The 72,089-nt window shown below is 45.5% G+C and overlaps 1 protein-coding gene across 1 annotated transcript; it reads right to left on the bottom strand.

Moving 5' to 3' along the window:
- Positions 1-53,920: 53,920 nt before the first annotated feature.
- On the bottom strand, positions 53,921-64,225 carry MIS18A (MIS18 kinetochore protein A). Its single transcript, XM_052649513.1, has 5 exons — positions 63,895-64,225; positions 60,540-60,606; positions 57,286-57,408; positions 54,569-54,665; positions 53,921-54,001 (listed from the first exon to the last, which is right to left on the bottom strand). The coding sequence occupies exons 1-5, from the start codon at positions 64,223-64,225 to the stop codon at positions 53,921-53,923; spliced, it is 699 nt and encodes a 232-aa protein (XP_052505473.1).
- Between the last annotated feature and the right edge of the window lie 7,864 nt (positions 64,226-72,089).

Genomic DNA, 72,089 nt, shown 5'->3' with positions numbered 1-72,089 from the left:
ACTCTTTGCAACCTCATGGACTGTAGGCCACCAGGTTTCTCTGTCTGTGGAATTTTCCAGGCAAGAATACTGGAACAGGTTGCCATTTCCTACTGCATGAGATCTTCTAGACCTAGGGATCAAACCCACGTCTCTTGTGTATCCTGCACAGGCAGGCGGATTTGTTTTTTTTACCACTAGCACCACCTGGGAAGACCATTTGAAACTCTAGGTGAACAAAAAGATAGCAAGATCGGATTTCAAAGTTCAGACTATAATAAGACATCTAAAATTCTAAGGAATTTCCAAAACTTTACAGTGCCATCACCATAAAAATCATTGTGTGGCTCCCAGAGTAATGGAAATAAAAGCAAAAATAAACAAATGGGACCTAATTAAACTTAAAAGCTTTTGCACAGCAAGGAAACTATAAGCAAGATGAAAAGGCAGCCTTCAGAATGGGAGAAAATAATAGCAAATGAAGCAACTGATAAAGAATTAATCTCCAAAATATATAAGCAGCTCATGCATCTCAATACCAGAAAAATAAACAAACCAGTTAGAAAGTGGGCCAAAGAACTAAACAGACATTTCTCCAAAGAAGATATACAGATGGCTAACAAACACATGGAAAGATGTTCAACATCACTCATTATCAGAGAAATGCAAATCAAAACCACAATGAGGTACCATCTCACGCCAGTCAGAATGGCTGCGATCCAAAAGTCCACAAGCAATAAATGCTGGAGAGGGTGTGGAGAAAAGGGAACACTGTTGGTGGGAATGCAAACTAGTACAGCCACTATGGAGAAGAGTGTGGAGATTCCTTAAAAAACTGGAAATAGAACTGCCATACAACCCAGCAATCCCACTGCTGGGCATACACACCGAGGGAACCAGAATTGAAAGAGACACATATGCCCCAATGTTCATATCAGCACTGTTTATAATAGCCAGGACATGGAAGCAACCTAGATGCCCATCAGCAGACAAATGAATAAGGAAGTTGTGGTACATATACACAATGGAGTATTACTCAGCCATTAAAAAGAATGCACTTGAGTCAATTCTAATGAGGTGGATGAAACTGGAGCCTAACAGGGTGAAGTAAGCTAGAAAAAGAAATACCAATACAGTATATTAATGCATATATATACATATATATATATATACATATACATATATGGAATTTAGAAAGATGATAACTATGACCCAATATGTAAGATAGCGAAAGAGACACACATGTAAAGAACAGACTTTTGGACTCTGTGGAAAAAGGCCAGAGTGGGACGATATGAGAGAATAGCATTGAAGCATGTATATTACCATATGTAAAATAGATGCAAGTTTGATGCATGAAGTAGGGCTCTAGGACAACCCAGAGGGATGGGGTAGAGAGGGAGGTGGAGGGGGTTCAGGATGGTGGGACACACGTACACCCATGGCTGATTCATGTCGATGTATGGCAAAAAACCACCACAATATTGTAAAGCAATTAGCCTATAATTAAAATAAACTAATTTTAAAAAATCACTCACTGTGTGAGATGTCAGCAAAAATGATGAATCAGTGGGAATTCCTTGGTGGTTCAGTGGTTAGGACTTGGTGCTTTCAGTGCCAGGGCCTGCATTTGATCCTTGGTTGGGGAAGTAACAATCCACAAGTCTCATGGTACTTGAGCAAGCAAAAAAAGAAAAAAAAAAGTGGCCCAAGAATCTCTGAAATACCACCTCTCCATAAAAACACTGGCAAAAATGGTCAGAATCAAATGTTTCAAAAACATAAAAATGAGTCAAAGGCTAGCAGCAATCCAGGTGCATTTATAAAGAAAAAACGGCTGAGCCTTGGTAAGAACAGAGAGCTTTGTAGCATTTTAACTTGCTCTAGTCCCATCCACTCATGAAAACCAATAGCTCAGAGTCACAGTGAAAATCAGCAGACTGGCAGCCATTGAAAAGGGCAGAACAGGGTTGGAACCCCTTCAAAGCCCCATTTCTAGAGAACTATCACTACTTGACCAGTCTGGTGGCTCTGGAAGAACTTGATAGTGACACACGAAAGAGATAAAGTAAGTAAATACTTAATCCCGCTCGGGGATGGTAAATAAAGAAAAACGTATGGGAGACCTCTGTATGATCACTCAAAAAAGCAGGTTTATTTAACCATAAAGCCAAGCAGGCTTGCTTAGCAACAGAAGCATGAGACGTGCCCCCAAACAATAAAAACAATGGCATGAGACACATCTCCTGCCCAACGAGCTCAGTAAGTTAACGATTCCTAGCATGCTCCTCTGCGTGCACTAAAAACAAAAATGTTAGGACAAGGTGACATCATACTAAAACCTGAGATGGCTTTCCATTTACAGCATAGGTTACTGCATTTTTGCTCATTTCCATGGGCCATGACAATCCCGGCTTGACCACGTAGGGAGAAGAAAACTACCCCACCTGATGTGGAGGAGAAGCCGATGATGGAAGCCTGACATCTACTCAAGGATGAGGAAGAAGGTGGCCTTTCCCCCCCACACACATTTCCTTTGATTATAAAACTATAGCCCACTAAGTTCTTGGAGCACAACCCTCTTTCCACCACCCACGTGTAAGCTTCACAACTCGAATAAATCACCTCTTGTCTATCACTTTGCCTCTTGAATCCTCTGTGCTCTGAGATATGAAGCCCTGGAGCTCCTCGGAGCCCCTGAAATGTCGCCTAGTGTTTTCAGACTTACTAACAAGACTGTCTTTATTTGACATAACTCAGAGCTCTCCAAATGCAAACAGGTTTTGTTTTTTCCTCAAGACATTTATCAAAAGTAATCAGAGACAGTTGTTTAACAGCATGGCTGCCAGAGACAGCAGGGGCAAACAATAAGCCAATCAAACAGCTTAAAAAGAAAGGCAGGGGAATGTGTCGTTCAGTCGGCGCTTTGCAAAACTCTGACACATCCCTGGCTCTAGAGAGCCGCACACATGCCTAGGACTGTGAGCGTGCCCAGAGCTGCGCCACAGTCAGGCGAGACCTGAAAAGGCCTCAGACTCTCAGCTCGGACTGACCTGAGGCTCTCTGCAAGCAGGAAATAAATGCTGAGGCAAAGTTGTAAACTACTGGCCTGAGTGCTGAAGATACACCCTCCAATACACACACACAGAGCCCCGCACAAACTCAGAGACTTATTGGTTCTGGGCATTTAAGGAACCTCTGTTCAATCATTAAGTATTGATGCTTTTGAACTGTGGTGTTGGACAAGACTCTTGAGAGTCCCTTGGACCGCAAGGAGATCCAACCAGTCCATTCTGAAGGAGATCAGCCCTGGGATTTCTTTGGAAGGAATGATGCTAAAGCTGAAACTTCAGTACTTTAGCCACCTCATGCGAAGAGTTGAGTCATTGGAAGAGACTCTGATGCTGGGAGGGATAGAGGGCAGGAGGAAAAGGGGATGACAGAGGATGAGATGGCTGGATGGCATCACTGACTCGATGGATGGGAGTCTGGGTGAACTCCGGGAGTTGGTGATGGACAGGGAGGCCTGGTGTGCTGCGATTCATGGGGTTGCAAAGAGTCGGACATGACTGAGCAACTGGACTGAACTGAACTGAAGGTAAATGAGCAGAGATTTCATGGCTACCCATGACAAAGAATATAGACTTTACAGAATTAATTCAGAAAATTCACTAAACAAACAACAAAAACAAACCTTAGAGAGGGGAAAGAATGTGCTTCCCAGAGTTGGCATACTATAATATTCAAAAGATTCAGTTTAACCTATGACCTACTTCCATCCGTGCGATTCTCCAGGCAAGAATGCTGGAGTGGGTTGCCATTTCCTTCTCTGGCGGTGGGGGTGTGGGAGTGGGGGGGGAGGTGGGTTCTTCCCAACCCAGGTCTCCCACATTGTAGGCAGATGCTTTACCATCTGAGCCACCAAGGAAGACAACTATTCAACCCTTAGGTATATATCTAAGGGGGAAAAAATAAGTTTACTCAGAAGCATGTACAAAAAGTAATCCTAGGAGCCTACACACAATAGCCAAAAAAAGGGAAATAACTCAAATGTTCATCAAGAGATAAATGGATACATAAAATGTGGTATATGTTGTTATTCCGTCATTAAGTCATCGTGTCCAACTTTTCGTGACCCCATGGACTGCAGCACACCAGGCTCCTCTGTCCTCCACTATCTCCCAGAGTTTGCTCAAATTCTTTGAGCCAGTGATGCTATCCAGCCATCTCATCCTCTGCTACCCCTTCTGTTGCCTTCAATCTTTCCCAGGATCAGAGTCTTTTCCAAAGAGTCAGCTCTCTGCATCAGGTGGCCAAAGTATTGGAGCTTTAGCATCAGTCATTCCAATGAATATTCAGGGTTGATTTCCTTTAGGATTGACTGGTTTGATCTCCTTGCAGTCCAAGGGACACTCAAGAGTCTTCTCAGTCAGCCTTCTTTATGGTCCAGGTCTCACACGTGTACATGACTATTGGAAATATCATAGCTTTGACTATACAGACCTTTGCTGGCAAAGTCTCTGCTTTTAAATATGCTATCTAGGTTTGTCATAGCTTTTCTTCCAAGGAGCAAGCATCTTTTAATTTCATGGCTGCAGTCACCAACTGCAGTGTTTTTGTTTTTTTAGTTCCCCTGGTGGCTCAGAAAGTAAAGAATCTGCTTGCAATGCAAGAGAACTGGGTTCAAGATCTCCCGGAGAAAGGAATGGCTACCCATTGCCTGGAGAATTCCATGGACAGAGGAGCTTAGCAGGCTATAGTCCATAGGGTTGCAAAGAGTCAGACATGCCTGAGAGACTAACAAGGCACATGGAGTGGCCAAAAACTTAAAAATTAAAAAAATAAGAAAATCGGTTGTGGTGATGGTTTCACAACTCTGTGAATGGAGTCAAAACCACTGAATCGTACACTTTAAATGGGTAAATTCTATGGTACATGAATTATATCTCCATAAAGCTGTTACCAGAACAAACAAAAAATGGTGACCTTAAAATTTGTCTTTCCTTTCTCCTCTCTACAGGGCATTTGCTAGAGTTTAGAGGAATGAATCATCAGAAACCTAAAGATCATCATTTTACCTTGTCTACCTTTGACTTACACAGCAATTTGAAAACAGAATATAGCCACAAAGGGGCAATTGTCTAAATTCCCTTAACATTTACGTCCTCTGCAAACAGAGAATAGCTCAGTTTACAAAAGAGCAACAGGTTGTTTTAAATAGGCCAGAATTTAATTGTTTTCCTGGATGAATTCTTTGTTTTCTAAATAAAGGCCTGCCTGAAATCAAGGACTCCAAAGAGTTCAGCTCAGTTCAGCAAGCACTTCGGTTCTTTTCTTTGCGAGTGACCTATTTAGAGATGAATCGAATTTCTGAATTTTCCTCTACAGTTGTTTTTAACCCAAGGTCTGTGCACATCAATTATTCTGTAATCTTCAGGGCAGGGGTGGGAGAGGGAAACAAAAGAAATAACAAATTAATTGCATCTTGTAAGAAACTATTGTTTGAGGGTTTGCTATTTTGTTGATGGGGGGGAAAAGAGTGTTTTCTGCAATGATTTAGGGAATCATTGACCAAAACTGCCCTCCACAGTCAGGCACAATGGTAACCGCTTGCCTGAGCTGCCTCACAACGGGCTTGTTGTTGTTCAGTCACTAAGGCATGCCCGACTCTTTGCGACCCCATTAACTGCAGCATGCCAGGCTTCCCTGTCCTTCACTATCATGAGTTTGCTCAGACTCATGTCCATTGAGTCAGTGATGCCGTCCAACCATCTCATCCTCTGCTGCCCCCTTCTCCTCTTGCCCTCAATCTTTCCCTTCATTAGGCTCTTTTCCAATCTGATGAGAAGAGCTGACTCACAACAGGAGGTCCTGATGAAGAACCAGGTACTGCCATGGAAAACTAGCCAGGAGAATTTGAGAAGGGCCAAAAGGAGGAGGAAGGAGATGATCAACCTCCCAGAATCCTTCACACTGGAATCCATCTTGGCTGAGAGATGTCTGCACCACCAGGAAGGATCCCGGTTTCCCTTACCCTGCTGCTCTCTGCCTAAGCACCCCTTCCCAATAAAATCTCTTGCTTTGTCAACACATGTGTTTCCTTGCACAATTCATTTGTCCAAGTGTTAGACAAGAACCCACTCTTGGGACCTGAAAGTGGTCCCCCTTCCTGCAAGAGTATAATCACAATGACTAGCAATAGACCAGGAATTTCAGACTCACTGGCTTGTTTTTTCTGCTTTGTTTTTAAAGTTTGTTCTGTTTGGTGGTGCCAGGTCTTAGTTGTGGCATGTGGGATCTAGTTCCCTGACCGGGGATCAACCTGAGCCCCCTGCATTGGGAGTGCAGTGCTTCAGCCATTGGGCCACCAGGGAAGCTCCTTACTGTTTCAAGCTTAGGGCAGAGAATAAAGCACGTAGCAGTCACACATTTGGTTCTGGCCAGAGTCACTGAGGTCTCTTCTCTGTAATTGCTTGACCGTGGCCACCAGTTCTGTGCCTACTTATTTTACTGTCTGGGGCACACATGATCATTCTGCTAGGGGTTGGAACCCAGGTCACCTAATCTTGCAGGGGAGGATCCGTGCTTTGATCTCAGGTTGTAAGCATAAACTCCAAACTGGAGTGGCTGGGATTCACAATGATCCCCCATGGCCTTGTTCTGCTTCCATTTTGCCCCTGGCAATAGTCATTTGCTCCTAGGAGGAAGATTTTGGACTCAAACTGGGCCAAAATTTAAAAGAAACACAAAGTTAAAGGTTAGGGTTAACCCTGAGCAGCACTCTTCAAAACTGTCAAAGTTATCAAAAACGAGGGAAGTTTGGAAACTCATAGTCTAGAGGAGCCTATGGAGTCATGACTACTGAAAGTATCTGGTGCTTGGTGGGACGCTGGGACAGAAAATGACATTGGGTAAAACCTAAGGAGATCTGAATAAACTATGGAGGTTCGTTAGCAGGAGGGTCAATATCAGTTCACTACTGTGATTATGCATCATAACAGTGCTAACAATAAGGAACTGGGTGTAGGGAATCTTGCTAACATTTTTTCAACTTCTCAGTAAATCTGAAAGCATTCTAAAATTAAAAGCTGATTTAAAAGAGTAAGAGAAACAGAAGTATAGAGACTGAAGGTGGTTGAGGTGGAGTGTTACAGCACCACCCTAGGAAGTGGTCCATGTGATTCCTAAGGTCCATGTGGGGTTCCTGAGGTAGCCCTAATTCCTGCTCAGCATTATGGCCTTTCTTAGATTCTGCAAGGTCTCCCAGTTTCCTTTCTATAGTCCCAAATGTGCTGAAGTTACCCAGGGATGAATTATGCTGCTTGCTGCCAAAGGACTTCACCATCAGGTTCTGCATCTGGGTCCTGAGGAAATAGGTCATGTCAGCTTCCAGTGGTGAAGGACAGGGAAGCCTGGCGTGCTGCAGTCCATGGGGTCATAAAGAGTCGGACACGACTGAGCAACTGAACAACAGCTTTCAATTTATAAGGCAATGTGTTGTTGTTTTAGCCACAAAATTGTGCCTGACTCCTAATGATCTCAAGGACTGTAGCCTACCAGGCTCCTCTGTCCATGGGATTTCTCAGGCAAGAATACTCGAGTGGGTTCCATTTCCTTCTCCAGTTATAAGGCAATGGTTGGGCCATAACACAAATCTTGTTCTATAATTTCCATGCCCTTCCTAACTTTAGTTTGCTTCTTAGTAGGGATGTTGACAGAGCAAACCTTATTTCAGCCCTTTCTCTTCTCATAGCATGAATTGCTACAGAGATTAGAGTCCATACCCATGGAAGATATGTCTAATTGATCACAAAACTTGTCCCCTGAGTGTGACTGCAGACTAACAAATGTTGTTCGTATCCCATCCAAATCTTTATCAGAAACTACACATATCCATCTCCCAGCTACTATGAATGCCAGCGAGTACAAGTTCACAGCTGCTCTCATCTCTAGAGAATCACCCTCAATGAAGTGGGAGGTAGCTCCCCCAAGGCAGCCTACAACCAGTAACTGACTAATCAGGGGCCACAAAAGAAGGGGGCTCTGGCCTCAAGGTGGGACCAACTCTGAGATGTGATTCCTGTTCTAGCACTCCCGTGGGATCAGGCTGAAGCTAGGCTGCACTGAGAACACACTCCTCTGAAGCTCCTTCCCCTGTCCTGTATGGCTTCCGTCACTCCCTTTCTCCAGAGTCTACCCTCAATAAACCCAGAGCACCAGAGTCCCTGCTTCAGGGAGCCCAGTCTAAGATGTGTACATAATTCTTCTCAACACAGGCACCATGCAGCCACTATCAATATATGAGTTGATACACGAGGTGAAATCTAGTCAATATCTCTCCTGGACATAATACTAACAAATAGGAGAGATTACATCAGCACAAAAGGAAAGATCAAAACAGAAGCTAGAAGCCTAGATGATCTGCCAAGGGCTTCCCCAGCGACTCAGCGGTAAAGAATCTCCTGCCAGTGCAAGAGATGCCCGTTCAATCCCTGGGCCAGGAAGATCCTCTGGAGTAGCAAATGGCAACCCACTGCAGTATTCTAGCCAGGAAAATTCCATGGACAGAGGAACCTGGCAGGCTACAGTCCATGCGGTCACAAAGAGTCAGGCACGACTGAGCGCCTCACCTCTCACTCACTCTCTGCAAAGGCAGGGAGAGTTAGCAGCCTTGTGACTTCACTGTTGAGACACAGGGTTTAGGTATGGTTTGGAGACCTGTCTGTCCATATTTCTTCTACCCCAGTCCACCGTTTAGGACAAGTGTTTCTGTAGTAAGGACGCCTGCAGGATAAAGTGAAAAAAGGTAAAGTTTAAAAAGTACATCTTTACTCCAAGAAGCCGTCATGTCTAATAGCTGAATGCTTTTCTCACACTCCTTGGCTGGGTGAGCTAGTTAAGGAGTTGGTGCACTGTCTTAAGAGCATCAGGGAACTGGCTGCAGTTGGGGCGTCTTTTTTTACTAAATATAACCTTGCTTTTCCCCATCCTATTGTTTAATGCCTGCTGAGGTTTACCAAGGGGAAAAAAAATGGAAGAGTTTTGGGTAGGAAATGGGAAAGACTGCTGAACTAAAACTCAAAATAATGACGACAAAAATGAAATCTATTCAGCTCACAGGTAAAAGTCCAGGCTGGTAGTGTGACTCTACGGTATAGATCTCGAGGGGTTGCCTCCTAGTACCTTGTTGATCTATTATCCCTAGAGCGTCACACTTGTCCACCGATGGTCTGGCACACCGCTACAGCTCAGCTACCTGGAGGTGGGAAAGGAGAGCGGAGGCAGGATGTGCCCTTTCCTTTTAAAAGAATGATCTGGGTCACATATCACCCGGGTGCACTTTCCAGTGATGGAGAGCTAGATGCGTAGCCGCACCCAACTACCCGGGAGACCGGGAGAGAGAGGGTGTGACGTGGAAGTTGGGGACTTCCCAGATGGCACAGTGGTTAGAGAATCTGCCTGTCAATGCAAGAGATGCAGGTTCGATCCCTGGGTGGGGAAGATGCCCTGGAGAAAGACATGGCAATCCACTCCGGTATTCTTGCCTTGAAAATTCCATGGGGCAGAGGAGCCTGGCGGGATACAGTCCACGGGGTCGCAAAAAGTCAATCATGACTGAGCACGCACACATGCCCTTTGAAAACATGAAAGCCATGAGTCCAGCTAACAACTTGGCATTCTATTTCTGAGAGAAAAGAGAGAATGGGTATTAGGGGACAGCTGTTAGAGAGAGAAACCAGGAATGTAGGTAACAGCCTGAGAAAGGCACTGTCCTTTTTAGGGACACTGAGCTGGCGTAAAGGTCTCCAACACTCCCATTCAGTGCCTCTGGTAGATTATATTACTGCTCACCAAAGCCTGTCTTCCTCTTGAGGTGTCCCACTCCCAACCATCACCTTGCTCTATTTATGAGATGGAGGTAGAAGTGATGTGTCTCACTTTTAGGCAGAAGTTTAAAGGAGCATATGGTTCATGGCCTCTCTCCTCGCTTTGCTGAGAGACCAGAGATGTTTGTTCTAGACAGAGGCGGCTCCATCAGCTCTGAACTGCAGAGGATGTGAGCAGAGCCTTGGCTGACCTGAGATGAGCTTGCAGCATGAGTGGGAAATAAACTTTGATGTTGCTGCAAGCCACAGAGGTTGCCAGGTTGTTGCTATATATATAACACCTGGCCTGACAGATTCAGAGTTCTGTCCTCCTGCCAGTGGAATCTTCCTTCAAAAAGTACAGCACCGTTGCCATAAGCATAACGGTACTAATGGCTGCCTTTTGCTGAACACTTGAGCTAAGGCCCAAGCATTTTATTGTCATTAAACCTCACTCGGGTTTGAGAATCAAACCCCTTTGCAGATGCCTCCCAATGCTTTCACTTTATAATTCATCATTGAAGTGCACACAGTTTACTGCTCATTGAAACAGCTCTATCTGATGAGTCCTTTTATAAAACAATAATATTTGGAAAATAAGCCCTGCCCTTTTCTAGTTTAGCATTTTGACAAATAACAAAACTATAAAATTAGATTCCTAATAATTAGAAAAATGATAATGTTAATGGTTTTAATGTTAGTGTACTACCTAACGTTAAACAGACAGAATATTTTGCATGTAGGGGAAGAACCCTAAGAGTAGTTAAAATGATAAAGACATTCTAAACCGACTCATGGAGAAGACAATGGCGACCCACTCCAGTACTCTTGCCTGGAAAATCCCATGGACGGAGGAGCCTGGTAGGCTGCAGTCCATGGGGTCGCTAAGAGTCGGACACGACTGAGCGACTTCACTTTCACTTTTCACTTTCATGCGTTGGAGAAGGAAATGGCAACTCACTCCAGTGTTCTTGCCTGGAGAATCCCAGGGAGAGGGGAGCTTGGTGGGCTGCCGTCTATGGGGTCACACAAAGTTGGACACGACTGAAGTGACTTAGCAGCAGCAGCAGCAAACTGACTCAATTAAAAGCAGACAGGCAGAGAGGCCCAGGGGGTTCATTGGCTTTATGATGTTGCTAAGGACCCAGATGCTTTCCATTCTATGCTCTCCCATTCTTAGAATGCCGGTGATGTCTCCCCTCATGGTCACAAAGAGGCTGCCACTGCCCCAAGCATCATATCCACATATGACAGTAGTTGTCAAAAAAAGAGAAAGGTACAAACATCCGCTTACAAAATAAATAAGCCATAGGGATGTAATATTGAACATGGTGACCATAATTAATAAATCCATATTGTATATTTGAAAAGTTGCTAAAAGAGTAGATCTTAAAAGTTCTCCTCACGAACGAAAAAAAAATGCATGGCTGTATGTGGCGATGGATATAAATAGGCTTAATGCAGTGATCATTTTGCAATATGTTCTTATATCAAATCATTATTTTAGACAGCTGAAACTAATGTTATGTCAATTAGATTTTAATTTTAAAAAAATTTTAAGAAGGGAAAAAAGCAGTTTCTCCTCACTCATCTCTTTTCCTGAGGCTAGAAAGCCATTTTCTGAAGCCCCCACAGTAGGTCCCCTCCTGTGCCAGTGGGCACTTTGCCCATACCTACCCACATGAAAGATGAAAACAGCAAGGTCCTGTCATTTTAAGTCTCCATCGTGGGAATGTGTGCAGCCAAATTAGTCAGGCAATGGTAGGCTCTGCTGTGGTAAGAAACACCCCGAAATCTCAGTGGCTTAACACATTCTTCTGCCAAAAGTCCATGGAGTCTGTCAGAGATCTGGGGTGCACCATCTGTAACACAAGTCTGCCTCAGGCCCCGCCGCAGGGGAAGAGGTGGCCAGAGGCCCGCATACCAGCTCCTCTTTGCTTCAAGTAATTTACGTTACTCCCATCTACCTTATTTTTTTAATTAACTGTTTGTTTATGTTTGGCTGTCTTCGCTGCTTTGCTCATGCCTTCTCTAGTTGCAGCAAGTCGGGGTTACTCTTGGCAGTTCATGGGCTTCCCTTATCGGGGTGCACAGGCTCCAGGGCATGTGAACTTCAACAGTTCCAGTCTGTGGGCTCAGCAGTTGCAGCTCCCGGACTCAAGAGCGCAGGCTCAGTAGTTGTGGCACACGGGCTTAGTTGCTCTGCAGCAGGTGGGGTCTTCCCAGATCAGAGATCGAACCCGCATCTCCTGCATTGGCAGAGGGATTCTTATCCACTGTGCCACCAGGGGTGTCCCTGCTTCCTCCTACTTTAATCATGACTCGTTCCACAACCCTGCCTTGCCATGAGCAAGCTGGGAGGGACTTGGGGACAAAGGAAGCCCTGTTCTCTGCCATGCTGACTTTTCCCCTCTAACAAACAAAATTCGACTGAGTAAATTTGAAGATCCAATTGGTTTTACTCAAGGATTTATGAGTTGGGCAGAATCTCATGCAATAACTAGAAGAATGCTCCAAGAGGCTATACAAAAATGCAAGGTTTTTACAGGTAGAAGGAGGGTAGGGGCAAGGAAGTGATCAACAAAAGGTGGAAAATAACAAGGACTGTTTCAGGTCACCTTCCTTTGGGGGGAGGGCAAGAGTCTATGATGCAGGGAGCAGGGGTGGGTGGAGAGGGCCCAGGAGACAGATTACATCATTGGTTCTCACCAGAAAATTCCAGACTAGCCTATTAGGAATACATTCCCGAGGAAGGTCAAATTGCAATCAGGGCAGAGATTAAATCTAGGTTGGATCTCAGGGGCTTTTGTGCAAGTGTTGCCATTCTGGGCTTGTGGTTTCCTCTGTAACACTCCTAATCACCCTTCCTCTCAATTCTGCCTTTGCCCCTTCTTCCGTCAACCCCAATACCGACCTCACTGCACCCTAGCCCATGCCACCCCTCCCTTCCTCAGAGACCCAGGGGTTCCAAGTCTCTCTGTAACCAGAAAAGGTAGGGGTTCCCTGGAAAGAGAGAACCAGGCATGGCTTTCTTGACAGAAAGGAAGCCATTGACAGTCTAAGCCATTTTGTGATCTAAGCCTGACCACAAGCCTCCTCCTTGAACGGATCTCAGTAACAGTGATCTTAAGGGAAGAAAGGACCGCAGGAACAAACAAGATTGTCAGGCAAGAGAAGTAACAATAGCAGAGCCTCCCGGCTGTAAACACTCCAGTTCTGTTTCAGGGGTAAAGATTAGCCCGAAGGCTCAACCCCCAGATCACCTGGAACCTAAGGGTGAGAATGTTGACCTTCTCTGACCCTTATGACTCCCCCCAATTAAAGCTTGGATTCTGTCCACCGCTCATGCTCTCTCATGAATACGCATGTACCCTTAGCTTACAACTGCCCCAGTTTTGCTGCTCAGGGAGATACCATTTTGAGAAAGATCCCCAGTGTTCTCCTTACTTACTGCAAGTAATAATAAATCCTTCTATCTCCTGATCCTTGACTTGGTTGTGTCTTCTGGCTCATCACTCACCAAGAAGTGAACCCAGATTTTGGGTAACAACTTCTGCATCTTACTGACTGTACCACCTCCAAGGACTTCTCTGAAGTCAAAAGCATTCTTGCCTTTGACCATTGTTGCTGTCAAGAAAAGGGAGGGGAGAGTTTGGGTGCCATGGGGAGAAAAAGACGGACATTAGGAGTCCTCCAGATCAAGGCAGTTGGCTTTTTCCCAAAATGTCTAAATAATCATTCCAGCTTCACACTGTGAGGATTAGTACCTGGAGAAAAAAAAACAACAACAATAACAAAAAACCTTTCTTTGCTCTGCATAAGCTCAACTGTATCAAGATCAAACTCATGTCCATTGAGTCAGTGATGCTATCTAACCGTCTCCTTCTCTGCCTACCTCTTCTCCTGCCCTCCATCTTTCCCACCATCAAGTTCTCTTCCAATGAGACTGGCTCTTCGCATCAGGTGGCCCAAGTACTGGAGCTTCAACTTCAGCATCAGTCCTTCCAATGAATATTCAGGGTTGACTTCCTTTAGGACTGACTGGTTTGATCTCCTTGCAGTTCAAGGGAGTCTCAAGAGTCTTCTCGAGCACATTCCCATTAGTTGTCTAGTTTATACATAGTAGAGGATGTATGACATACATTGACTTTCTGATTTCAGTTGTTTAAAAAAAATCATATATGTGCACTGGAAAGAACTTAGCAAAATATTATTAGTGTTTATACCTGTGCAGTGGGACTATATGTAATTTTTACTTTCTTCTTAACATAGAAACGTAAGCCTTTTAATAGGAATGAAGGAGGGACTCTGTAAAAGAAAAAGCATTTATACAGTTCCAAGGGATCTCTTTTTCTACTCTTGCTTTCAGGATGACCAGGAGAAGTTGATTCCCAGCACAAATATCAAGTATTACAGTCATCACAAATTTGTTTTCTTCTGGGGAGACAGGAGCCTGGGACAGCGGGAAGGTTATATTACCTGAACTTCAAGTTGAAGCCATCTATACAGTTTCTCTTCCTGCCCACCTAAAAAAATCTTCAGAGCCTAGCTGATACTGACGTTTCAACAGCGACTAAAATTCCAATCATTTTCAACCAGAAATGTTGAGAAGAAAGCTGAAGAGGGGAAAGAATCGCCATCACCGCCCTTTCTTGGGCGGGCCCTCTCTGTCACTCGTGACTCTGACCACGGAAAGGTCCCAGTGAAAGGACCAGTCTGTGTGTGAGGTTCTCAATGGACCATCTCCGCAGGAAACTTTGATAGTATTCTGGCCACAGGAGCCAAGAGGAAGAAAACAGAATGGGGGAAGGGTTCAGCTGCATCCCGCCCTCAGGTTTGGTGTTTGCTGTTTCTTACATGAACAAACCTCCAGTGCTGTCTAAAGTATTGGAGCTGCTGCTTCACCATCAGTCTTTCCTCCATGGAGGAAAAGTGTTACAGGATGGGCACATTAAGGACAGGCTGAGGGCATTTCCTAAGGGGACAGGCTTGCTGCTGCTGCTGTTAAGCCGCTTTAGTCGTGTCCGTGGTTTAAAAGAAAAAAGCCAGTGTGACTTGACTGCAAGGGGCTCCTGGGTTATTCCCAATCACGTTTCCTGAACCACAGACTTCTGCTTCTTCTTGGTACAGTAAGTCCATGTAAGTACATGTGAGCCCTCAAGTTGTGAACTTTAATCTGGTGCCAGATGCATCTGGTGCCAGCAAGGAGCCAGAAGCAGTGCCATCCCCATCAGGGTTTAGTCTCTCAGTCGTGTCTGACTCTTTGTGACCCCATAGACTGTAGCCCGCCAGGTTCCTCTGTCTATGGGATTCTTGAGGCAAGAATACTGGAGTGGGTTGCCACTCCTTTCTCCAGGGGATCTTCCCAACTCAGGGATCAATCCCAGGTCTCCTGCATTGAAGTCGGATTCTTTACCATCTGAGCCATCATGAAAGTTCATTAGTGTCAGGCAGGAGTGACACTGCAGCTTGCCCTCCATTTCCTGTTGCTGACGACCCTTCAGCTCTACCACCTCCCACCTCCTCTCCCTCGTCCAGTCAGTAACCCTTCTTGCCTGTCCATTCCATGCTTTTCTTGGTACTGTACTGTGAGGTTTAAAATGTTTATTTTTTGTGTTTTTTTTTAGTGTATTATGAAATGTGTGAAACGTATTCTAAACCTATTACAGTATAGGTTATATAGCCCATTGTGTTAGTTTGGTATCTAAGGTAAACTTGTTGGACTTAACAAACAACTCATTGTGCTAGGAGGGTCTAGAGATGAAAAGAACCAACAACAATCAGTTATGTGACCCTGGGCAAAAGTCGAGAGAGCGAGCCAGCCCCAGTTTCTCCATCTGTGAGATGGGAATAATAGCAGCCCACAACATTACTGTCAGGCTTAAACAAGACTCAAGTTCACAGTAAAAATTGACTCCCTGATCAAATCTACGTACTTATATTTGTACACATGCTCTATATACATGAACTGCCAAAAGTATCCATGTCTGAGAGGCTTATTTATGTCACAGTTTCATTGCTATTTTTGAGCATTGGATGGCTTGGGTTGTTTTCTTTTTTAATTACTCAAGAAAATGTGTCTAGAGCTTACTTTTCAGTGAACTATGACAGCAGAGCCCATTTGCACAAATGAATTCCTGGATTCATTTATCTGTGGGTTATTTTCCTAGCAGCCACTACAATCCCCATAACACAGGAAATCTTGTTCATGCCTCACTTCTGGGTGACTTGACAGATGCTGGTTAAATATTTAGATATTTCCCTTTAAAGAAAAAAATGAGGCCACTTAAGTTCCTGAAATGTGGTCCTACCCTTCAAAGTCACATTTAAATGTCAAGGTTGTATTTGGCTTTCAGTGTTTTCAGAAAGGCCAGAGTGATTTTATACTCATATTCTTTTCAAAGTCAGTGGAGAGGGTACCTACCCGTTCATAACTTTCCTATGCAGTTTCACAGCTTTGACTGTTCACTGTCAGATTCAAGTAATATCATTTTGTGTAAAGTAGAACTTCAAATTCTTCACCGACCAGGGAATGTAAATTGTCGAAACCACTACAGAAAACAGTATGGACAGTCCTCAAAAAACTAAAAATAGAGTTGCCATACTGCACGCATGCTAAGTCACTTCAGTCATGCCCAGCTCTTTCGACCCTATGGACTATAGCCGGCCAGGCTCCCCTATCCACGGGATTTCCTGGGCAAGAACACTGGAGTGGGTTGTCATGCCCTCCTTCAGGAAATCTTCCAGACTCAGGGATCAAACCCACTTCTCTTATGCCTCCTGCATTGGCAGGCAGGTTCTTTACCACTAGCACTACCTGGGAAGCCCATATGATCCAGTGATTCCACTCCTGGGCATATATCCAGACAAAACTATAATTGAAAAAGACACAGGCACCTTGTGCTCATAGCAACACTATTTATAATAGTAAAGACATGAAAGCAACATAAATGCTCATCAACAGATGAATGGATAAAGAAAATGCGATGTATACGCACAACGGAATACTACTCAGCCATAAAGAAGAATGAAACGATGCCATTCGTAGCATCATGGATGGACCTGGAGCATAACAAGCAGAGTAAGTCGGAAACAGAAAGACAATTACCCCACGAGAGCACTTACACGTGAGATCCAAAGTATGACACAGACGAGCTTATGCATGAGAAAGAATCAGACTCACAGACAGAGAGAACAGACCTGGGGCTGCCGAGGGGGAGGGCTGGGGAAGGGACGGACTGGGAGTTCGCACCAGCATGGAGAATGGATACACAAGGTTCTACGGCAGAGTGCAGAGAACTGTACTGAATATCCTGCAGTAAACCATGACTGAAGCTGCGCCACTTTGCCATAGAGCAGACACTAACACAACATTGGAAGTCAACTCTACTTGAATAAAATAAATGAAAGCAAACAACTTCTTCACCAACCAAAGGAAACACAATTAAAATCCAAGCAACTTTCCAACGAAGAATTGCTTTATTTGAAGAGGCAACGTGTCTAGTCTATGATTAGACATGCACAAGAAGGTGAGACGGCCAGTGTCTGCAGACGGGACACCGACCCGGCAGCGTGAGATGGCCACTCACTCACCCTTCTCCATCAGTGAAGACGCGCTGCTGCGATGATGTGTTACATCCTGCCTATTCCCCCTTCTGAGAAGGAAGAGACACAAAATCTTTCAAAGCGTAGAGAGACTCAGAGTCAGCTTCCCCAGTCTCGTCACTTGTCTGCCGGACCCAACTGTTGGAAGCAAGGAAAACAGCATTAGAGAAGGGACCAGAGATTCTCGGGCTGGGTTTCTGACACCCCTTCCTCCCTTGATGCGCAGAAGAGAACATACGTCAACCCTCCATAGCTCGGAGGCATCACAGGCAACATTTCATTACCAAGAGCACCATTTTGAAAGACTGCCTTATCAAGCTACTTCATGTCTCGCTGAAGGCTCAAGGCAACTCTGCTCTGCTGATCTCTTGACAATTTCTTATTTAAAAAAAACACCTTTATGGCAGCCAGAAACAGCCTGAGACTGACTGGCTTCCCAGTAAAAGCTGTGATCCACTTCAGGAGGAAGGATGATAAAATTTCCACCCCTGTCACTTCTCAAATCTACCTGAATACGGACATTTTAGAAGGGTAAAAGCATGGCCGGTTTTTCCTCATTCACATCCTTTTATTGAATAAAATAGGCTCAGATAGTAAAGAATCTGCCTGCAATGCAGGAGACCAGGGTTAGATCCCTAGATTGGGAGGAACCCCTGGAGGAGGAAATTGCTACCCACTCCAGTGTCCTTCCCTGGAGAATCCCATGAACAGAGGAGTCATTCCTGCCCACCTCCCCACAGGATTTAATCTCACCAGTTCACTTTGGGAATAAAAGTCACAGGACATAAACATATTTCTTCACCCGAATTAGATTATACTTAAAAAAAAATCTGTCGCCACTGCTGCACTGCAAAGTATCTGCTCCTGATTCGTGACAGCTGTTCTGTGAGCAAAAAGCCGGCCTCAGAATGTGACTTCTTGAATATAGACGGTGTTCAGCTTGTCCATGGTTACTCACTCATTTTATTCAATAAATATTATGGAGCACCCTCTCTGTGACAGGCCCTGGGCTGGGCTTACAGAAAGGAATGTCACCATCCTTGCCCTCAAAAAACTCACAGGGTTGTGGGGCTGTGATAGAAAGAAGGGACAGTGAAGATACACGGTGGGGAGGTCAGTTCTGCCCTGTCTTAAGGGCTTCCCAGATCCACCTATCAATGCAGGAGACACAAGAGACAAGGATTCGATGTCTGGGTCGGGAAGATCCCCTGGAGGAGGAAACAGCAACCCACTCCAGTATTCTTGCCTGGGAAATCCCATGGACAGAGGAGCCTGGCGGGCTACAGTCCATGGGGTCACAAACGTCGGACACGACTGAGCGCACACACATCTCCTCCACTTCAGCAGTGTCTTAAGGGAGTGTGTGCTGTCATTCACTCACCCCTGACTCCTTGTGACCCCACGGACTGCAGTCTGCCAGGGTCCTCTGTGGATGGGATTTTCTTAAGAGAACTCTGCTACTATAGATATGAGAGGAATCCTAACAAGTGAGTGAACTCTGTGTTCACTTGTTCATCCATCTCCCTGGGACAGTGAGGAAAGTGAAAAGTGAATCGCGTCCAGCTCTTTGCGACCCAATGGACTGTCGCCTATGAGTTTCCTCCATCCATGGGATTTTCCCGGCAAGAATACTGGAGTGGGTTGCCATTTCCTACTCCAGGCGATCTTCCTGACCCAGGGATCAAACCTGGGTCTCCCGCGTGGCAAGCAGATGCTTTTCTCGTCTGAGCCACCAGGGAAGCTGGTATTGGAGGAAAAGAAGAGCAAACCCAAAAGCAGACCTACACGAAAGGACAAACTGAGCCTCCCGAAGGTGCAGAAACGACTCAGGGGAGACAGATAACTTTCCAACAAATGGTGCTGCCACGTGGATATCCATAGACAAAAAAAAAACCACAAACAAAAAAACAGAACCTTAGCATCAACCTCACACATTCTACTAAAAAAAAAAATTCAAATAGATCATAAACGAAAATGAAAAACATGAAAGCTCCAACTTTTTAGAAGAAAAAAAGGAGAAAATCTTTGCGATCTGTGGTTAGGCAAAGCACAGACAGGACATCACAGAAGATAAGGTTGATAAACTGGACTTCATCACAGTTAACAACTTTTACTCTCTGAAAACACTGGTAAGAGAATGAAGAGATAAGCTACATACTTGACAAAGAGGACTTGTATCCAGAATATACCAGTTTAGTTCAGTCGCTCAGCTATGTCCAAATCTTTGGGACCTCACAGGCTGCAGCACGCCAGGCTTCCCTGTCCATCACCAACTCCCAGAGCTTGCTCAAGCTCATGTCCATTGAGTCGATGATGCCATCCAACCATCTCATCCTCTGTCATTCCCTTCTCCTCTTGCCTTCAATCTTTCCCAGCATCAGGGTATTTAAAAATGAGTCCATTCTTCCCATCAGGTGGCCAAAGTATTGGAGTTTCAGCTTCAGCATCAGTCCTTCCAATGAATAGTCAGGACTAATTTCCTTTAGGATGGACTGGCTGCATCTCTTTGCAGTCCAAGGGACTCTCAAGAGTCTTCTCCAACACCACAGTTCAGAAGCATCAGTTCTTCAGCACTCAACCTTCTTTATAGCCCAACTCTCACATCAATACATGACTACTGGAAAAACCATAGCTTTGACTAGACGTACCTTTGTCAGCAAAGTAATGTCTCTGCTTTTTAATATGCTGTCTAGGTTGGTCATAGCTTTTCTTCCAAGGAGCAAGTGTCTTTTAATTTCATGGCTGCAGTCACCATCTGCAGTGATTTTGGAGCCCAAGAAAATAAAGTCTCTCACTATTTCCATTGTTTCCCCATCTATTTGCCATGAAGTGATGGGACCAGATGCCATGATCTTCATTTTCTGAATGATGAGTTTTAAGCCAAATTTTTCACTTTCCTCTTTCACTTTCATCAAGAGGCTCTTTAGTTCCTCCTCACTTTCTGTCATAAGGGTGGTGTCATCTGCATATCTGAGGTTATTGATATTTCTCCTGGCAGTCTTGACTCCAGCTTGTGCTTCACCCAGCCCAGCATTTCACATGATGTACTCTGCATATAAGTTAAATAAGCAGGGTGACAACATACAGCCTTGACATACTCCTTTCCCTGTTTGGAACCAGTCTGTTGTTCCATGTCGAGTTCTAACTGTTGCTTCCTGACCTGCATACAGACTTCTCAGGAGGCAGATAAGGTGGTCTGGTATTCCAATCTCTTGAAGAATTTTCCACCATTTTCTCTGATCTACACAGTCAAAAGCTTTGGCATAACCAATAAAGCAGAAGTAGATGTTTTTCTGGAATTCTCTTGCTTTTTTGATGATCCAACAGATGTTGACGATTTAATATCTGGTTCCTCTGCCTTTTCTAAATCCAGCTTGAACATCTGGGATTTCATGATTCCCATACTGTTGTAGCCTGGCTTGGAGAATTTTGAGCATTACTTTCCTAGCATGTGTGATGAATACGATTGTGCAACAGTAGTTTGAGCATTCTTTGTCATTGCTTTTCTTTGGGATTAGAATGAAAATTGACCTTTTCCAGTCCTGTGGCCACTGCTGAGTTTTCCAGATTTGCTGGCATATTGAGTGCAGCACTTTCACAGCATCATCTTTCAGGATTTGAAATAGCTCAACTGGAATTCCATCACCTCCACTAGCTTTGTTCATAGTGATGCTTTCTAAGGCCCACTTGACTTTGCATTCCAGGATGTCTGGCTCTAGGTGAGTGATCATACCATCTTGGTTATCTGGGTCATGAAGATCTTTCTTGTATAGTTCTTCTGGGTATTCTTGCCACTTCTTCTTAACATCTTCTGCTTCTGTTAGGTCCATGCCATTTCTGTCCATTATTGTGGTCATCTTTGCATGAAATATTCCCTTGGTATCTCTAATTTTCTTGAAGGGATCTCTAGTCTTTCCAATTATATTATTTTCCTCTATTTTTTTGCATTGATTACTGAGGAAGGCTTTCTTGTCTCTCCTTGCTATTCTTTGGAACTCTGCATTCAAATGGGTATATCTTTCCTTTTCTCCTTTGCCTTTAGCTTTGCCTTTAGACTATATTAAGAAATCCCAAAACTTGGCAGGAAGAAAACAAACCCAATTTTTTTAAAAGTAAAAAAGCTTAAACAGAAGCACTTTACCAAAAAGCAATATGGGTTAAAGACAAGCACATGAGCCGGTGTTCATCAGTCATCCTTATGCAAACGCTAATCTAAGTGCCCATGAGGTGCCACTGCACAGCGTTGCATGCCAACTCATTTTAGTCATGTCTAACTCTTTGCGACCCCATGGACTGTAGCCTGCCAGGCTCCTCCATCCATGAGATTTTCCAGGCAAGAGTACTGGAGTGGGTTGCCATTTCCTATCCACAGGATTTTCCGGAACCAGGAATTGAGCCCATGTCTCTTTACATCTCCTGGCCTGCAGGTGGATTCTTTATCACCAGCACCACTTGGGAAGCACACCTTTGTTTTTGTTCAGTCGCTCAGTCATGTCTGCACACCAGGCTTCCCTGTCCTTCACCATCTCCTGGAGCTTGCTCAAACTCAGGTCCATTGAGTTGGTTATGCTATCCAACCATCTCACAAAAGCACACCTATTAGAACAGCTAAAATTAAAAATCTGAAAATATCAAGTGCTGGTGAGGATGCCAAGAAAGCAAAACACCTAACTTTTTCTTATAAAGGTAAACATAAACTTACCATATGACCATGACCCAACAATCCCACTCTTAGGTGTTACCCAAAAGAAATGTTGGTATTTGTCCACTCAAAGATCTGTATGCAAATGTTCATCCCAAGTTTTATTAATATCACTCAAAAACTGGAAACAATCCATATGCCCATCCTCAGGTGACTGCGTAAACCATTTGCAGTGTATCCATACAATGGACCACCACCAGCAATGAAAAGGAGCAAACAGCTGTTTCCTGCAATAACATGGAGGATCTCAAAATCATCATGATAAGTGAAAAGTCAGACACTGAAGACTACTCACTGTCTGACTTTCTTCACATAAAACTCCACAACAAGGAGTCATAATGACAGGAAAAGAAATGCAGTTGCCAAGGGCCAGAAGTAAAAAGGAGACTGCCTGCAAAAGGGCAGGTGAAAGAGACATTCTATACCATCACTGTAATTGTGCTCACATGACGTACCCATTTGTCAAAATTCATCAAATCATGCACTAACTTTATTTTCCACTAATGTTATTATATGTAAGTTCAGTTTAGATCATTTCAGTCGCTCAGTCGTGTCCGACTCTTGGCGACCCCACAAACCACAGCACACCAGGCCTCCCTGGCCATCACCAGCTCCCAGAGTCTACCCAAACCCATGTCCGTCGAGTCAGTGATGCCATCCAACCATCTCATCCTCTGTCGTCCCCCTCTCTTCCTGCCCTCAATCTTCCCCAGCATCACGGTCTTTTCCAATGAGTCAACTCTTCGCATGAGGTGGCCAGAGTACTGGAGTTTCAGCTTCAGCATCAGTCCTTCCAATAAACACCCAGGTCTGATCTCCTTTAGGATGGACTGGTTGGATCTCCTTGCAGTCCAAGGGACTCTCAAGACTCTTCTCCAACTCCACAGTTCGAAAACATCGATTCTCGCGCTCAGCTTTGTTTACAGTCCAGCTCCCACATCCATACATGACTACTGGAAAAACCATAGCCTTGACTAGATGGACCTTAGTCGGCAAAGTAATGTCTCTGCTTTTGAATATGCTATTTAGGTTTGTCATAACTTTCCTTCCAAGGAGTAAGCATCTTTTAATTTCATGGTTGCAGTCACCATCTGCAGTGATTTTGAAGCCCAGAAAAATAAAGTCAGTCACTGTTTCCCCATCTATTTGCCATGAAGTGATGGGACCAGATGCCATGATCTTCATTTTCTGAATGTTGAGCTTTAAGCCAACTTTTTCACTCTCCTCTTTCACTTTCATCAAGAGGCTCTTTAGTTCTTCTTCACTTTCTGCCATAAGGGTGGTGTCATCTGCATATCTGAGGTTATTGATATTTCTCCCGGCAATCTTGATTCCAGCTTGTGCTTCCTCCAGCCCAGCATTTCTTTCTCATGATGTACTCTGCATATAAGTTAAATAAGAAGGGTGACAGTATACAGCCTTGACGTACTCCTTTTTCTAGTTGGAACCAGTCGGTTGTTCCATGTCCAGTTCTAACTGTTGCTTCCTGACCTGCATACAGGTTTCTCAAGAGGCAGGTTAGGTGGTCTGGTATTCCCATCTCTTTCAGAATTTTCCACAGTTTATTGTGATCCACACAGTCAAAGGCTTTGGCATAGTCAATAAAGCAGAAATAAATGTTTTTCTGGAACTCTCTTGCTTTTTTGATGGTCCAGTGGATGTTGGCAATTTGATCTCTGGTTCCTCTGTCTTTTCTAAAACCAGCTTGAACATCAGGGAGTTCATGGTTCACATATTGCTGAAGCCTGGCTTGGAGAATTTTAGGCATCACTTTACTAGCATGTGAGATGAGTGCAATTGTGCGGTAGTTTGAGCATTCCTTGGCATTGCCTTTCTTTAGGATTGGAATGAAAACTGACCTTTTCCAGTCCTGTAGCCACTGCTGAGTTTTCCAAATTTGCTGGCATATTGAGTGCAGCACTTTCACAGCATCATCTTTCAGGATTTGAAATAGCTCAACTGGAATTCCATCACCTCCACTAGCTTTGTTCGTAGTGATGCTTCCTAAAGCCCACTTGACTTCACATTCCAGGATGTCTGGCTCCAGGTGAATGATCACATCATCGTGATTATCTGGGTCATGAAGATTTTTTTTGTACATAAATTACAGCTCAATCACTTCATGGGGAAACAGTGGAAACAGGGTCAGACTTTATATTTTTTGGCCTCCAAAATCACTGCAGATGTGATTGCAGCCATGAAATTAAAAGACGCTTACTCCTTGGAAGAAAAGTTATGACCAATCTAGATAGCATATTCAAAAGCAGAGACATTACTTTGCCGACTAAGGTCCATCTAGTTAAGGCTATGGTTTTTCCAGCGGTCATGTATGGATGTGAGAGTTGGACTGTGAAGAAGGCTAAGCACCGAAGAATGGATGCTTTTGAACTGTGGTGTTGGAGAAGACTCTTAAGAGTCCCTTGGACTGCAAGGAGATCCAACCAGTCCATTCTGAAGGAGATCAGCTCTGGGATTTCTTTGGAAGGAATGATGCTAAAGCTGAAGCTCCAGTACTTTGGCCACCTCATGCGAAGAGTTGACTCATTGGAAAAGACTTTGATGGTGGGAGGGATTGGGGGCAGGAGGAGAAGGGGACGACCAAGGATGAGATGGCTGGATGGCATCACTGACTCAATGGATGTGAGTCTGAGTGAACTCCGGGAGTTCGTGATGGACAGGGAAGCCTGGTGTGCTGCGATTCATGGGGTCACAAAGAGTCGGACATGACTGAGCGACTGAACTGAACTGAACTGAAAGCTTATTTTTAAAAAAGAAATCAACAAGAGGTAGAAATCCCTACTTGAAATCAAGAAAATTTGGAAAAGGCACAACAGTGGGAGAATTTGCTCTAGGAAATGTCAGCATATACTACAGTGAAAGTGAAAGTCACTCATTCGTGTCCAACTCTCTGTGACCCTATGGACTATACAGTCCATGGAATTCTCCAGGCCAGAATACTGGAGTTGATAGCCTTTCCCTTCTCCAGGGGTCTTCCCAACCCAGGGATAGAAGCCAGGTCTCTCGCATTGCAGCCAGATTCTTTACCAGCTGAGCCACAAGGGAAGCCCCTACCATACCATAAAGTGAAAGTGAAGGTGAGGTCGCTCAGTCATGACCAACACTTTGCCACCCCATAGTCTGTAGCCTACCAGGCTCCTCCATCCATGGGATTTTCCAGGCAAGAGTACTGGAGTGGGTTGCCATTTCCTTCTCCAGAGGATCTTCCCAACCCCGGCATTGAGCCCAGGTCTCCTGCATTGTAGGCAGATGCTTTACCGTCTGAGCCACCAGGGAAGTCTACCATACCATAAGGTTATCACAGCTTTCAAAGTGTGCCGTGGGCACAGGAATAAACAACAGATCAGCTGACATAAAGTGTCCCAAACCAGACCAACATACATATTTGGTAAATAATTTAGGTAGCAATTTATATTAGTGAGGAAAGAATGGACTATTGCATGAGTGGAGCCGAAATCTGGATTTAATTTGGAAAAAGAATCACCGTAGCTCTATAGTTCATGACATTCTCAAAAGTAAAATCTTAATCGGTTAAGTGATCAGTGACTTCGTTACCCTGTTAAATGTTTAGGGTCTTCCTGTAAATGAATTCTCCCAAACACTGACTGTAGTCACTTCTGCCTTCTAATGGAAGGTGGCGTCTTTCATCACAGTAGGAAAGGAAATATGTAAATTGTTCCCTTCCACCTACACAGACAAAGGAGAGAGAAAGAGCAAAGTGCCCACTGGCTCTTCTGAGATGCTGATGGGCGAAAGCCAAAGCAGATTTTAGCAGAGACACAGTGTTCCTTGGGTATACAGAGAAGGGGGTGAACTTTAAATGAACAAAGGGAGGACTTTCCCGGTGGTCCGGTGATTAAGAATCACTGCCTTCCACTGCAGGGGACACAGGTTCAATCCCTGGTCGGGGGACTAAGATCCCACATGCCACAGGGCAACTAAGGCCGTATACCACAACACAAGGAGCTACTGCAACGAGAAGCCCATGCTGCACAACGAGAGAGTAGCCCCCTGCTCACTGCAGCTAGGGAAAGCCTTTGGGCAGCAACAAAGACCCGGCACACACATAAATAAAAAAATTAAAAAAAAATTTTTTTTAATGAACAAATGAAAATTTTGCAAAAGTCCCTTCAAGGGCTTCCCAGGTGGTGCTACTAGTAAAGAACCTACCTGCCAATGCAGGAAATGTAAAAGATGAGGGTTCGATCCCCAGGTCGGGAAGATGCCCTGGAGGAGGGCACAGCAACCCACTCCAGTGTTCTTGCCTGGAGAATTCCATGGACACAGGAGCCTGATGGGCTACAGCCCACAGGGTTGCAAAGAGTCAGACACGATGGAAAGAACTCAACACACACACACACTTCAAGTTGCACAGCGTCCTGCAACACAAGAGGACGCTGTGTCTTGGGAAGAAAGAGACCAGAGAGGGATCCCTGTCAGAGGTCTCGCCATAGGACTTCCAAAGGCAAGGAGCACCAGCTGCTGACGTTCAGTTGTTAAGTTCAGCTGATGTTCGGTGTCAAGCTGCCGGGGTCTTGCAGTGTGAATGCCCCCTCTGTCACGTCAAAGTTCTCACACCTGAATGTCTTGGGTGAGTGTCTTGGGGAAACAGGAGTGGGGAGGAGAAGCTTTTCTTCCCTGTTTGTACCATTCCTTTCCTGAGCAGAAGTGCTTAATAGCTCAATAGCTCAGCCGTGCCCAAGTCTTTGTGACCCCTGGACTGTAGCCTTCCCAGCTCCTCTGTCCATGGGATTCTCCAGGCAAGAATACTGGAGTGGGTTGCCATGCCCTTCTCCAGGGAATCTTCCACCCTCAGGGATCGAACCCGTGTCTTCTGTGATTCCTGCATTGCGGCCGTATTCTTTACCAGCTAAGCCACCGGGGAAGCCCCTCCTTTCCTGAGGCAGAACCTTCGCTGGCATAACACTCAGCCTCTCTCCAGAAAGACCCTCAGTGACTCTCGTGTCGTTTGACGGAAAGAATCAGCAGGCAGCGTCACTCGGCCCACGCTGTTTATATCTGGGACACACACTGTGTGGTCTCTTCTTACCATCGGTTTTACAGGCCTGGCTCTAACTCTATGGTTTCTGTTAGGAAATGTGACTGCCCCAGGGGCTCACCCTCCTCTTTTTTTTCTGATCATCAGAGACTGCAGGATTCAGGCAAGGAGGAGAGGGTGTGGCTTATTGAGCCCCCAAACCCCAACAAGAAGTTTCTGAGTAAAGTAAAAGCCCCATTTGTCATTCAAGTGAACCATCAACCAACAGCAGGCTCACTGAGGAAACCTTCCTTCTCTTGCATTGTCTGACTCTCATTCTAAGTCATTTGCTTTGTCACCAGGGTACCTGGCAGACTCCTTCTAGAGCCTTCTCTCTCAGTAGGCAGCCTTCGAGATTTCCAGGGCAGAATCTGGAGCTGTGCGGGGGGACCCCAACAGAGTCAGCCAGGGCTGAGCCAGGGAGACGGGACAATGACCCACAGACAAGCAGGCAGTGCCTTTCGCTAAGACCGCCCCCCAAACACGGGCTGCTTCGGCTTCGAAGGGCAGAAGCTTCCTTGCTTGGGTTTTATTTGTTTGTTTGGGGAGGGTTGTGGGGTTTTTTGTATTTTTGTGTGTTGGGCTTTTGTTTTTGTTTTGCAGAAGGAAAAAGAGATGGCTTGCTTTTGAACAAAAAAAAGTCAGTCAGGCATGAGGAGGGTGGCTGGCTCCAGCCCAAGCCAAGACGATGGGAAACACCCCACACTAAGCAAGCACACAACCTTCTCCACTGACTGGAGCCAACACCGATTACTTACCCCTTACTTTGGCACTCTGCCCTTAAACAACACACGGCTTGGAATCATGGAATCCTTGGGTCATATCGCCCACTCACCTCCACCTACCCGCCCCACTTCATGCATAAGAAACAGACTCGAAAGGTGACATCTTACCCCCTCGGGGAGCAGCTGCACCGCCCAGACCCCAGCTCCTGAGTCTCATGCCTGCACCCTCCCCAGGTTGCTTCATGGCTCCAGGCACCATCTCCCTCGGAGGAGGACGCACTCCCAGCTCCTTGATGACAGAGACCTACAGCTTTGCAGGGAGAAGGGGAGAGGACCCACATTTGAAAAGAGACTTCTCTGTTCCCAGCCCTGACCTCAGGCTGCCACTAGAGCAGACAGCTGTGGGCACGTCTCCCAGCCACCCCCCGCCCCCCTGCAAGGCTCTTTGCTGGAGGGCATTAAGTAGTCTGGGCTAAACTTGTGTACCACAAAAAGTTCATGCTGGACGTTCTAATCCCCAGGACCTCAGAATGCAACTGTGTTTAAATATAGGATCTTTAAAGAGGTCATAAAGGGCTTCCTAATGGGCCGGTGCTTAAGAATCTGCCTGCCAATGCAGAGGACACGGGTTCGATCCCTGGTCCGGGAAGATCCCACAGGCCATGGAGCAATGAAGCCTGTGTGCCACAACTTCTGAGCTTGCATGCTGCAACTGCGGAAGCCCTCGAGCCCTAGGGCCTGCTCACCACAACTAGGGAAACGCCTGTGCACAGCGACAGAGGCCCAGGGCAGCCAGGAAGCCAGAGGCGATGAGGACCGAGACCCTCCATGGCGAGAAGACCTGCCTCTGCTGGCCAAGGAGGGGGCCTCAGAAGAAACCACACCTGCAGACACCTCGACCTCAGACTCCCAGCTTCCAGGACGGTGAGGAAGTCCACCGCTGTGGTTTAAGACCCACCATTCCTGGCCCTGTCTGTGGTGCTTTGTTATGGCAGCCATTCCCTACCCCTCCGGTGCTTCTAGACCAGGCCCTGCCCACTTTGTTATTGTTTAGTCACTAAGTCACGGCCGACTCTTGGCAACCCCATGGACTGAAGCACGCCAGGCTTCCCTGTCCTTTACTATCTCCCAGAGTTTGCTCAAACTCATGTCCATGGAGTCAGTGATGTCATCCAACCCTCTCATCCTCTGTTGCCCCCTTCCCTTCCAGGCAGGAGACGGCTCTCCCCATCAGGTGGCCAAAGTATTGGTGCTTCAGCATCAGTCCTTCCAAAGAATATTCAGGGCTGATCTCCTTTAGGAAGGACTGGTTGGATCTCCTCGCAGTCCAAGAGACTCTCAAGAGTCTTCTCCAACACCACAGTTCAAAAGCATCAATTCTTTGGCACTCAGCTTTCTTTATGGTAGATCGTAGGTGCACAATAAAATCTTGTTACCTTAAACTGAACACGTGGACTTAGGTCTCATTTGTAGACCAGAATGCACAATACACAGCATGTTCACACAGTTGGAGCCCAAGGGAAATAAAACTAGCATCAGAAATTCATTCATCTTTCTGCCCTTCTTCTTCATTCAGACCTAATGGGGTCAAATATCTTAACCTAGGCTCTCAATGGAATTCTCTGGTTCCCTCAGTAACAATAAGACACAGTTTTGGCCCCATGACTCTGTAAGTCCTCTCTAACGCTTCCCATATGTGCGATGTTTATTTAACCTATGGACCAGGGCAACTACTTCACCAGAAGAATTTCATATTCTCTAGAAATAAAAATCTGAACTCTGAGTCTCTCACACTCCCTCCTCCTCCTCCCCTCATTTGTCTTCTAGCAAAGGATATAAACCACCCTTTGTTCAAGACAGTGAACTCGCCTCCCACCAGGCTTAGGAAGTTACAGAAGTCAAGAAACTAAAAAAAAAAAAAAAAAAGATGAAGAAAGAGCTCAGCTGGCAAAGGGTTTCTGGGTTGTTTTTTTTCTTCTTCTTCTTTATAAAAATAAAATTACTTTTCCCCTCTGGCTTTGGAAGGCCCTCAAAATAAATCCAAGATCATTTGCTTAGCTGTGATTAAACTTCCCAGGCTGAGCGAGACTCCAGAGTCTGCTGGCAGAGAGGAGGATGGTTTGTTAGGGCCCCCGCCATCTTGCATTTCAACATGGCCGCCTGAAGTCTGGGTGGGGACCCTGGCCGCCTACTACGGCCTCACAGAGCAATGCGGGGGCCACTCGTTCTTCTCTGCCATTCTCTGCCTGAGGAGGGAGGCTGAGCACGGGGGTCTTTTCTTCTCCACTTCCATTCAGTACTTTGTACGTACAGAGCCCCGTAGATCTGCTGTATCTCCTCATCTCCCCAGAAATGGCTCGGAGGGATGAAGAAAAACTCAGCATAAGGGCGATTAAAAACCCTGAGCAGGCGCTCATTGACGTCGTTTGTGTTTCTCTCATATGGCAGCCATAACTGACTCCATCTTAGAGACGAAGATGAAGGGGAGACCCCAAGGAGCTTCCACCCTCAGCTAGAGAAAAACACCCCAACTTGTTGGTGAGAACTTACAATGTTTATGTGGAGTTTTCATCTCAGCCTCTCAACCACCCCATTTCACAGAGGAAAACACTGAGGCTCAGAAGATGGCTGAGTCCTGACAAGAAGGCAGAAACTTCAGACTGGACACTCTTTCCCTGGCGTTAGCCCCAGCCCATGAGCCAACTAACAGCTCACCAGCCCCCAACATTGAACCTAACTGAGCCTTGATTCACACCCCAAATATTTTTTTCGAAAATGAAAATATCTATACTAGGTTTCCTCCCACCCCTTACTTCTAAAATACACACTAACAAAAAAAAATTTTTAACAATACAGATGTTCTATAGCAACCAAGCCTCTCTCTCTTTCCATAACAAATTCCTAAAGACAGCCAGTTATCTTTGGAGAGGCTGCTGCTGCTGCTAAGTCACTTCAGTCGTGTCCAACTCTGTGCAACCCCATAGACGGCAGCCCACCAGGCTCCCCCATCCCTGGGATTCTCCAGGCAAGAACACTGGAGTGGGTTGCCATTTCCTTTTCCAATGCATGAAAGTGAAAAGTGAAAGTGAAGTCACTCAGTCGTGTCTGACTCTTCGCAACCCCATGGACTGCAGCCTACCAGGCTCCTCCATCCATGGGATTTTCCAGGCAAGAGTACTGGAGTGGGGTGCCAGTGCCTTCGGAGAGGCAGGTATGTGTAATTGGCATGCTGAGCATCTCCCATATTGACCAACTGGCTCTGGATCAGGCCACCCTGCTCTGATGTCCAGACTGCTGGGACTCCACAAGCCGCCTCTTCTGTCCCCCAGGGGGCTCACAGGCAGTCCCCTGTCTTTCCTCTCCAAAGCTGGCAACCCCGGCTGGGGTCCAGAGGCGATCTCATGGCTTCCAGAAGGAGCCTTGCTGTCCATAGGTTGACTGCACCAGTCTAAAATCTAATTCCTCTTTAACCATCCGGACTCCCTGACAGGATCATCTGCTATTACTCACCCCTCTCCCCGCTTTCTCAGCCCGAAAGTCCAATAGAATTGTGAGCCCTGGAGTGGCAAAGAAGGGGACTTCCCCTGGGGGCCCAGCTGTGAGAGTCCGCCTGCCAGTGCAGGGGACACGGGTTCAATCCCTGGTGCGTGAAAATCCCACACGCCTCAGAGCAACTAAGCCTATGCACCGCTTCTGCTGTGCCTGAGCTCCAGAGCCCGGGAGCCACAGCTACTGAAGAAAAAAAAAGGAAGGAAGGAAGGAAGGAGGAAGGCTTTCTAACCGATTTCCTCCAAAAGGAAATTTCCTCTTAAGAGGTTACGAAGTATCCCTGAGTCTTCCTTCTCTCACTGGGGTGAACAGCCTTGAGGAAAGGATGTTCCTGGATGATTTCTGTGGTTCCTAAAAGTACCAGTTCAACTCACAGCATCTGTCTGTGTCTTTCTTGTTATTTCTCCTCTTCTCCCACACTCCCTCTCTTCAAGCTGTCTACCTCCAATTCTTAGGTCACTAACCATGACTTCCCCTTAAGAAAGGACTCCCCTTAGGAAAACAGATGCAGCCACTATGGAGAACAGTAATTGGAATGGATACATATACTCCAGTGTTCACTGCAGCCCTGTTTACAATAGCCAGGACAGAGAAACCCCTAAATGCCCACCAACAGAGGAACCGATAAAGAAGGTATGGCACATACGTACAATGGAATTCTACTCAGCCACAACAAAGAATGGAATAATGCCTTTTGCGGCAACATGGGCAGACCTAGAGATGATCACACTTGGTAAAGTCAGTCAGACTCAGAAAGACCAATATAATATGCTATCACTTAAATGTGGAAACTAAACAAGTGATACAAATGAACTTATTTACGAAAGAGAAACACAGACACGGAAAACAAATTCATGGTTACCAAAGGGAAAAGGTGGGAGACATAAATTAGGAGCTCAGGACTGGCAGATAGGAACCAACATATATAAAATCTACAAACAACAAGGTCCTGTTGCATAGCACAGGGAACTGTATCCAGTATCTGATAATAAACTACAATGGAAAAGAATATGAAAAAGAATGCATACGTATGTATGCAAAACTGAATCACTTTGCTGTACACTAGAAACTAAGACAGCATTATAAATTAGCTATGCTTCAAATTAGAAAAACAAAAATGATTCCCCTTAAGCACTTTATTCTGGGATCTGGAAAGCTCAAAACAGAGACATAACCTTTAACCTCCTAGCCCTCAATTGGAGCTTTCATGCATCTCTTCACGAACTTAACGTTTAAGAGGATAAACCCATATCAGTCTGTCCCTTTGCTTATGATTTATCAGCAACCAAAAAAATGCAGTCATCAAACAAAAATAGAAACTTGCTATTTGAAGGCAGTCCCCAAAGTTAGCTATCTACCTCAAACGAATGCCCTCTTCCAGACTCTTGTTTCCTGCAGGCGGAAGACTGTCTCTATGTGCACCAGGGATCAATTACTCCTGGACTCTCAGAAGCATTCCTGTCACTGTTCATGGCCTATATTAGGACATTCCTTCTTATATTTATCAGGTACGATAAGTCTTTCTTTACAAATAGCAAATAAACTAAAGGTCAGTTTTACTAACAGGGCTCCCCTTCTTCCACAGCATCATCGAATGTTAATAGTTTAAAAGAAGTAGGGAAATGTACTGGGATGTTTAATTGGTCAGCACTATATATCATACTTGGGTTTCCCGGGTAAAGAGGGAAAGAACCTGCCTGCCAAGCAGGAGACATAAGAGACACAGCTTCCATCCCTGGGTGGGGAAGATCCCCTGGAGGAGGGCATGGCACCCCCCTCCAGTCTTCTTGCCTGGAGAATCCCATGGGCAGAGGAACCTGGTGGGCTACAGTCCATACGTCGCAAAGAGTCGGACGTGACTGAGCAACTGAGCACACATGTATCATACTTAAATAGCTGGGAGAACTTAAAATAATTGCGACAGGCGGATCTACAACAAAGAAAGGACTTTTAAAAGCCCAGCACTTGTCTGTCCCTGCTCTAGTGAAACGACTGGGCTCTGGTCAGCCCATTCCAGCCTGTAACCAGAAACAGCCTGGGCTCCCTCCCTTCCTTGACTCAGCCGGCCCCCGGCCACACCGAGTTCCAGTTTCTGGACCTCTCCAGGGATGGAAAGTATGCAAGCTTCATAACGCACTTATCAGGGAACTCAGAATTGTTGTCTTTATAATTTTGCATTTGTCCTTCTTTCTGACCCAAGACATCTTCCTGTGGGGGTGGGAATAGAAAGTTGTTTTCTTTAGGAGCCTGAGAACACCGTGCAGGCGCTGTAGGCTGCATCGCTGGCAGGCTGGCGGGCGGGAGGTCTCAGCCTCTCCTCTCTGTGCCCTGCACTGGTGACGCCATCCTCCAGCAACCACAGGGCATCTACTGTGTGCGCCCCATCTCCGAGAGCAGGGGAGATGGCAAGGGGCAGTGTCCTAATACAGACCCTAAACGGCCAAGACACAGTATCTCAGAGAACACCGTGTGAGTGGTGCCCCCACCACAGGGCAGGGCACCCCGTGGACAAGGGTCAGAGAGCACGGAGCCCGACACCCCTTGGTGTCTGATGAACGGAACTGCACTTTCTGCTTTCCCACCTATGGATGAATGACGGCTATGTGGGAGGCATGCGGTTGCCAGCTGTAGGCTTGCCCCTTTGGGGTTAATTCAGGCTGCAAATTTCCATTCATGCTCCTGACCTGCCCTCATTGGGGCCCTTGCCCGACTGGAGCTGGAATTCCCAGGATTCTTTTTCCAGATATTTCCCCCAGACTTCCCTTCCAATAGCCGTTGTTATCTCTGACAGCAGGCTGGCCTCTGTCTCTCTTGGGCTGGACAGGATCAGGTCCAAATCACACTCGCCAGCCTCAGAGCAGCCTCCTGACTGATGGGGGCAGGAGGGTGGGTGAGGGGCCAGGGAGGGAATGACGCCCCCTCCACCACCCCCAGGATCACACAGCAAGGGTCCTGCCTCTGTGAGCTGCAAGCTCCCTCTGCCTTCGGTTTGTAGTCATCCGGGAGGCAGCCAGGCTGTCTGATCAGCCTGAAAGTTTCTAGTAGCTTCTGCCCAAAAGTGCCCATTCAGGCACCACATTACTCAAACCCTGTGGATTGGCTCATAAAAAACCATTTTTCCTGAAGAATGTCAAAAATTGGAGGAAATGAGGACTTCCCTGGTGGCTCAGGGGTAAAGAATCAACAGCCAATGCAGGAGACACAGGTTCGATCCCTGCTAACGGAAGATCCCACATACCATGGGGCAACGAAGCCCCGTACGACACAACTGTTGAGCCTGTGCTCTCGAGCTCAGGGGCCAAAACTACTGAAGAGCCTCACAGCCCAGAGCCGGTGCCCTGAAGTATAGAAGCCGCCACAATGAGAATCCCATGCACTGCAACTAGAGAGGAAGCCCTGCTCACTGCAGCTAGAGAGAGCCTGCGTGCAGCAGCCAACATCCAGCACAACCAGATACATAGTCTTAAAGACGGAGACAGTTCTAGATGACATCATGTTGCACAGCTTCACTGACAATTACAGTTAATTCATGCAGAACTTCAACTTACGTTTTAGTCTTCTCCTTTTTAGGCTAACAGTTGTCCAGCTCCAGTGGCATTAAGGTCATGAAGACTTTTGCATTCATCCACTTGAAGGTTAAGATGAAATCTTCATAAAACAAACTACCTGTGACTCAGAAAAAAAAAAAAAAAAAGATGGTATTAATACCTTATACAGAGAAGAAAGGACATAAGATCTCTCTCTTTCTTCACGCTTCCCTCACTTGTTCTCACCAAGGAAGAGCCACACAAGGACACAGGACAAGATGGTAGTCTGCAAACCACGAAGGGGTTCTTACACGGAATCTGTTGCCAGCCTGATCTTGGACTTTCCACCCTCCAGAACCATGTGAAATAAATGTTTGTTGTTTATGTCACTGAAAAAAAAAATTGCAAAATAGCATCTTTAAAACAAAAGAAAACATCCCTATACAGTACACTGCTTTAGAACCTTGGTTTTTCACACTGTGTTACCCTATCTGATCCTCACAGTTGTCCCGTTCAAGGGATCAGGTCCAGCCATTATCTCTACTTTCTGTGATGTTGCCACGAATAAGAAAACTAAACTGTGGTATGGTTGAGTGACACACTCAGGACTATATGCTCAGGTGGGAACCGGAGCCCCCATCTCCTCTTCCGTTCTTATCGTGTGTTCATTCCACAGGTGATTCACGAACAGAACCCACAGCTGGCAGATCTCAGCCCTCAGACCTACCACCGTGTCACGCACTCTAGCTCCATTCACTCTTTGTGCACAAAGATTCCACTAGAAGGTGTGCAATACCACATTGTCTACAATACAAAAGGCCTGGAAACCACCTCCTATCTGATGTCAGGAAAGAAAGTGAAAGTCACTCAGTCCGTGGAATTCTCCAGGCCAGAATACGGGAGTGGGTAGCCTCTCCCTTCTCCAGGGGACCTTCTCAATCCAGGGATGGAACCCAGGCCTCCGGCATTGCAGGCAGATTCTTTACCAGCTGAGTGACAAGAGAAGCCCTAATGTCAGGAGGTCAGTTAAATGAATTAATCAATACATGGACTATTATACAGTCATTGAAACAATACTGTACATATATATGTGTTAACACGGAAAACATAATATTTCCTGTGCATTTTATTTGGGCTTCGGAGGTGGCACAGTGGTAAAGAGTCTGCCAGCCAGTGGAGGGGAGTAAAGAGACTTGGGTTCCGTCCCTGAGTTGGGAAGATCCCCTGGAGGAGGAAATGGCAACCCACTCCAGTGTTCTTGCCTGGAGAATCCCCGTGGATAGAGGAGCCTGGCGGGCTGCAGCCCGTGGCGTGACACAGAGTCAGATGCAACTGAGCAAACACACACAAGCAATTCAGATCCTCCAAAATTGATAAAAAAATATTCAATGCTCTTTTCAGCTCCATGTTACGTTGATCTCACATCAGCATCCTGTCAGCAACCAAACATCATTCTCTCTCTTAATTATACATATAAATAAAATGCATGGGAGATAGTGTGGAAAGATATACACTAACATATGATAGTGTTTAGAGTTACAGATGCTCTTATTGCCTTCATTTCAGTTACCTGTATTTTCTAATTTTTCTACAGCAAAAGTACATTTCTTGATTACTTTTCAATGATCTGAGTGTCTGTTCCCCACCCCTTCCCCAGATTCATATGTTGAAATCTTAACTCCCAGGGTGATGGTATTAGGAGGCAAGGCCTATTACATCATGAGGGTGGAGCCCATGCAAATGAAATTGTTGTTCAGTCCCCCAGTCGACTCTTTGCAGCCTCATGGACTGCAGCACTCCAGGGCTCTCTGCCTCTCCCCATCTCCCAAAGTTTGTCCAAGTTCATGTCCATCGCATCGGTGATGATATGCAGCCATCTCATACTCTGATGCCCTCTTCTCCTTCTGCCCTCAGTCTTTCCCAGTATCAGGGACTTTTGCAATGAGTCAGTTGTTGGCATCAGGTGACCAAAATACCAGAGTTTCAACTTCAGCATCAGTCTTCCAATATAAGTATTCAGGGTTGATTTCCCTTAATATTGACTGATCTCTTTGCTATTCAAGGGACTTTCCGGAATTCTCCAGCACCATAGTTAGAAGGCATCAATTCTTCCGAGCTCTGCCTTCTTTATCCAGCTGTCACAACACTACACAGCCACTGGGAAGACCATAGGCTTGACTACACGGACCTTTGCTGCCAGAGTAATAAAAATTAGTGCAGCAAATGAAATTAGTGCCCTTATAAGAGACCCTGGAGAGTTCTCTGACTCTCTCTCCGCCATGTGAGGAAACAACAAGAAAACAGCTGTCTGCAACCTGGTAGAGGGTTCTCACCAGAACCCAGAGGGCTGCCCCTCTGATCTTAGACTTCCAACCTCCAGAGCTGTGAGAAATAGATTTCTGTTGTTTATAAGCCATGCAGTTTGTGGTATTTCGTTATAGTAGCTCAAATTAAGACATACTTTTTTAAACTTTTAAGATTAGTTCATCCAGGACTTTCCTGGTAGCTCAGTGGTAAAGAATATGCCTGCCAATGTAGGGGACTTGGATTCAACCCCTGATCTGGGAAGATTCCACATGTCTCAGAGCAACTAAGCCCATTCACCACAACTACTGAGCCTGTGCTCCAGAGCCTGGGAGCCACAAGCACTGAGGCCTGCACACCCTAGACCCCTGGCTACAAGAGTAGACCCCCCTGGCTACAAGAGTAGCCACCTCAATGGGAAGCCTGCCCACCACAGTTAGAGAATAGCTCCAGCCGCTCATCACAACCAGGGAAAAGGCCGTGCAGCAACAAAGACCCAGTGTAGCCAAAAAAATAAAATAAATAACCATTAAAAAAAAAAAAAAGATTACTCCATCAGGAAACCTCATCTGAATAAAGAACAAACATATGTTTACACCTGAGCTAAATATATTTAACACTATAAAAGGACTGCAGCCTTTTCAGTTCATCTTATCATTAGCTCACAATATATGGCAAAGTTTATTTCTCTGAGAATAGCAATAACCATTTTCCATAAGCTTACTGATGTCCATTTTGAGTGAATTTCCTTACGGAAAATAGGATTAATCATAACCACAAACTGTTTTCATGCTTATTGTGTTGGGATTTTCTCCCCCAGAAACCCTCTCAAAGGTAACTCATAATTACTATAGTCTTCACTGGATTACGTCACAAATCTGCTGACCGCGGTCACCCAAAGTGGTGCTCCCTTAGCAACAACCAAGACTTCCAGGACTTTTCTGTTCGTTTCTGTTTGATTCCCTGTCACGTCTCCCTGAGTGGCTCTTCAAACCCTCCCATGCTTCTCCATCTTTCTCTTCCACTCCCACTCGAACAGATCTCATCAGATGAACCAGAATCTTCACCACTTGAGCCTAGCAGTTTTCAAACTGCATTAGCTGAGAGGATCTTTGTTTCAAAGCCTTCTTACCATACAGCACAAAAGGCAGGTGATATACACACGGGCTTGCCTGGGAAGGTTTATTATGTCTGTTATCCTGACCCAAGCTTTAATTATTGAATCTCCCCCTTTCACCCTCTCATGTGCCTTGGTTTGGAAAATAAATGTTATAGTCTCATTAACAAGGAGGAAAACTTGAAGGTGGGAGCTTAAAGGTCTTCTGGTTGGGGACTGTTCCCTGCCCTTTTCTTTTCTGCATCTTGGCCCATGCTAATCCTACTCTTATTTAAGGGTAAAATTTCTTTTTCCTGTGAGAATTCTGACTCTGTCCCTTCTTTATCATTGGAAGATCAGTGATTCTCAGAACTGTAGTCCGTGTATATTTCAAATATGCTTTTAATTGCCCATCCACCAGTAGTTCAATTCAAACCCTTATTTCAGAGCTAGAGAAAATCAATGTGAATACAACCTTTCCTTACAGCAATAAAACAAACACCAGGCCGGAACGAAAGTCCCTCATTCACAGATCGTTTCATCCCATGCTGGTTCTTTTCAGAGCGACGTCAGGACCAGATTCTCCCAGGTTTCCCTTCAGAGTGAAGACACAGACAACAGCGGTTGCCTTGGAAACGCTGCCCGGTGAGCTGGCATCACGGGATTTCGTTCGCCTTACTCTGCGTCTGACATGCAACCCTGATTAATTTAAGTTCTGGCTGGCTAAAGGCTTTGCCAAGGGAACACAGTGATAGGGGAAAGTGAACAGGACAAGCCAAAGTGAAATGATGATAGCAGGACATATATCTTTTTTTTTCATTGAATGCAACTGAAGTAGTGACAAAAGAAATCAGTGATATGTTTTAATAACTAAGATTCTCGATCAAATGTTGGTGACCAGAGATGCGGTTACGTGTTCACATCCCCACGTGTTAATTCTATTTAGGATTCCGAGAGCTGATTCAAGAATATCTTCAAGACGTGCCACCTGCCAGCCACCGACGACTGTTCAGCAGCAGCCGCCAATGTGGGCTGCACTTCTCTTTAGTCTCTTTTGTGGTCCTGGATCTCTAAACGGCAGGATGTCGTCAGTGTCCATCAGATCATAGATGATTTGTACAATCCTATATCAGCTATTGATCCAATTTTCCATTTCGAGTCAAAGCTTAATTAAAACAACACGACTCCTGATTGCTTTTACTAGATTCATTAAAGGAAGAAACTTATAGATCATTCTTCTGCAGTGTAGATCAGGCTTCCCTGGTAGCTCAGTTGGTAGAGAATCTGCCTGCAATGTGGGAGACCCAGGATAAATCCCGGGGTTGGGAAGATTCCTCTGGAGAAGAAAATAGCAACCCACTCCAGTATTCTTGCCTGCAGAATTCCATGGACAGAGGAGCCTGGTGGGCTATAGTCCACGGGGTCACAAAGAGTCAGGCACGACTGAGCAACCAAAACTTTCACTATAGATCATTCTAGTACAGCCTCCTCATTATATAGATGAGGAAAACAAAGCTGAGAGATAGGAAGCCGAAGATGCAAACTGCTGTTAGATAGAGGCACAGCAGGACCCAGACTCCGAGGCTCCAGGCTTCCCAGACTGGCCCAACCCCACAGCACTATTTCTTGGCCTCAGTTACTTTCCACTGAACAAAATAATTTAATGCACGAGTATTTTTTAAAAAAAAAAAATTCTGCTTCAACAAATGAAATTCTGACATAAAATGGGATTATCTAAATTTAAGACTCTGGAAAATGTTTTAACCTGAATAAAATGCTTTTGATGCCTCCTTCTATAAAGAAATAACTTCTTGTTTAGTCACAAAGTCAGTCCAGTTCAGTTGCTCAGTCGTGTCTGACTCTTTGTGACCCCATGGACTGCAGCACACCAGGCCTCCCTGTCCATTACCAACTCTCACAGTTTACTCAAACTCATGTCCATTGAGCCGGTGATGCCAGGTCTTTAAGTCAAGTCTGACTCTTTTCCACCCAATGGACTGTGGCCCACCAGGCTCCTCTGTCCATGGGATTTCCCCAGGCAAGAATACTAGAGTGGTCTCCATATCCTCCTCCGGAGGATCTTCCCGACCCGGGGATCAAATCGCATTTCCTGCACTGCCAGCGGGAAGCTTTGCCGTCTGAGCCACCAGGGAGTATAACAGTGTTCCTTAGTATTTCCCAAGGAATAAACTGCAGTGATCCAGGCAAGGATTCCGGGAAAGCCCTGTGAGTCAGACACTCGAGCCAGGTGATGGGAAACGTGCTTCCTCGGGGGAGGCTGATGCCCCTCTTGGCAAGTTTAAAGGGAGCTGGCAAGCACTGCCTTAAGGACTGGGGGAGGGGACTTAGTAATGAACCTGAGTCATGGAAACATCAGAAATGACTGCAAGAGAAAACATAATTAACTTCCCTGTGTGAAAATGTAAATCTCTTGGGGAAGGCTTGTGGGCGTGTAGGTGTAGATGGTTTCAGAATGAATGCTGAGTAACCCAAGCCCTTGGCACTGGTCCGGGGCGGGGGCTGGTGGGGAGAGACTTTGATCTTATTTTAATTAAAGAGCTTGGTTACAAGCACGGAGAGGGGAGACTCCAAGTTGAGATGGAGCAGCCTGTTTGGGAGGGGGCTTCTGCCGCAGCTCTTGACTCTGGTTGTGACCAGGCTGGATGTGGGGAGCATTTACACGGTGAAATGCGTCCCCTTGTGGTCTGATTAAGAAAAATCCAACTCACAGGCAGGAGCGGAGTATTACTAACCTACCCACTTTACAAGTGTTAAAGGAGATGCTGAGAACACGATGGTGGTGTTCGGGGTCATTAATGATGACCCTGATCGTGATCCAACAGAGGAGCGCATGGAAGGGGTGTTCACTAGCCCCGCCCTCTAAGCAGCACAGCTCCAATGTGAGCATGCCAGCAGACCACCTGGGCCTTGTTAAATTCAGAGCAGACCTGGCAGGATCTAGGAGGTAACGCCCACGCTGTGAGTGCCAGGGTCTCGTGGGAAGGCCCCTGCCCTCTGGGTAAGCCAGGGAGGTTCCATCAGAGCCCTGCGCTGCAGGGCCCACAGGCACCCTGGGGCCTTCCCCCCTCCAAACACTAAGGAACAACCACTTTCCTTTTGCTTCTTCAAGCTGAAGAGCCTCTCTCCTCAAGCTCTGAGAGATCCTTTCCTCCCCCCAAAAAAGAGTTTCTTAAGAAGGCAAAGCCACTGACACCTTCCTACTATCAAATACCTTCTTGTCAAAGGAAGCAGCAATCTCAGGTTGCCATAGGCCTGTGCTTCGTGGTTTTCTTTCACGGCTTTCCCGATGGCTGGAAGCAGCAAGATGTTTCCAATGCTGTTTATTTCCACACATCCTCTTGCATATTTGAGCATGGCTTATAAGTTTATCTGCTCGGCTCCCCCACACACACCGACTGCACACGTGTGGCCCATTTGCATCTTGCTGCAGGTGGTAGAGTTGCATCCACATCCCACTCCCAATTCCAAGAATTCATTGTATTTGGTTAGAAAGAAAAAAAGATGTGAGTATTTTTAACTTGAGGTAGGAGGGGGAAAATGGAATAGATAAGACAGTAGAATGATCACAGGTGGGTAATTACACATGTAAATGAGTTCGGTTTGGTAATTCTCCCTTGAATTCCTATTTACATTGGTTAACATTGAATTCTAACCCTACCCCACCACTGCATTTTGGGATAGTTTCTTTTTAGTCTTATATGTCAATTCTGAAATATTAAAAGCAGTTTAGAATGCTTGGGTATAAACTTTTCTCTAGCTTAGACGTTTTTCACACTTTCCCATTTATCATCGTAATTATACAAAGTAGAGGAGATTAAAATGACAGATTAAAATTCTGACCTTATTTGACAAGTATTAATTATCTCCAGCATATAAGGTCTCACAACACGTTGAGTCTTTGGCAGTGGGTGGAGGGAACCCTAGTTTTGCAGGAAAGGTTCCTACAAAATTACATGAAATGAGGCAAGAACATCCTGAGGTAATTTGGGAATGATGAACTGGAAGCAGTTACCTCTGGCTGAGAAATCAGCAAGGTCTTCCTGGAAGAAGTGGCAATTGAGCAGGACCTTGAAAGACAGTGAGAACTGTATATATATAAAAGGCCTGGGGTGAGACACAGAGTGTTGACAAAAGCTCAGAGTCTTGGGTAGGAGACGTGGGAACTAGAGCTGGGAAGTCATCTGGGGCCAGATCAGGGGACGTGGAGTCTCAGATTAAGAGAGCTGTGTTTCCGTGTACACCCGTGGCAGATTCATGTTGATGTATGGCAAAACCAATACAATATTGTAAAGTAAAAAAATAATAATAATAATAAAATAAAATAATAAAAATAGTCAATCTAATCACACTAGGACCACAGCCTTGTCTAACTCAACGAAACCAAGCCATGCCCGCGGGGCAACCCAAGACGGGCGGGTCATGGTGGAGAGGTCTGACAGAATGTGGTCCACTGGAGAAGGGAATGGCAAGCCACTTCAGTATTCTTGCCTTGAGAACCCCATGAACAGTATGAAAAGGCAAAATGATCGGATACCAAAAGAGGAACTCCCCAGGTCATTAGGTGTCCAATATGCTACTGGAGATCAGTGGAGAAATAACTCCAGAAAGAATGAAAGGATGGAGCCAAAGCAAAAACAATACCCAGCTGTGGATGTGACTGGTGATAGAAGCAAGGTCCGATGCTGTGAAGAGCAATATTGCATAGGAACCTGGAATGTCAGGTCCATGAATCAAGGCAAATTGGAAGTGGTCAAACAAGAGATGACAAGGGTGAATGTCGACATTCTAGGAATCAGCAAACTAAAATGGACTGGAATGGGTGAATTTAACTCAGATGACCATTATATCTACTACTGCGGGCAGGAATCCCTCAGAAGAAATGGAGTAGCCATTATGGTCAACAAAAGAGTCTGAAATGCAGTACTTGGATGCAATCTCAAAAACGACAGAATGATCTCTGTTCGTCTCCAAAGCAAACCATTCAATACCACAGTTATCCAAGTCTATGCCCCAACCAGTAACACTGAAGAAACTGAAGTTGAATGGTTTTATGAAGACCTATAAGACCTTTTAGAAGTAACACCCAAAAAAGATGTCCTTTTCATTATAGGGGACTGGAATGCAAAAGTAGGAAGTCAAGAAACACCTGGAGTAACAGGCAAATTTGGCCTTGGGATGCGGAATGAAGCAGGGCAAAGTCTAATAGAGTTTTGCCAAGAAAATGCATTGGTCATAGCAAACACCCTCTTCCAACAACAGAAGAGAAGACTCTACACATGGACATCACCAGATGGTCAACACCGAAATGAGATTGATTATATTCTCTGCACCCAAAGATGGAGAAGCTCTATACAGTCAACAAAACAAGACCGGGAGCTGACTGTGGCTCAGATCATGAACTCCTTATTACCAAATTCAGACTTAAATTGAAGAAAGTAGGGAAAACGGCTAGACCATTCAGGTATGACCTAAATCAAATCCCTTATGATTATACAGTGGAAGTGAGAAATTGATTTAAGGGTCTAGATCTGATAGATATAGTGCCTGATGAACTATGGAAAGAGGTTCGTGACATTGTACAGGAGACAGGGATCAAGACCATCCCCATGGAAAAGAAAGGCAAAAAAGCAAAATGGCTGTCTGGGGAGGCCTTACAAATAGCTGTGAAAAGAAGAGAGGCAAAAAGCAAAGGAGAAAAGGAAAGATATAAGCATCTGAATGCAGAGTTTCAAAGAATGGCAAGAAGAGATAAGAATGCCTTCTTCAGTGATCAATGCAAAGAAATAGAGGAAAATAACAGAATGGGAAAGACTAGAGATCTCTTCAAGAAAATTAGAGATACCAAGGGAACATTTCATGCAAATATGGGCTCAATAAAGGACAGAAATGATATGGACCTAACAGAAGCAGAAGATATTAAGAAGAGGTGGCAAGAATACATGGAAGAACTGTACAAAAAAGATCTTCATGACCAAGATAATCATGATGGTGTGATCACTCATCTAGAGCCAGACATCTTGGAATGTGAAGTCAAGTGGGCTTTAGAAAGCATCACTACAAACAAAGCTAGTGGAGGTGATGGAATTCCAGTTGAGCTGTTTCAAATCCTGAAAGATGATGCTGTGAAAGTGCTGCACTCAATATGCCAGCAAATTTGGACAACTCAGCAGTGGCCACAGGACTGGAAAAGGTCAGTTTTCATTCCAATTCCAAAGAAAGGCAATGCCAAAGAATGCTCAAACTACTGCCCAATTGCACTCCTCTCACATGCTAGTAAAGTAATGCTCAAAATTCTCCAAGCCAGGCTTCAGCAATACGTGAACCGTGAACTCCCTGATGTTCAAGCCGGTTTTAGAAAAGGCAGAGGAACCAGAGATCAAATTGCCAACATCCGCTGGATCATCAAAAAAGCAAGAGAGTTCCAGAAAAACATATATTTCTGCTTTATTGACTATGCCAAAGCCTTTGACTGTGTGGATCACAATAAACTGTGGAAAATTCTGAAAGGGATGGGAATACCAGACCACCTTACCTGCCTCTTGAGAAATCTGTATGCAGGTCAGGAAGCAACAGTTAGAACTGGACATGGAACAACAGACTGGTTCCAAATAGGAAAAGGAGTACGTCAAGGCTGCATATTGTCACCCTGCTTATTTAACTTATATGCAGGGTACATCATGAGAAACGCTGGACTGGAAGAAACACAAGCTGGAATCAAGATTGCCGGAAGAACTATCAATAACCTCAGATATGTAGATGACACCACCCTTAAAGCAGAAAGTGAAGAGGAGCTAAAACGCCTCTTGATGAAAGTGAAAGAGGAGAGTGAAAAAGTTGGCTTAAAGCTCAACATTCAGAAAACGAAGATCATGGCATCTGGTCCCATCACTTCATGGGAAATAGATGGGGAAACAGTAGAAACAGTGTCAGACTTTATTTTTTTGGGCTCCAAAATCACTGCAGATGGTGACTGCAGCCATGAAATTAAAAGACGCTTACTCCTTGGAAGAAAAGTTACGACCAATCTAGATAGTATATTCAAAAGCAGAGAGATAACTTTGCCAACTAAGGTCCGTCTAGTCAAGGCTATGGTTTTTCCTGTGGTCACGTGTGGATGTGAGAGTTGGACTGTGAAGAAGGCTGAGTGCCGAAGAATTGATGCCCTTGAACTGTGGTGTTGGAGAAGACTCTTGAGGGTCCCTTGGACTGCAAGGAGATCCAACCAGTCCATTCTGAAGGAGATGAGCCCTGGGATTTCTTTGGAAGGAATGATGCTAAAGCTGAAGCTCCAGTACTTTGGCCACCTCATGCGAAGAGTTGACTCATTGGAAAAGACTCTGATGCTGGGAGGGATTGGGGGCAGGAGGAGAAGGGGACGACAGAGGATGAGATAGCTGGATGGCATCACGGACTCGATGGACGTGAGTCTGAGTGAACTCTGGGAGATGGTGATGGACAGGGAGGCCTGGCGTGCTGTGATTCATGGGGTCGCAAAGAGTCGGACACGACTGAGCAACTGAACTGAACTGAACTGAAATAAAAAATAAAAAGAACCAAAAAAAAAAAAAAAGAGAGCGCGCGAGCGAGCTGTGTTCCGCTTGTGCTTTGGGGAAATGCAGAACAGCAGAAGAGTCGTTTGACAATGTTGCGTTCACTGGATCGAGGGGTGAATATTAAAGTAGGAAGACCAACTAAGCAATAACTCGGGCAAGAAACAAGGAAGCCTGAACAAGGATAAATGGCAAGGAAGAAATGGGCAGGGAAAGGAAAGAAGAGGCTTTGGGAAGGAAGACAGGGGACCTGACGATTGCAGGCGAGGCAAAGAATGGGGAAGAGGTCACGGGCCTCTGGCGTTTTGCGGCCAAGACACAAGAAGGACAATGTCACTGAGAACTCAGGAGGCAGAGGCAGGGATCAGGGGTGTGCAGGGGGGCCTTGAGAGGAAACCATCTGCATGCATTAGAGGAGACACTCGGCATGCGCCTAGAGGACATAAGCGGGGGCCATAGGGCTGCAGGTGCTCGGGAATTCAGAACTGGGTGCGTCTGGGGAGACGGCTTAGGACTGCAGGAGTGAGTCAGAGACCCAGCGCCAGTCACTGAAGTCATGGCAGGCCGGGAAGCTTCCGAGAGAGGCGGGAGAGAGGAACAAGGTCACGGGCAGAAGGAGGGGAGGCGGGAGGAAGGAGAGCCGCCAGGAAGGGCAGCAGGGAGGAGGGTCAGATGCCATTAAGGATGTGGGTTTGGCTTTTGGTCTGACAAAAACATCCACACACACACATCCCCAAATAAAGACATAATGAAGCCCAATACCCAGTCAATGCACATATTTCCTGATGGCTCAGCTGGTAAAGAATCTGCCTGCAATGCGGGAGACCCAGGTTGGGAAGATCCCCTGGAGGAGGCCATGGCAACCCACTCCAGTCTTCTTGCCTGGAGAATCCCATGGACAGAGAAGCCTGGTGGGCTACGGCCCATAGTGTCGCAAAGTATTGGTTGCGACTGAGCGACTAATCACACACTAATCACCATTTAAAGGTGATCAGTGACCAAGCTATGCCCACGTGCCCTCTTGCTGTATAGTTACCTTACTGAAATATTTTACAGCAAATCCCTCATGGCATCGCACCCCTGCCTCTTTCATCAGTTGGAAAGAGAACTTTAAAGGGGAGGACGGTTTTAAATTATTGGAAGCCTTAGGGGTTTCGGACAGTGCCACTTCGTTGCAACTCCTCAGTGGCCTTCAAGAGAGCGGATTCAGTGATGCCCAGAGTGGAAGAGCCCAGCAGGCGGAGTGGATACAGTGCCAGGTCGGTCAGGCCCAGGGACAACTGTCACCAAGAAGAGACCTCAGCACGCTCGAGGGTGAGCCAAGGCTGAAGGTGTGGGGAAATAGCCACGTGATGCCGCGACGTTCACTCACTCCACTGACCTGTCGAGTGAGCATTTTCCATGAGTCTGCATTTCTGCAGCACAAGGGGAAAGATGGATAAAACTGCTGCCCTCGTGGGGCTAACACTCCCATGGAGAGGCAGCCATTAAACACACAAGGGTAAAGTATGTTCATGGTGCTAAGTGCAGTAAAGTAGAATCAACGGCACACGGGAGGTGGTTGCAAGGGAGACTCAGAATTACCTGGAGAGCTGAGAGCTTGAAACAGGCCAGCCGGCAGCTCTGGGCTGAGGAGGGAAGAGGCCGGGAGATACGGCAGCCAGAGCATCTCAAAACAGGGATGAAGAAAGGGAAGGGAACTCGTCAAGGGGGCTCAATCCGCTTTAATTATAGAAAAAAAAAATTGGGGGTGGGGAGCTCATGACTTTTTAAAAACTTATTTATTTGGCTGCACTGAGCAGCACGTGGGATCTAGTCCCGCGGCCAGGGATCAAACCTGTGTCTCCTGCATTGAAGGGCGGAGTCCTAATCACTGGACCACCAGGCAAGTCCGGAGAAGCTCATGACTCCTCAACATCTCTGGACACTCGGACTTCACAGCTTCCTTTCACGTGTTTTTCTGCTAGGAAGCAAGGAAGCACCCCCACCCCCCCCCCCGCCCCGCCACATGCACTCAGTGCAGAAAGGAGACAGCAGTGCACAGAAGGAAAGCCCTTGGCTCCGTTCACCAGCTGCGCAGGTGAATCCATTTAACTTCCGTGAGTCTCAGCTTCTGCTTCTGTAAAAGGGGAAGAAGGCTTTCCATGAGAGATGGTTTTCTGAGGATGGAGTGAGACAAGCTAGGTGGAGCTCCAAGCACGGCAAATGATTACACAGTAAATGATTACTTAATGCTAAGAACAAAAAGGTTACCCAGCCCCTGCGAGACCAATGTGCCTATCAAAAGTAAGCTATTCCCTTCAGGGAATACCCTTTGATGGCTTCATAAGTTTTCTCTTCAAAATCACAACACTCTTGCATTTGCTTTGGAAAATGTTATTCAATCAAACACACATCTTGTGGTTGTTCAGTCGCTCAGTCATGTCTGACTCTTTGCAACCCCATGAACCGTAGCCCACCAGGCTCCTCTGTCCATGGGATTCTCCAGGCAAGAAGACTGGAGTGGGTTGCCATGCCCTTCTCCAGGGGATCTTCCTGACCCAGGGATCAAACCCTCATCTCCTGCATTGGCAGGTGGGTTCTTTACTGCTGAGCCACCAGGGAACCCCCATTTACTTTTCCGGGATTTCTGATTCTCAAGTCTTCAAAATTAGAAGCTTGCAGCTCCCGAGACAGGAAGATGAAAGTGTTAAAAAGAACAAAATTACCCTCAAGTCTTCCAAGTCAGCTCCTGGATTCTCATTTCTCTCGTTTATTTCTGATTTCCTTTCAGCTTACATGAGTTATAAGGTTGAAAGGACCCTTGAGAGATTCCTTTGTCCATCTCTCTGCCATAAAATTAAATAGAGGATCTAGAAACCATGGTAGTAATTGTTTAGGGGGAAAAAGTTACAGAGTTAATTTAATTCTGTCAAGTTCGCAGAGGTCAGTAGGAGCTAATTCTGAATGAAATGAGGCCAGTTCTCTTTGAAATCACATTTGGGCCAATAAAACTCCAGACTCCAGTACATCACTTCCTCAGATCCCCTCACTTCACACTGCCTCCCAGATTAGTAGAACAAGATTTTAGACAAGTGTAAGCACTCCAGAGACTACAGTTATGCAGATTGGCCTTGACTGCACTTGGACCATCGTGAACAGAGGCCTGGATAATAAAACATCCTCTAGACCGAACTTAGTTCTCACTAAACAAAATTAACCATCGGTATCCAGAACATGTCTGGGCTAAACAGTAAATGTTGTCCCTCAGTTCAAAAGTGATTGCAGATGAACTATCTCTGCTTGTTCACAGGCAAGCAACTGTCCAGTTATTTATCTTAATTCAGGAAGAACAAAAACAGATGTAACAGTCACCATTTATATGTCATCTTAAGTCACTTAAGGTATTTTGCTTTTTTCCTCGGAAGAGGTGAAGACCTTGACAGTCCAATCACTAAAGTCCAAAAGATAGTGTTTCATTTAATATTTATTAGATGAAGAGCTCTCAGGACTTGGTCTTCCAAGTGCCGAATACAGAAGTCAATTCTCTTCTCAAACTTCAAGTCAAACAGCAGAGAGGGAGGTTCAAAATATACAGTAATACTTCGGGAAAGCGGCTCTCTGGAAATAATCCTGCCTTTTAGCAATTGCAGGTTTCTCTGGTATAAATACTCCTACATGCAATATTAGCTGAGTCTTTGTGACCCCATGGGCTGTGGCCTGCCAAGCTCCTCTCCCCGTGGCTTCTCCAGGAAAGAATCCTGGAGTGGGTGGCCATTTCCTTCTCCAGGGGATCTTCCCCACCCAGGGGCTGAACCCACCTCTCTAACATCTCTTCCACTGGCAGGAGGGCTCTTTACAACTAGTGCCACCTGGGTGCATGGAATCAGAACCTGCCAGGGGCCAGAATTTATCTGGGCTCTGTCCACACCCTGCTTTCCTCTGGCAGTGTCGACCTGAGTCAAGAAGACTAGGAAGTCAGGATCTTGGAGGGAGAGTCCCCACGACGGTGTGTGTTTTGATTTCATTGCTAATTCTCAAGACTAAATTTTAGGGATCTTGTCACCTTTGGTCCTGCTCATTCCCAATACTTGGAGTGTTCCTCTTGCTTGCATCTGTGCTCCTAATCCTGGCCAGTTTGAAATTGCCAAGGATTGAACAGCCAGTTCACAAATTCCTGAAATTTTAACCATTGGCTGGCTGCTCCTGTGCACCCTGCAGTTAGACAAAGAGACGGCTGGATGAAGACTTCTTTCATGCCTCTCTCCTACTTGACAAGTAAACTAAGGTGTTCAGTTCAGTTCAGTCGCTCAGTCGTGTCCGACTCTTTGCGACCCCATGAATCGCAGCATGCCAGGCCTCCCTGTTCATCACCATCTCCCAGAGTTCAAAGTACGAATTTCACACCAAAGGATCACATTTAAACAAGTTTGAAAATAGATGCTTCATCCTAGGTAGTCATTAAAAATCGGGTTACAAAAGAACGTTTAATGACGCAGAAATGTTTATGAAATATTTTTAGTAAAAACAGTATGTCCTGAACAATTCTAAATTTGTACATAAAATGACAACAAGAATGAAGCTCCACAGAGCAGTGGTGAAATTGCGTGTGGGTTTTATTTTGCTCTTTGTGCTTCGTTCACTTTTCAGACTTTCTACAGTGTTCGTGTGTTTGTAATTAGAGGATGAACTTAATCCAGTGTCACTGTATTTATTTTAAATATGGTGGTTCAGATTTTTTTTTTCTTTTGAATTAGTTGCTCAGTTGCATCTGACTCTTTCCGATCCCCATGGGCTGTAGCCCACCAGGCTCCTCTGTCTGTGGAATTCTCCAGGCATGAATACTGGAGTGGGTGGACTTTCCCTTCTCCAGGGGATCTTCCCGACCCAGGGGTCAAACGCGGATCTCCTGCACTGCAGGCAGATTCTTTGCCTCTGAGGCACCAGGACATCCAAACAATCCGACTAGAAGTAAGACTGACGAGAACACTGAATCAGATCAAATTAAACAAGGCTACACCTTTGTCATTTATTTTTGTGATGCTTTACTGCTTTCAAAGTACCATCATAAGCATTACTTTATCTGTGACGCAAGAAAAGCAGGTTATCATAGCTCATTCTACAGATAAGAAAACAGAGGCTCAAAATGGATAAAAGACTTGCCCCAGGTCACAAGGCTAATAGAGCAGTTGAAGCGGGGGACTCTGGCCAGGGGTTGACCACCCCCAAGATTCCCTCAAAAGCTCATCACGCTGCTCATCACGGCTCCTCTCAAGTAGTTCCTCCTGAACACCTAGACCCAACTCTGCAAGGAGGCCCTCTCACTTTGCCCATTTTTAACGCCCCAAGCCTGACTAGAATCACCCGGGTAGGACATACTCCGTCTAGACCTCTATCCTACACAAGCAATAGCCGTCGCAGCCTCGCAAGATTGGAAACTTGTGAACATAACAGGAGAGCTTGATGAGAAGAGCAGAACCCACACTCTGGGATGAAGACCACGTTCTGCACACATGCATTCACAACAGTCTATAAATAGGCTCTATACTAGTTTCCAGAGGTTCTCCCTAAAGAACTGGGGAGCACCCTTTCACGAGGATTGGCTGAAGAAACAAATTCTGGTTAGATCCTATCTGAAGTCTCTTTGTTGGGGTCCTGTACAGTTCAGGCTGGAATGCTTCTTGCTCCAGGATCCTCACTCCTGCTCATGGGCAATGGTAACCAGAAACAATAGCACACAGTCACAAGGAGTAGGAACCAGGCCTGATTGTCAATTTTAGTATGTGGGTGGCTACATAGGGCAAGTCAAACAAACAGCACACCAATGAGCCCTCAGGCAGAGCCTAAAAAGTCTCTAAGCCTGAAGTCACTAGGCTTCAGAGAAATGGGTGGTTGGTTTCAGCAGAGGCTGACCCAGAGTGTGAGGACGGGCCCTCCTCCAAAGCGCCACAGGGCAGCCTGCGGAGGACGAGGCTGTCCCACATGGACCCGTCGAGAAGGCAGTGTGGGAGCCTCAGAGCTCTCTTCCCCACGGTGACAGTAAGCCCACTCTTTCAGCAACATCACAGAGGCCAGAGACACAAACTGTGCCTTACACGGAGACACGACTGTTTCCTGGGATTTGCTTTCAGATGCTTCAACAAAGACTGTGTGATAACTGTGTGTGAGCTCTCCACCCACATGGTTTAAGCTAACTTCGTCTGAAGGACGCTCACTGGAAATAAAACTCCAAACACACAGAGGGTACAGGGAAATGCTAACCAAAGGCCCAAACTGCCACAAAGGCACTTGGGCTGTTTATTTCCTGAACCACAAGAGAGGCTTGGTTAGCACTGCTGGATATTAGAAATTACTCTGCATTGGAGAAATGAGTCGTTTTCAAGGTGTATGGATTGGCCCGAAATTGTAGCCCAGGATGAACAGGGTAAAAGGAATTAAGGGGCCAAACTGGAATGGCCCTGAAAGTGAGTGGGGAACAGTCACCCGTGCTGACTAGAAAGTCAGCGGAATCTCTCGGTGAAAATAACTCTCCCATCTGTTCTAAATGAACTTTCACACAAGCGCCACCGAAACACCTACAATGACAGACCCTGGGGACGCCATCAAGCTTACTGAGGCAGGGTGACTATTGCCAGCAGGTGTTGAGAAGAGACCTGGACAGCTCACTGACTTCAGACGATTAGAGGCTGCGGACAATCTCTCAAAAAGAACTTAGTAATTGTGAATGATCAATGATCAAGTCAATCTGACTTAGGACCTTTTGCCATGACAACTTGAGGTATTCTCAGAAACAATTAGGGAGGTTCTGAGCAGAAATTGAGTTAAGTTACTCAAACACGCTGAATACTAATGTTAGGTGGCCTCATTTATACTCAAAAACAGTAGAAGCTGGGGAAATTTGGGGTTACCTTTAGAGTCCTGACCAGGACCCCTTACACTGCCATGCCCAGTAAATGTGTGGTATTTAATGACAGCAGGATTTCTGAGCTCATTTAAACAACTGTTTCATAAAACTCAATTGTAAAGCACTTTGCTTTCATCTTTATTTTCCCCCTCATTATAAAAATAACAAGCGCTTACTAGAAGTCTTACATTATGAAAACTGGAAGTTCTCCCAGAATCCCACCCTTGGGAATGATTACTGCTCTCCTTGGTGACTATGCTGCCAGATTACGGGGCATACGGTAGTTAACAAGGGCTTCCCTGACGGCTCAGTAGGTAAAGCATCCCCCTGCAATGCAGCAGACACAGGTTTGATTCCTGGAGAAGGAAACGGCACCCTACTCCAGCAATCTTGCCTGTAAAACCCCATGGACAGAGCAGCCTGGAGGGCTACCGTCCACAGGGCTGCAAAGTCCGACACGACTGAGCGGCTAAGCAAGCACACAGGAGTAAATAAACAAGACCAGACGGAATCCAACCACCAACAGAATACAAGCTAATCTACTCTTGTGCAAGGTTTCAGAGTTTTGACAAATAATTTAACTGACCAGTTTCTCCAGAAAGCTGTATTCATTAGTTTTCAAAGAAGATTCAACCACACAGTAGATGGAAACACCTCTAAGATTTTCTAAGCACTCAATATTAAACAATGCCCAAACTATTAAAAGTGAAAAATAGTTTAAAAATAGGAAATAAAAAATAACGAATCCAGTACAGAGGAGAAAACCATTCAAAAAATTATAGCAGTTTGTTATCAAAACAACAACTCTTAAATTCCAGCAATTATCATGACTTTAAAACTGGAGTTTAGGAAACAATCACCTCTTTACCATCAAACACAGCCAGAAAAGTTCTACAGTTCTTCTCATGGGACCAGCTGATCAGTACAAGAGGATACAATGTACATGACTGTTTCCAACTCTTTCAGTTCTAAGTGAAATATATTATAACAAGAATTGCTACATATGAAAGAACTCTCCATCAGCAGAGGACTGCAGAATGTGGGCCTTGGAACCAATTCAGCTTTTACAACTGGTAAAGGACAGCTTTGATTCGACCTCCCAAAGCTTTGTTTGCAAGGCTTTCAAAACATCTTCCATCTATCAAATGGAAAAAATAGAAAAAAATACATATGATTAAAATCATATATGGTTAAATATGATTTAAATGTTGATCATTAATATAATTTCTGCTATGTTATACATTATACATATCTGTGTTTATTTAATGGAATTCTATTTAAATAAGACATAAGCCTATTAATAGTAGCTCTCAACCTCTGATCCATAGCTTTTACATTTATTCACCACTATCTTGCCTGTGACAGGATGTTAACATTCAAAAACAAGGCTGTTTTCACCATGAAAATCAAATCAAATCAAATACTGATTTAAAGATATATTTCTATTTTAATAGTTTTAGAATACATATTGCTTTGATTTAGCATGGAATGTCTTTATAATTTTTTCCATAAAGTTTTGGCTTAATTTGTAGTTTGGTTCCCAGTAAATCAACTTTACTAACAACTGAAATAAAATAAGCACTCTCTCACCATGAATGCTAAGATCAAAAGAGAAGACACAATTAAGAATTATTCATGGAGCAGCACTTGGTCATTGACTGGAAGTTGTTTATACAAAGATACAAAAAGTGCAGAACAAAATTACCTCCTTTAGAGATTTTTCTATTTCAACTCTACTTTCAAGATTAAAAAGCTCTTTGTCTTCTGACACAATTTGCTTTTCAGATGACCCTAAAACATAACTGAAGTACAGTACAATACAAAGTTAAAATATGAGAAGGGAGTAAATATAAAGTTTATATTGATAACATTAAAACTCAAAGTATGTTGAAGTATATATTAGTACCGAGTAAACACATAAAACAATTACTTTTGTTAATAGAAACCTACACAGGAAGCTGAACTACATGAAATCATGTTATTCTCCATAACAGCTTTGTCCAAGAGCTCTACATATTTCTCAATGCTATATTTCATTATTGGGAATAAAACTGGCTCTTTAGTAAGCTGGGTGGTACAACAGTAACATTTTGAAGTTTTAAAAGATCCTGAAGAAGCCACTGTTTTATATAACTTTTCAAGAACATGTGCATTTTCAAGTTTTGATTTTTAGTATGTAATCTGTAGCATCAATTGTTGATTACCTAGATTTCGGCAACTTCAACAGTTATTTTATAACTCATGTTTTGCTCTGCTCTCTGAGGTGATGACATGCTGCTGCTAAGTCGCTTCAGTCGTGTCCGACTCTGTGAGACCCCACAGACGGCACCCCACCACGCTCCCCCGTCCCTGGGAGTCTCCAGGCAAGAACACTGGAGTGGGTTGCCATTTCCTTCTCCAATGCATGAAAGTGAAAATGAAAGTGAAGTCGTGAAGTCGTGTCCGACTCTTAGCGACCCCATGGACTGCAGCCCACCAGGCTCCTCCATCCATGGGATTTTCCAGGCAAGAGTCCTGGAGTGGGGTGCCATCGCCTTCTCCGGATGACATGCTACAATTTGAAAATACAACTGGCCTAGCAATGAAAGAAAACAAGCCCAGCTCTGGCAACCAAATAAACCTAAACAGTGGAGAAGGTGCTGTTATTTCTCAAAAAAAAAAACAAAACATAAACCCTTCATTCGTTTGTATTTCTTTAGAAGTCTTTTACCACGTGTAACAACTTCAGTATGTCACGTCTGTTAAATATAAACAGTCTTCTGTTGGAAACCCAAGATTAATTGATTAAACTTCTAAAAAATGTCACCAAAGGAAAAATTACAGAAGGCAGTTAACATCTTATTTAGAAAAGAAAAATGAGATGGGGAAAATTAAATGGCACTGATTAATTTATAATGCTGTAAATAAACATTACGGAGGGCATCCATTTCTAAAACACACCTGGTTCCCTGTCATTTAAATTCTGCCCTATGAGGTAACTTTTCCTTAAATTCAACTATTGGGGAAAGAACAGCTTCGATACTAGGATCCTCCGTGCAGAAATACAGATATGCATCGTTTTTAAAGTTCTGTACCAACCCTACTTTAAGATTTTATGTCGTTCATACTTGTCCTCTCCCCCACATAATTTTCACAAGTCTTGGTAAAATTCCCATGGAGATTAAGGGAGCAGTTGTTTGGGCATGAGTCTTCTATTTACATATTAAAACCAAATCAGATCTGATCTCTCCCCAGGCGGGCCTGCATGCTTTACAGCAATGAGCAGTACTTGCTACATTATTCTCGTGTGTTAAAGGCTGTAAAAAGTTTGCAGATTTCACAATTTTGATCCAAACTTGTCTAGTTTCAAAGATGGTGGTAAAACTGTAGTAATCAAAAAATAATTAAATGTAAAATTATAATAAAAAGAATACTATTCTAAATTTTTTTAAAGAGAAAATCTAAGAAATTCAACAAAGTGACAACATACTTCAAGTAATGAAAGTGTAGGCACTTTTGTTCTTCTTTCTTGATATTTAAGGTTTCCTAGGCATCTCTAAGAAAACCTCTCTAACTGGTGGCTCAGCGGTAAGAACCCACCCACCAATGCAGGAGATACGGGTTCGAACCCTGGGTCAGGAAGATCCCCTGGAGAAGGAAACGGCAACCCACTCCAGTATTCTTGCTTGGAGAATCTCATGGACTAAAGAGCCTGGAGGGCTACAGTTTATGGGGTGATAAAGAGTTGGACACGACTGAGCTACTAAACAACAATCTCTAAAGTCTTGAGAGTTACATCATTTCCAGGATAAGTGAAAAGACATTGGGGTCAATTAATTTTGTTTCCAATTTTAAAAGGTTAATGAACTAAAGGGTCAGTAAGATATATGTCATCAGACCCTAATTCACGTTGTCTCCAAACACCTTTTAAAAGTCTTGAAAAATGAAGGTACTTCCTTGCATCTCTCAAAACAGCAGGCAGTTATTTACAGTCCTCTAGGAAATAGCTGGACTTTGCATTTCTACTTTTCCAGAACAAAGGGACTTCTTTCCCGACCATTTCTGAAATTCCTATTTCTTCAAGTTATTATACTAGACTAAAAACTAGAGGAAAAAATAAAATGGACAAAATATATTGATACACACAATTGCTTTAAAAAAAATCCTACTAAACTAAATTTAATTAAGAAAAACAGCAAATTTTTACTCTGCAAAATGTTCTCACAGGGCTTTCTTCTACAATTTAGCATGACAGACTTTTCCAACAGCAAATAAATCAGGTCCAAACAACAACAAAAATCACTTGCTTTAGGGTCAGAAATTATTATTTAAAAACATATTTTAACCAAACAATGTTTAGTCTCCAAGTTTTCATACCAATTTGTCTGCAAACAACTTTCTGAGAATTCAGTGATGAGCTATTCATGTATGCCTCAAACATACCTTTCAATGGCTTCAACACTAAGGCAGAACATGTCCCTCTTGCAGTCTAGATCCTTGGGTGTGCACCTGTACAGGTAGCCGAGGCTGAGCGAACAACCTGTGCAGTACAAAGTCTGCAGGATGCTGCAACAAGAAACGTCGCCCTTTAGTGACTGCTTACCACAAAAACCCCGTCGCTGAGATCTGTAAACACCTAAACGTTTAAGTTGCTGAAGTATGTTATCCTGACCCTACTAGGTCCTATGTATAAAAAGGAAAAAAAAATGATAGTAAGATGCTTACATTTGAAAGCACCTCCAGGTCACACTGCCTTCAGTATCCAGTGACAGACAGCATGCACACAAGTGACAGACAAAGCAGAGAGTATGCTGGATTTCCTTGGTGGTACAATGGATAAGAATCCACCTGCCAATGCAGGGGACAAGGGTTCGATCCCTAGCCCAGGAAGATTCCACATGCCGTGGAGCAACTAAGCCTGTGCACCACAACTGCTGAAGCCCGAGCTCCTAGGGCCCATGCTCCACAACTAAGCCACCGCAATGAGAAGTTCGAACACCGCCAGCTAGAGAGCAGTCCCAGCTCGCCAGAACTAGAGAAAGCCCATGCACAGCAATGAAGACGGAGCACAGACAAAAATAAATAAAAATTCAGAAAAACAATAAAGAAGATGAGAATATACTAAGAAGATGCTGCTTTTCTAGAATGTAAACGCCTCAATCTGGTATTAAAAATTAACTAAAATTCTGAAATAAGGCAAAAAGATCGTACATGTTCTTTAAATGTCACATTGTCCACCAAGGATCATTAATGCCCTGGGGCAGGGATAGGCAGATTTTTTTTCTGTGATGAGTCAGAGAACAAATATTTCAGGCTTGCAGGCCACGTGGAGTCTACTGCAACTACTTGTCTCTACCACTGTGGCATGGAAGCCACCACAGATAACACATAACTGAATGACCTGTGCTCCAATAAAAACATGTGTATAAAAACAGGCGCTTGGCCCATGAGCTATAGTTTGGCATAAAGGATGGGGTTCAGGTGATACAAGCGAGCAGAACTCACAACACTGGTTCAGAGCAAGAGTCGATTCCCTTATCAGTTCTCTATAAATCTTGATTATGAAGGACAGAAAAGTCTCAGCCTGGTGCTAGAGGTCTTTAATGTGTATGTCACAGCTGCAAATCTTTTAACTGTAAGAGGACAGACCTCAGGCTCAGAACCAGCCAGCCAGGGGTATCTCAGCTAGAATTTAATAACATTTATTTCCACTGTAATTATCGTCACAGTTACTTTTGACATGCGCAGACTTGTGGCTCAGACGGTAAAGCATCTGTCTGCAATGCCGGAGACCCGGGTTCAATCCCTGGTTTGGGAAGATCCGCTGGAGAAGGAAATGGCAGCCCACTCCAGTATTCTTGCCTGGAAAATCCCACGGATGGTGGAGCCTGGTAGGCTACCGTCCATGGGGTCGCAAAGAGTCAGACACGAGTGAGCGACTTTACTCACTCACTCACTCAACAGCAATTGATACATTCACGGCAGTCATACAGATTCCTTTTAAAACAAACAAATAAAAACTCAGAGTCAATGTAATGAAAAATATCAAGTGCACGACAGCAAAGCTGTAAGCTGACATCAGAATGACTGCAACTGGAGGACACTCTGCAGGAAGCAAAGGGACAGCAAAGCACCATCATTAGCTCCTGCTAACGGCCTATGTCCTTGGTGAGGCTGTAAACCTCCCCAGGCCTCATTTTCTTCATCAATAAAGGGAGAAATGATCCAAGGCTGGATCCAAATTGTTACCACCAGCATGCCAGCAGTACAATTTCTGTTACATTCACACGCCACCTGTCCTATTATGACTTTAAATTCTCCTTAAAGAGAGTAATTTTTTAAATGAAAATATACTTTTATTTGAGTAGGACACTCTAACATTACTAGAAATGAAAAACCAATGTTTTAAAATTAAAAAAAAAAAAAATAGGGACTTCCCTGGTGGTCCAGCGGCTGAGACTCTGAGCTCCCCAATGCAGGGGGCCCAGGTTTGATCCCTGGGGATCAGGGAACTAGATCCCACGTGCCACAACTAAGAGTTTGCACACTAAAGAGTCCACAACCAAAGAGCAAAGATCCCAAGAGCCACCATGAAGACCCTGTGGGGCCAAATAGATAAATATTAAAATAAATAAAAAATAAAATTTTAATATATGATTTTTCATTTCTGTTGAATTGCTTGTGTCCCACTTATTCACATGCATCAGCAAGACAGCTTTTGGGCAACAATTCTTCAAAGCAGAGCTTCCCATTTAGTGTGCTGAGGATGCTGCTTGCAGTAGACGGTGGCAGGTAGCGCAGGATAGTGACCCCTTCAACACGTGGAGAGATAAAACAGGGCCTGGGGCAGCTGGAGCCCGTGCCGCCGGGTGTGCCGCCTGTCTTTACCGCAGTGGGCCACATGTCTGTATGTGCCGCATCAGCATTGTCTATGGGAGCTACGGCACGGAAAGTAGGGAGCATTTCTCTAGAGCGTTCTTTGGCTCAGAGAGTCCACGATAAAGATACTTTCTTTTCCTGTTTTTATTTTCAATGACCTTCAGGTCCAAGCAAAACACCCAAAATGGAAGTGTTGGAACAGGCCTTGAGAAGTTTAGAAACTCTTCCATCTTAAATCTAAAGGCGCCCACTGTCACTCAGGAAACCACCTGCCAATGCAGATGTAAGAGACGTGGGCTCGATCCCTGGGTCAGCAAGATCCCCTGGAGGAGGACACAGTAACCCATAGCAGTATCCTTGCCTGGAGAAGCCCATGGACAGAGGAGCCTGGCGGGCTACAGTCCACAGGCCTGCAAAGAGTCAGACACGACTGAAGTAACTAAGCATGCACAATGACTGATTTGATATCACCATGAAAAAGGGCTTCCCTAGTGGCTCAGACTGTGAAGAATCCACCTGAAATGCAGGAGACCTGGTTTCGATTCCTGGCTTGGGAAGCTCCTGAAGGAGGGCATGGCAACCCACTCCAGGCCTGTTGCCTGGAGAACCCCCACGGAATCCTCCTCCAGAAGAGCCTGGAGGGCTACAGTCCTTGGGGTTGCAAAGAGTCAGACATGACTGAGCAACTAAGCACACACACACACACACACATCATGAAAAAAGTTTTATCCCAAATTTTACTGCTTATGATCTTTTCAAATATTTTTATTAAAAAAAAATGAAAACATACATACTCATATAGATATAGCTTTACTCACCAACAATTATCATGTTTACGTTTGGATAGCATCTGTTCCTCATTCACAGAAACATTACAGGTAACACCTGGAAAGACGTAACAACAGAGTATTAATGTGGTTTGATATAAGACACATGCAGGTATTTACAGAGCTTCTAATTCAACTTTAATTTTAGAACTCAGAAAGCCAGAAAAAAAACAAAGGCCCAAAAGTCACACACACACAGTGGTTTAAAACTAAGGGTACAGGGTCTTCTGGAAAAACATAGCAGAATAAGAGTTATTTCCTTCCCTTCCCAGAAAACACTGAAATTAACAAAATGAATAAAATTAGGAAGAAAAAATTCAATTGATGGTAAAACTTAGAACAATCAGGGAAGAAAAAATTCAATTGACGGTGAAACTTGGAACAATCAGAACCTCACATCACAGACTATCAAGAATACCCACCAAACACAGTGAAACAGGCGTTAACCCAGAATGAGTGAGTGAGGTTGCTCAGTCGTGTCCGACTCTTTCCGACCCCATGGATGGCAGCCTACCAGGCTCCGCCATCCATGGGATGTTCCAGGCAAGAGTACTGGAGTGGGCTGCCATTTCCTTCTCCAGCAGGCCACAAGTCTGGGCATACATTTCCAAGTCTCAAATACAGAGCTCATTTCCCTATAAGCAGCAGAGAGAAGGCAATGGCAGCCCACTCCAGTGTTCTTGCCTGGAGAATCCCAGGGGCGGCGGAGCCTGGTGGGCTGCAGTCCATGGGGTAGCGAAGAGTCAGACACAACTGAGTGACTTCACCTTCCCTTTTCACTTTCATACACTGGAGAAGGAAATGGCAGCCCACTCCAGTGTTCCTGCCTGGAGAATCCCAGGGGCGGCGGAGCCTGGTGGGCTGCCGTCTATGGGGTCGCGCAGAGTCGGACACGACTGCAGCGACTCGGCAGCAGCGGAGAGGGGCCACAGGAACCCAGCCCCGCATCTTCGAGACCACAACTTGAACAGGGGTCACAGCCGAACCCTCGAAGCAACAGGAAATATGCCCAGAGCATCCAAATTCAGGGCATAGCAAAGGTGGAGGGACATGGAGGAGGACATCAGAACAGACTCTTGAGTTCACCTCCTCTACAGTCTACCTTAACTCAGTAAACCCCACTCCCATCCGCCCACCGCTCAGATCAGAAATCGGTGTCACCCTACACTCATCATCTCCTTACCCTGCTCCCCTTCAGACACTCCTCTGAGAAGTCCTGTCCGTTCTACCTCATGACCCTCAGCCCAGCCCCACACCACCGCCACCTCCCCTCCCTGAGCAGCTGTGCTGGCCCCGGACTGACCTCCCCACTTCCGTGCTTATTCTTCTCCCCAGTGCATCCTCCAAAGAAAAACCTGAGTCCTATCACTCCCCAGCTTAAACGCCGCATTCACTAAAATAGACTCTCGTTTTCATTTTTAGAATAAAGATTAAGATTCTCAATTATGACAGCCTACAAAGGCCCTCGGACTGTAGCAAAATCTCAACCCAGATACATACATGTGGTTCTAAAGCAGCGAGGGCAGACTGGGAGGATGAACAGCATCTCCGTTAAGGATGCCACTTTAGTGGCACTTCCTATTTCTTCTCAGCACAGGACACACACTAACTCGCTTAGTCCTCCTAATAACCGCATGTAAGTATTATACTCAAGTCTACAGAGGAGAAAACTGAAGCAGAGAGAGGCTATGTAGCTTGCCCCAAGACACAGCTAGTAAGTGCAAGACCAGGATTCAAACCCACGCAGTTGAGGACCATCACCTACGCAGGTGAGGTACAAGAGGCAGCTGCCAAAACTGTGAATTATGCCCGACTCAGTGACTTCCCTTTCATGCATGGAGAAGGAAATGGCAACCCACTCCAGTGTTCTTGCCTGGAGAATCCCAGGGATGGCGGAGCCTGGTGGGCTGCCGTCTATGGGGTCGCACAGAGTCGGACACGACTGAAGTGACTTAGCAGCAGCAGCAGCATGCCTATATGCACTAACATGGAAAAATACTCAGAATATAGATGTAGAATAAAAAGGTAAGGATGCTTAACAGTATAAACATTATCCCACGGGTGTTTTTGAAAATTTATATGGTTAGGGAATTCCAAAAAAATGTATGTTTAAACATGCTCATATATGCATGGAGAGTATCTGGACGTATGAATGAGAATAAAGCATGTTGAACTCTGGGGCCTTGAGAGTGTCAGGATCGGGGATAAGATTTGGGGACAAGTCCTTTTTACTTTTACACCCTTCTGCATTGTTTGATTTTAATAGATGTGAAAGATTAATCTCAATGAATTACTATGGGAAATGTATGTTCTTAGGCTTATGTTTAACAACTGAAAAGGATTCAGCAATTATTGTTAAGTGCATCCTTAAGGAAAACAGACTTCAAAAAGTTTCAGGTAACAGGTGGACACTGCTCTCCTTCTTTCTTCCCAATACATCCCAGGAAGGAAAACTTTCCACAAATGTCAATAAATTGGTGGTGAATTTCTGCCACTAAAAATATTTACAGAATTCAAATATAGCAGAAATTTAATCTTGAAAACCACAAGTTCAAAAAGAACAGTCATTTTTACATTAACTCAGAAAACCACTCAGTGGTAACTCAGAAAACTTAAGTGATAACTCAGTGAACCACTTCCCTAAATAAGTGCTATGAAAACAGCAAAACAAAGAAACTGGGGAAACATACAGGTAACTGGTAGAATCAGTATTAAAAGCCACAGCTCTGACCTTCTTCACCCTTTTACCACATCCTCCTTCCTCCCCAATTTGGTGAGGGTTGTTAGTGCTTTTATTGCAAGCCTCCTTCAATTTTATAACAGCATTATGATTCGTCAACTCTGAAGTTAACACTTCAGACTAAAGGCGTCCGCTGATACAACTATTAGGATCTGAAAAATCAATCCTGACATCCCCTGCAGGAAGCAGGCCGCTGAAAAGCTTAATTTCCTAAATAAACAATTAACAATATTACCTACCGATGAACAGAGCCCACTAATTTCTATGAGGAATAACACAGAGTAGCTACACCTTAAATGCTTACAACCTGGTTGGTTGACTTTTTTTTCCCCCTAAGTCATGCCCGCGACGTTGTTGATTCACCCATTGCTCTTCTGGGATGGGGGACCCCAGAAAAGGACTTCCACGCGTAAGCCCAAGATGCAGGGATGACTCTCCTCCTACCTCTTTTCTGGAACAGCTCAGCCTCTCAGATTTTTCTGCTTTTAAAGACCCTGAGTTGCTCCAAAACACCCCCGCCTCTTCGGGGGCCGCCCAGGTGCCGCACACCAGGAAGAAGGCAACCCTTAGTCCTAAGTCCCACCACCCGACCCAGCCCGAACTGACAGCGCAGCAAGATGCAGTTGGTGTCTTCCTGGTTCGCCACCCAGCTCAGCGAGTCTCCCAGCGGTCGCCGGCAGCGCGAGCACAGAAACACCAGCGGCCTGTGCCCCTCCGCCGGCTCCGCAGCCTCCTCGCGCCGCGTCCTTTCAGAGCAGGCCACCGAGGCGTCTCCGCTCATGGAGCTCCACATGTTCGCCCACTCCTGCAGCAGCTGGTGGCGGCTCGAGTCTTCCGAGAGCCGCCTGCCTAACAGAGAGGAGTCTTCCCTTTCGCCCCTGTGGCCAAACGTACAGCTTGTAGCGGAACATCCTTCCGGGGACAAAGAGCCCTCCATTAGCTACAAATCGCCCGCGCCGCGGAGCATCACGGGAGGAAAAAAACCGGCCCTGGGCGTGCGCGGGGCGGGGCGAAGCGGTGGAGGACTAAGAGGGCGGGGCCTGAGGGAGGCGGGGTCGGAGGGCAGCCTGATAGCGCGCATGCTCGCAGTGGAGGCAGGGACTAGCTGCGGTGTCCAGGCACCTGGGTCGGGTTTCCGCCTTCAAGAAATGGAAAGGCTGTAAATCAGCCTCTTACAAAGGAGGGTAGGGACGTGTTTGAGAAAGTTGTGCCCTCCAAACAATTAGAAACCCCTTAGAGCAACCTTCTCCTGCCTTCAATCTTTCCCAGCATCAGGGTTTTTTTGATGAGTCAGCTCTTCGCATTAGGTGACCAAAGGATTGGAGTTTCAGCTTCAGCATCAGTCCTTCAAATGAATATTCAGGACTGATTTCTCTTAGCATGGACTGGTTGGATCTTCTTGCAGTCCAAGGGACTCTGAAGAGTCTTCTCCAACACCACAGTTCAAAAGTATCAATTCTTCGGCGCTTCCCCTTCAGAGAAGGGGACGACAGAGGATGAGATGGTTGGATGGCATCACTGACTCAATGGACATGAGTTTGAGTAAACTTCAGGAGTTGGTGGCCTGACAGGCCTGGAGAATGCCCTGGAGAGAGGAGCCTGGTGGGCTACAGTCCATGGGGTCGCAAAGAGTCGGACACGACTGAGCAACTGAACTGAACTAGAGCAACCTTGGCAATGGTTGCTAAAGACTATGCCGCCCATACACCACCCAGAAATCGGGGAGCTGGGGCATAGCCCTCCTTTCGAAGGCCTCCTTCCCTCCCGAGAGGCTACAGCCCTTCGCAGTTAGCATTAAGTAAAGAAAACCATGGCTTCTCAGGTGGCTCTAGTGGTAAAGAACCCGCTTGCCAGTGCAGTAGATGGAAGAGACACGGATTCAGTGGGTGCGGAAGACCCCCTGGAGGAGGGCACGGCAACACACTCCAGTATTCTTGCCTAGAGAATCCCATGGACAGAGGAGCCTGGTGGCCTACAGCACATAGGATGGCAAAGGGTGTGACACGACTGAGGGGATTTAGCTCACGCGTAGACATCTCAAGTTAATGAATGTAGTGCTTTTTCAATGGGCTTATTGAACTCAGGGAGGCCACTGATGGCTTGATGGTCAAAACATCCTTTGTTTCCTGATACTGGCAGGCAACACTCTTTGTTCACACCACCTTCACAGATTCTCAATCAGTAGGTGAGGATGGGCCTGAGAATTTGCTTAACAAGTTCCTGGGTGATGCAGATGCTGTCAGTAGAGACACCTCCCCTTTTGCAGGGGTTTAGTTTGTCTGCCTAATGTCCTGGAAGTGGAGAAAGCAGGGGTTGCTGGGGAAGTACCCCAATGCATGTTTCGTTTGTGGATTGTTATTGCTCTAATACCCTGGAGAGGGCCCCAGATCACTCAGACTAGCACTGCAAGGACAGGCTGGAGAGGCGGTGTGGGCAGCAGCGGTGATGCTAAAAAGCATAGAAGTGCCTCTGCTGTCTGGATCTGGGAGCCAGTGGCCCCATGCATCAAGCAAGCCTCCGTTGTGGGTGGTTAGTCTTCCTCAGCTGCCCCGAAGCCGGCCTCTGACCTTAAAGCACCACAGATTAGGACGGGAAAACCTGGTGGGGAATGGACCTGCATTATGGACAACCTTGCAGCATGTCTGGGAAGAAAGTTACCCCCAAGGCCCTGGTCTGCTCTTAGAACTCTTTGGGTGTGCCCTAAGTCACTGCCCACTTTGCATGGTCAGATAAACTATTTTTCAAAAAAAATTGACTTCCAATTTTATTGCCTCTGGGCACTAGCAGTAAGGCAAAAGCTTTGGAGTCAAAAGCCTTCAGCTGACCTACCCTTCCTGGAGGTATAATTACGTAGGAAACTGGAAGGTTATACTTGCCTTCCCAGAATCGAATTCTTTGTGGATTAAGTGAGTTAGGTTGTTATGGGGATCATGACATAATATGCATGAAAATATGTTAGCAGACTGTGCCCATGTTCATTAGCCTCCAAGTAGAAGAAAATGCTTTGAATATTTTAGGTTTTTATTTCACCCATAGAATGAATTGCCTTCCCTCCGCTGCTTCTTTTGTGGAGGCAGGCTTGATTTCCCAGGACTACTATTTTCAAGCTCGGTATCTCTGGTACAAGTAAGTGGGTAGTAACCTTGGAGTTCAAAGGATGATCTCTTTGATTCAGACTTTAAGTTCCTGTTCAGTTCAGTTCAATCACTCAGTCGTGTCCAACTCTTTGAGACCCCATGAACTGCAGCATGCCAGGCTTCCATGTCCATCACGAACTCCCAGAGTTTACTCAGACTCATGTCCATTGAGTCGATGATGCCATCCAACCATCTCATCCTCTGTTGTCACCTTCTCCTCCTGCCTTCAATCTTTCCCAGCATCAGGGTCTTTTCCAGTGAATCAGTTCTTCCCATCAGGTGGCCAAAGTATTAGAGTTTCAGCTTCAGTATCAGTCCTTCCAATGAATATTCAGAACTGATTTCCTTTAGGATGGACTGGTTTGACCTCCTTGCAGTCCAAGGGATTCTCAAGAGTCTTCTCCAACACTGCAGTTCAAAAGCATCAATTCTTCAGTGGTCAGCTTTCTTTATAGTCCAACTCTCACATCCATACATGACTACTGGGAAAACCATAGCTTTGACTAGACGGACCTTTATCAGCAAAGTATTACCTCTGCTTTTTAATGTGCTGTCTAGGTTTGTCATAGCTTTTCTTCCAAGGGGCAAGTGTCTTTTAATTTCATGCCTGCAATTCCTATTAGCAACACTAAATACTGTGGTGGGATAGCACAGTAAAGAAGGAATGCCGAGCAGGGCTGCCTAGTGACTTTGACGGGTCCTAGGAACTTGTCTTCCTCATCCTAGGGACACCAGTCCATGTGCCTTGCTGGGCCCATGCCTCCATTTAAATTTCCAAAACTTTTAAAAAGTAAATAACAATAATAATATTTTACAACTGTATTGCTATAAAAATACACATAGAAATATATTTTAAAGTATTTTCTTTGACTTAAAAGTTTAAAACATTTTTGTAGGGCATTAAAAATATAATGGACCATGTCTAGTGGCAAAGTCATCCCAAAGCAAAAGTGTTAGTTGCTCAGTCTTGTCCAACTCTTTGCAACCCCATTGACTATAGCCCACTCTAGGCTCCTCTGTCCATGGGATTCGCCAGCAAAAACACTGGAGTGGGTAGCCATCCCTTCTCCAGGGAAAAGCAGAATGAATGCCTTTTAAAGTCACGAGTATGTTTGTATTATGAATATAAAATATTTAGATACCCACAAAATCATATTTTATGCAGGGACCAAAGAGATACTTGAGCAGGATGACCTTGGGACAAAAGAGTTGCTTGAGTAAACTGACCTTGGACTGGGTGGGTGTAGTTGCTTCCTGAATAACCCTTCCCACCCTTCTCTTAGTTACACAACGAGGACATGTGGATAAGGCTGAGTCTAAGAGTCATCACCTCCACTACCTTCATCGCCAACTCCAGGAATGGGTCCCCAGAGGTTTCACCCAATCAGGATGACCCATCTCTCTCCCACAGAGATTGAGCTGGGATGGCTTCTAGCCCAGACTTAAGCCAATCAGCGCGTCATACTCATCCAGTGGTAGGATTGACTTGGGATAAGAACTTAGCCTATGTAGTCAAATTTCGTCCAATCAGAGTGAATCTCAAGACTTGTTCAGCAGTTGAGGGAAGAGAGATCCTGTTTGTTCCCTGGATATGAACAAGGAAGCATACACCAGGGCTGTAGGGCAGCCACCTTAGAAATACTGAGATGGACAGAGCTGAGAGAATTACAGAGAAACAGAGCACTTGATTCCTGGACTTTTTCAGTTATGCAAACCAATAAATTATCTTTATTATGGAAGCCAATTTGAACTGTTTTGTTTCTTTTTATTAGCAGTTCAAAACTTACATTACCAGGTGGCTCAGTGCTAAAGAATCTGCCTGCAATGCAGGAAACCTGGGTTCGATCCCTGGGACTGGAAGCTCTCCTGGAGAGGGGAATGGCAACCCCCTCCAGTCTTCTTGCCTGGAGAGTCCCCGTGGACAGAGGAGGCTGGCGGGCTACAGCCCATGGGATTGCAAAAGAGTTGGATACAACTTTGCGACGAAACAACAAGAGCATGTGTAACAGTCCATTACAGTCTGTTAAAACTGATCCTCCAAGATGAGGTAAAGATGGCCTGCCTGAGTGTATGAGACCAATTGCTTCTTTCACCCCCACACCCCACCGCCACCCCTCACTCCAGAGGCATCTGCAGAGAGGCTATTGGAGAACTAATTCCCTCCCTCCCTTAAACCTCCTCCCGCATCCGGGGAATATCAGAGGCTGGAGAAAGTGGCAACAGACATGAATCCACGGGCATTTCTTTGGAGACTGGCTGGGTTGTGAGTTCCAGTCCTCTCCCCCAACAGAGGAGGTGGAGGGTATCTCTCCCCTTGTTTCAGTTTGTTGAGAGAAAACTTCAGGGAACCATTCCCAGAGCCTGTGTGTCCCCTATGGGTTTGCAGACACAGTGGCTGGCAGGACGATCCAGCCATTGAGCTGTTTGAAGTAGCATAACAAAGTGAGCCAGATCAGACTGCCAACTAGACACGAACTTTACCGACGGGAGGGTCGCCCAGAATTTCAGTGCTGCCCAGGAAGATAACCTGAAAGGATGAGAGGAGGGGGCAGCCACATGTGAAAGGCCCCCTGGAGAACCAGGACTGAGGGGAGCACCAGCCAGAGGGGAGACCGTCCCAATCAGGGGTTGTGTAGCTGGGGACTAGGGTGCTGGCAGTCTTGAGGGGCCAGGAGAGAGAATGGGTTCTAACCATGCCGGGCCAGAGGGTGCAGAACCCGGTTATGACAGAATCAGTTCAGGTGAGACTGGTCTGTCCTCTCTGTCCCCCATTTCAGTCTAGGAATGGAGTCAACAGGCTGTGGACGAGGGGTAAGAGAGAGGAGTTGGTCCCATGCCCTTTCCCCACTAGAGGCAGGACCCCCTGCACATTCCCCCTTGGGGGAGGAGGCTGACTCATCCTGGAGTGAAAATTGCAGTGCTGGTTAATATATTGGACTGAATACTGTCGGTTCAGCATTGAGATTCTTTTTCAGCTAAAGTTGGCTGCAAAATTGTCTACTCCCTAAGGGAGCGGCAGTCAAATTCCAAAAATATGGGGAGGGTTTCTTTATAAAGGGACAGATAACAAAGACGGAGAGTGCACACAGGAGAAAACCTCAAGAGGTAGAAGGAACCCAGGTTAATAGCCTCGGAACTGACACCACCTCTCCCTCAACCCACAAGGATGCAGGAGAGAAAGCAGAGGTGGGAAGAACAGGCCACCTTGAGAGGGTCACCCACCCATCAAGGGAGGCAGCCAGTGGAGCTGACCTCCCACAGAGGGAGCTGCAGCTTAAACTCCTTGACCGTGTTCTCATCCTTCCCTCCAGTCCCCTGCTGGAGCCCCCCGTTGCCCAGGTCCACCTGGAATAGAGGGAGTGCAAAGCATATTGAGGCGACCCATCCACACCAGGATGGAGAGTGGGTCTGGAGGGACAAAGGGAAAGAAGCTCACCCACAGACCGCCTTGGTCCCTGCCCAGCGTCTTGGGAGGGCCATCCTCACCAAAGAGGTTCTAAGGGCAAAGTAGGAAGCAAAATTCAAAATAAGGTTCTATTCTGTGTGTGTGTGGTGGAGGGGAGGGCAGCTTAGTTTCCCAGTTCCCTGGCCAGGGATCAAACCTATGCCCCCTGTGTTGGAAGCATGGAGTCTTAACCATTGGACCATCAGGGAAATTCCAATAAGTTTTCCTCTTGATTCTATCCTTAAATCCACCTTTCTCCACATAGTGGTTACTTGGGACTATCTGATTCAACCCTCATCTCTGGCTGAGTTCAAAAGTCTTGGTGTGATTAACAGAAAAAATACTAGTCTAATTGAATATCTATGGCTCACACTAGGGAAAGAGAGACAGCATAACTCAGGGAAAAAAGGGCCAGGGGAAATGGGAGAAGACATGCATGAAATCTTGATAGTTTTGTTTTGTTTTGTTTTGTTTTCCTTTTTTTCCTCCTCTTCCTCCTACCTAGACCCTGATAGTTTTGATGGGAAAAATTTATGACTCTAGCAATTGGGAAAGTCAGAAATTAATGGCGTCCACTTACAATCAGGGACTAGATGTGAATTGCGTGCACTTCCTTACACATAGAGTGACAATAAGGAGTGATTAGAGGTCGCTGGAGTCAGCCAGCTGGCCCCTTGAGTATACAGAGAGCTGGTTGCAGCTGCATTTCAAGGGTGTTCAGTCCAACTGCTACCAGTGGAGAGATGTCTGGGGCCAAATGTCAGCTGCATTGCCCTCCGTGGCCAGCTGTCACTGAGAGAAAGCCATGCTCCCCACTCAGCCCCCAGGCGCCTTCTGCCACAATCAGAGCCTCCTTAGGGAGATAAAGTGCGCCGTGGGAAAAGGGTAGGTAGATATTTGTATCTGTGTTCTGGGGGTGAAACAGTAACTGCAGGGATATGCTGCACCTTCTAAACAGTCCTCAGAGGAAAGACATTCTTTAAATAGTTCTGTTTCCCTCTCCTAGTTAATGTGTGGAATCACGATTCCCGGTCTTTAACAGAGATGTTTAATTCTCATGCAAGTTAAAAAAGAATGAGACGGACATGTGATTTTTCAGCAAAAGCATGTGTTTGAGCTGGAAAAGAACCACAGAGATGCTTCATCCGCACATCTTACTCTTCAAATAGATGAGCTGAGATTCAGTTTGGATCAGAAGTCACGGCTCAGGTTAGCGGAAGAGACTGGTGGACATCCGGGCTATGACAGGTCCAGCGTTGTTCCCCCTTTCTTAAGAAAGCTGTTTCCCCTCCCCAACCCCAACAGTGTGGCTGCAGTGGGGCTCCTCATCTTGAAGGTCCCACCCCACTCCTAACCTATCCCAGAGGTGGCCTCACATCAGTCTTAGCCACCACCTTCCTGGCCACAGACTGGTTCGAGGTGAGCCTGGTGTCCGAAGGAGAGCCTGTCCAAGTCCATCCCTGGAATGTTTCAGGTCAAAGCTTGGGAGAGAATCTGCTCACCCCTTCCTCTTGAATCATGAGCCCAGAACTGTCATCAGTCGGGTATCCAGCTCTGTGGAATAGTCTGCATGACTCTGATCCTCAGGGAGAAGCAAGATGTGAGGCAGAGATCGAGAGTAACAGCGGGACCTCAGTTACCCCGTTCCCATTTCTGTGGGCACCCCTCTCAACGTGCTCCCAGTAAACCCTGCTGGTGTTTAAGCTAGTTAGAATCAGGTGTCTGTCACTAACTCCCAAGGGTCCTAAAACACAGATTCTAATCTAAAACCTCAGTTTCTTGCTCCTAAATACACCATACCAAATTGTTGAAATATAACGCCATACATTTGATACAGTCTCCCCACTCCAGTATTCTAGCCTGGAGAATTCCATGGACTGTACCGTCCCTGGGGTCGCAAAGAGTCGGACATGACTGAGTGACTCTCACTTTCTTTTCACTTTTCACATTTGACAATGCCTTGAGGCATTCCAACTATAATCTCTCGAGGGGGCTAACTCTGGAGAATGGCAGTATAAGGGAGAATATATCTCCAGTTTGCAATTCTAAAGCCAGTCTCTTGCTTTCTTTCCAAGCACTCCTGTGTTTCCCTCAGTTCTTTTCATTATTTGTTTTGTGTGTGTATATAACCAGAGGAAGGTCTTGGGGAATAGTTTTTATTATAAACTGCATCAAACATACCAAACCTCTGAACGCAACACAGATTGATCCAAAAGTGA

Source organism: Budorcas taxicolor, chromosome 1 (assembly GCF_023091745.1).
Source record: "Budorcas taxicolor isolate Tak-1 chromosome 1, Takin1.1, whole genome shotgun sequence".
NCBI classification, from domain to species: domain Eukaryota; kingdom Metazoa; phylum Chordata; class Mammalia; order Artiodactyla; family Bovidae; genus Budorcas; species Budorcas taxicolor.
The sequence above is the reverse complement of the archived record's forward strand: the minus strand, read 5'-3'. Positions and strand labels throughout refer to the sequence as shown.

Bases quoted from the DNA above. Each gene is read 5' to 3' on its own strand.
- MIS18A (XM_052649513.1), bottom strand. From the start codon at position 64,225: ATGGAGGGCTCTTTGTCCCCGGAAGGATGTTCCGCTACAAGCTGTACG. The intron at 60,607-63,894 runs GTCAGTTCGGGC...ACGTCTTTCCAG, and splicing joins CAACTGCATCTTGCTGCGCT to GTGTTACCTGTAATGTTTCT. The intron at 54,002-54,568 runs GTAATTTTGTTC...TCCATTTGATAG, and splicing joins TAGAAAAATCTCTAAAGGAG to ATGGAAGATGTTTTGAAAGC.